This window comes from Manis pentadactyla, chromosome X (assembly GCF_030020395.1).
Source record: "Manis pentadactyla isolate mManPen7 chromosome X, mManPen7.hap1, whole genome shotgun sequence".
Taxonomy (NCBI): domain Eukaryota; kingdom Metazoa; phylum Chordata; class Mammalia; order Pholidota; family Manidae; genus Manis; species Manis pentadactyla.
Genome location: NC_080038.1, coordinates 316,409 through 387,840, shown reverse-complemented (window position 1 = coordinate 387,840; position 71,432 = coordinate 316,409). Strand labels below are relative to the sequence as shown.

General features: G+C 53.0%; 1 protein-coding gene across 1 annotated transcript; it reads right to left on the bottom strand.

Moving 5' to 3' along the window:
- Window positions 1-42,191: 42,191 nt before the first annotated feature.
- On the bottom strand, window positions 42,192-51,571 carry LOC130678814 (short stature homeobox protein). The gene is made up of 5 exons (XM_057495530.1): window positions 51,226-51,571; window positions 47,849-48,057; window positions 44,025-44,082; window positions 43,778-43,866; window positions 42,192-42,437 (listed from the first exon to the last, which is right to left on the bottom strand). The coding sequence occupies exons 1-5, from the start codon at window positions 51,506-51,508 to the stop codon at window positions 42,192-42,194; spliced, it is 885 nt and encodes a 294-aa protein (XP_057351513.1). The 5' UTR covers window positions 51,509-51,571.
- Between the last annotated feature and the right edge of the window lie 19,861 nt (window positions 51,572-71,432).

Below are 71,432 nucleotides of genomic sequence, written 5' to 3'. Positions count from 1 at the left end.
CCCTTTGGTCTAAACTTAGACTTACCACAGACCCCAATACTGCAGAAAACAGCATTTTTTAGTTGAGCATCTTCTTTCTTTCTACACGGACCAGCAACAAGTGAAGCTCCATGGGACCCACCGGTCCCTGCTAGGGACCTGCCTCCCAAAACTGAGAACAGGCGTCTGACAGACAATGGTACACATGTGCTTATAGCAGTACTATTTGCAACAGCCAAAAGGCTGAAACAAGCCGGTGTCTGTAGACAGATGCATGCCTGCAACATGGGCCATGCACACACGGGAATGTCACTGAGCCCAGAAAATGAGGGGAGCTCTGACATGCACATAGCATGGAATGTCCTGAACCCACGGTGCTCAGGGACAGACGCAGACACACAGAGACACACGGGGTGGGATCCGTTCACAGGACACGCCCAGACCAGGCAGATCCACAGACAGAACGTGGATTCGTGGCTGTCAGGGGCTGGGAGGGGTGGGGAGACCTACTCATGGGGAAGGGGCCTCCTTTGGGGGGTGGAATGTTCTGGAACCAGACAGAGGGGGTGACTGTGCAACATTGTGAATTGTTACGCTAAAATGGTGCATGTTCCATTATGTGATTTCCATATCCATTTTTAAAAGGTGGGGAGAAACTATATAAACGCATTTATGTGAGGCAGCCTGCAGTCCATCGAATCCCAGAGCACCCTGAATCAGAAGAGGGTAACATCCCACACCCATATTTATTTGTTTTTCACTGCAAAAGAAACTCTGCCCATCTTTGCTTAAAAATGAGTTGGTCAAAGTTTCAAAAGGAAGAGGAGCACATCAACCACCCAGGATCCCTGTGCACCCCACACAAGTGTGACAGGCTGGGTCCTGCCCCACGTGCGGTGACTGTCACCAACCTGCAGGAAATGACTTACTCCCTCTCCCCCATGCTGGCCCGTTGCCCCCTGCTCCGGTTACAGCAACTCCCAACACAAAAGCCACGTGAGATAATGGAGATACCCCATAAATCACGGAACCCCGACAGGGCCACACCATGTGCATGTCAGCATCCAGGGGCTTCTGACAATTCCACGGGAGCCCGGCTGCTTTTCCCCAAAACCCACCCTTGCTCTAGACAAACACTGATATTGGCCCCAAGTAGGGTGTGTTGGGTACAGAATGGGTCTCACTCTCCATCCAAAAACTATTTTTCTTCAGGATTTATGTCTGCTGAGGTCATCAGCAGGGAAAAAATCAGAGAAAATTGCTGTTTCATTTGTAGACACACCAGCAAGGAAGAGCTCCCCATGCGTCAAGACGGTAATTATGTTGTTTTAAAATACCCCCAGCACGCCAGCCACGTTAGGATAGGAATGCCCTTCCCACCACCGGTAAAGAAAATACTTCTCCACAGAGATGCCAGCAGATGCTGCATTTTCGGCCACCATTTATCATAAGCAGGGTTGTGAAAACGTGTGTCTGGGATTTCACCAGCCAGAGTCACGCGGAACATGCAGAGGAGTAAAAATGCCGGCTGATGGGTGGGGTTTGGCAGAGAAAAAAACTCAACTATTTCTTCACACGTTTTGTTCTTAGCAAAGCCCCTTTTTTCTTCTTAATGTTTTTGTTCATGTGGAAGGAAGCCCATGAGCATTTCGAGGGAAATATCATCCATTTGTCAGAAACGTTTTATTCTACCCGCCCTGAGTGAAGTGGGCGACATGGATCATTCAGACACCAGTGTGAGCTGCTTACATCCAACCGTGTGACCCTGTGGGAAAGTCGGTTGTCCCCCACACTGAAAGATAGAGCAAGATGCAGAACACGGAATAACCCAGTGACTCTCCCAGAAGCAAGGAATTGGGCAAAGGGAAGCAGAATCCAGGCCCGCCAAGCCATAACTGAGTTTGTGCATTTGCGACCATCCTCTCCCTGTAACACCCTGAGCCCAGCAGGGGAAACCATCTCCAATCAAGTCTCCACTGGGGCTTCTGCCCTCCTTGGATATAGGGCAGCTGCACCCCAAGATGGGGTAGCTGAGAATACGCTCTCATCCCCAGGAGGGACAGAGGCCGGGGCGGCAGGTGGAGGCTGTGAGCATCCCGGGAAACGGATACTCCAGGAGCCAGGAAGCACCCCCAGGCATTGAGGTCAAGCCCACGGTGGTAACCAGCCTTACACAGCATTCCCACCAGGAACACCCAGGTCATTGTCTCAGACAATTGTTCCCTTCCTGGAGAAGCTAGAACACAAGCTAACTTATTCCTCTTTAAAACCTTATGCTGACCTTTAGCCTGTCAACCAAGAGAGATTCAATGTTACCGTTTCTGTTGCTGATTATCAAACCCTTGTACACAATGGCTACTTTAGGCCTCTGCTTGGTGGGGCCCCAGGGCCCAGATATGTGCCCAAGCATGACTCGGGGTGTGTCTGTGAGGGAGTTTCAGGGTGAGAGGAGCATGTGAAACAGTGCACGGAGGAAAGCAGATGGGCCTTCCCGAGGTGGGTGGGCCCTGTCTGGTCAGGTGATGGCCCGGCTAGAACACAGACCAGCCTGTTCTGAGGAAGAGGAAATGTGAGTGAAGCCAACCGGCCTGTCGGTTTGAGCTATCACATCGGCTCTTCCCTGGGTCTCCACCTGCTGGTCTTCCCCACAGGGTTTTGCACGTGCTTCTCCATCATTGCAAGAGCCAGTTCCTTAAAGCAAACCTCTCTCTCTTTCTCCTCTTTCACATAGATAGATAGCTGATAGATAATGAATAGATGGAGAGAGAGAGAGATAGCTGATATAGATAGATATATCATGCACATGGATAGATAGGCATGCATAGATGATGAATAGATGCAGAAAGGGATAAATATGGTAACCCCCACCACTGGCTCTGTTTCTCCAGAAAACCCTGATGCCCTTCTCCCCACCCTCTTCTCCTTTGGGGGCATTTCCTGGCAATCTGACAGCTCCCACACTGAGGATTTGCAACAAGCCGACAGCTACCAATGTATAAATAAGTGTTGGGACACAACTGTTATCTCTGTGGGCATTTCCAAGCACACTTTAAATACAAGAACACAAACCACAATGTATAACACGGGCCAGGCCCCAGGGAACCCCTAAGCTGAGGTCCCCATTATAAAAGCAAAGGGTTGAACCAGCTGCGGGGACGGTGTGTTTGAATTTCCTTCTCTGATACAGGCAGGACTGCATCCCAGTGCTCCAGAGGGTGCCCAGCGTGGAGCCTGTGCCTATTCCATTAGAAATCAATTAATCCACGTCTGCTCAGAGACGCTCCAACTGTACGGGTTTATACTCCATGCATGATGCATTTATAACCGCCTATCAGGAGGCCCCTGGGACCCTGTAATGTGTAAACAGCATAAAAAATGATCCTTTATTCCTGCAGGCTTGACTTGCTCCCTTAATTTAATAAACGTGATGGTTACAACAGGGACCTTCTCCCCGCTTCCCACACACACTCATCCACGGTGACGCATTAACAAGGTCCCTACCCACGTTTGCATCTCCGCAGGCCTCACCTGAGAAAGCCCAGGACAATCCCACTTTATTAAATGCACCTTCCCTGCCAAGTACTGGAAACCTCCACATGGTTTCTCCCCCCACCCCAGCCTGCAGAAGGAAAACAGGTTTGTATTTAGGGCACAGTTCCTACGTATTTGACTGTATATAAAGGACACGCCCAATTGTGGGAATGTCTGTACCCCAAATCTCAGTAAGACCCTGCATTCTGATCCTGGAACCCTTCCTGGGGACACACTGCACCAATTCCTCAGCCGTGGCTCAAATTCTTTGCCTGTGGGACAAAGAAAAAGAATGGCAAATTGTACAGAACAACCCCAGAGCGCCACAGTTTAAGACCCACGCGCACCCTGAATCTCCCTCATAGCGGAGTCCAGCTCTCCACCCTGGTCCAGGAGCTCTGCCTGACCAGGACTGCCTGCCCTCTGACCCCACCCACCTCCCCTGTCCCCTTATGCCATGCTGGCCACCCCAGCTCTGTCCTGCCCTGGCCCTTTGCACCTGCTCTTCTCAGGATGCCTTGATCCTGATCTGGCCTCAATTGTCTACTCAGGCTGAACTCAAATGTGCTGCCCTTAGCACACTGATCACACCCCCCGTGTGACACTCTTCACGGCTCGCCTGTGTACAGCTCTGAGCATTGAGCACATGCACATCCCCACCATCATTTCCAGGACTCTCCATCTCCCCAAACTGAAGCCCTGCCCCCAAACAACCTCATTCCCTAGCTCCTCCCCAGCCCCAGCACCCCCCATCCACTGTCTGTTTATGGATGTGGCTACTCAAAGGACCCCCAGGACTGGAACCTCACAGGATCTGTCCTGTGTCTGGCTTATGTCCCTGAGCATCATGTCCTTAAGGTCTATCCATATGTAGCAGGTGTCAGGACATCCCTCTTTTTCAGGGCTGCGTAATATTCCCATGTGTGAATGGAACACATTCTGTTCATCAACCCATGGACACTGAAGCCATCACCTTTAAGCTGTTGTGAATAATGCCCACTGGGACATGGGTGTTGTCCCAGAATGTCTGCTCCGTGAGGCCCTGATCCTCTGACCATGTGCCTGTGGGGTCAAGGGTGCCCCTGTTGACCATGTTTCTAAGCCCTTCCCATTTGTTATATTGGAAACCACACTAACAGCCTACTAGGTCGAATTATTACCTCTCTTTTGTAGATGAGAAACTGAGGTATGGCAAGCTTAAAGTAACATGCCTACACTCGCAGCTGGGGAGCTGGGGTCCACACCGAGAGCTCCAGGAAGCAGTGAAACGGGAAACCTGTAATCGCTGTGAAATGCCAGTCCTCTCTCGGCTGTCATTCAGCTTGGCGATGTTTGGTCACCAAGAGGGAAGCAGATCTCTGCCTAAAACACTTCTCCACGTGTGTGTGAACCGTTCTCCTCCCAAGCTCCTGTGAACCGACCCTGAGGAGCAAAGTGGGTAACAACCCACAGGGACCCAAGAATCAGCGACACACAGCAAGCACGGGTGAGGCAGCCCCGCAAAGTTTAAAGGACGGAGACTCTGTGATGGTGATCAGAGCAGCTGCTGACCTGAGGGCTTGCTAGCTGTTAGGGCGGGAGGGTGGGGTGCCAAGTCTTCCATGAAATTGCAAACGGAAGGAGCCAGGAACCCACTGGGAATCAGGTGGATGGGGCAGGCCAAATAACGGCCCCCAAATGTCCACATGGCATGGCCCTAAACCTAGCGACAGGTGTCCTCATCAGAGGCAGAAGGGGAAAGACACAGACACAGAGGTGAAGACGGAGGCAGACACGGGAGGGACGCAGCCACAAACCCAGGGCTGCTTGGGGCCCCCAGAAGCTGGCAGAGGCAGGAAGGAGCCTCCCCTGGAGCCTGTGGAGGGAGCAGGCCCTGCCCCGCCTGGACCTCAGAGCCCCGCCTGGACCTCAGACATCTGGTCTCCGGAGCTGGAGAGGGTCATTCCTGTGGCTTTAGTCCCCCATGTGGGGTGATTTATCACAGCATAGCTATTTAGGCTGGTGCCTCAACCATCACTCATCATCTGTCCCCAAACATCATGCTGTCGCTGATGAATCTCCGTCTCCCACGAAGGCACCAGAGCGGGCATGGCTGACCTGAATGGCAGGTGCGAGACCCCAGGGAAGGAAGCCCTGTGTGCGGGTCAGCAAACACAGTGCACAGAGCACCCTGCCTGGTCAGGCACCATCAGGACCGCAGCACAAGGCCACCTGCCCCACAGTGACCCTGCGGGCTCACACCACCTCTGAGTAAACAGCACGATCTTCCATTACAATCCACAGACCGGTGGGCACCCTTGGTGCTCAGATGCTGCTGTGATCATCTTAGTATTCCTGAAATCAGCCTGTCTTTTAAAACGTACTGGACGTGTCATACATGCTGGGGGCTTTTTGTAAATAAGTTCTTTTTTTTTCAAGTCACTAACTTACTTTACAGCTAAGCTGTCAATATATTGAGAAAATAGGATGTTTTCTAAGGAATGAAGGTGAATATTTTAAGATATTGTTTAAGGTGTGTATCCGCCAAAGGCATATGTTGAAGCCCTACCACTAAGGGGTGGTATTCAGAGGTGAGGCCCTTGGGAGGGGATGGGGTCATGGGGTACGGCCTCCATGAATGGGATCAGTGCCCCATACAGAGAAAACAGAGAGCTCCCAACCCCCTGCATCCGCATGAGGACATGGAGAGAAGATGCCAGCCATGAAACAGGACAGTGACCTCCCCAGACCCCAAGTCTGCTAGATCCCAAATCTTGACCTCAGACTTCTAGCCCCAGAACCGTGAGACATCCACGTGTGTTGCTCAGCCACCCGGTGTGGTCTTTTAGGTAGAGCAGCCCAAAGTGACTAAGGCATTCCCTGAAACGACTTTCTGCTGAACATTCACCTACCTGGAAAAGAACTCATGTCCACTGAATACCTACAGGCTGAACGTCTGTGCAAAGTACCACTGTAACACCACTTCCTATGTGATTGCTTGTAACTGTAGTGCATAGACATGAAGCCAATCAAAATTAATTTTGTTTCCTAAATTCCCTAGACCTCACAGTTGGAGTTCCTAGGGAGAGCACAGAGGTGAGGTTACAAACTTGGGGCACGTGACAGTTCTCAGGATCACTCGGCCACGGCAGGCCCAAACGTGTCACCCTTTGACCTTTCAATTGCCAAGAAAAACCTGTTTCTACAAAAGGAAAAAGAGATGTTATAAATAACTCTTGCACAGAAATAAATGCATAGCACGAAACACAGCTCACCTATAATTGCAGAAGACAGCTGGGAGACAGACAGACATTCTCAGTAAGGTTATGTGATTTATATAACTGCTTGTTTTAGAAAATGCAGCATCAGAAAGAGTTGGGGAGCATACCAGTGGATTCTCTGTGAGTCTATTTAAAAAAAATACACTCATAAAGTGCCTGTCAGTTGTTTCGGGCTGTGGGAGGTAAACCATTTGTGCAAAGGAAATCTGTGACTCTGCTAGAGGGTTCCAGTTTTGGGGTATCTTACTGAAGCTTCTGTTTGCCAGCTCCTTCCAATCTGTGTGGTTTTTGTCCCCATTTCAAATCTCTCTGTTTCTAATTGCCAGATGCTCTGGGGAGAAATATCACTTCTTCAAGCTGGGCACTGGCCAGTCAACCGTCTCCTTATCAGGCGTGGAAATTACTCTCTGGGTGATTTGTCTTCAAAATACATCACTTTCATTTTCAGCAAGGACAGGACACAGGTTGCATGAAGCCCACAGTTTATGATGTGGTTATAAGTACAGGAGGTGGGTGAACATAAAGCGAGCACGGGAAGGAAAACCTTCCACCCATGTGCATCCACCGCATCATCTCTGCAGCACAATCCTTCCAACCCAGATCCTTGGACAGAAACCTGAGTGAGGCAGTCGTGCATATGTTCCAGGTGATGATGAACACACTAGTGACACGCGAGTGGGTATGAGAGGGGTGCTCAGCCCAGGGGTCAGGAAGGATGACATCCTCAAGATGGGTGCCCCTGGGCTCCCTTCCTGGGAGTCCCTGGTGTTGGGCAGGCCGCCGGAGTCCAGTCCCCATCAGTCACTCCCCGGGGCACCAAGGCACACACCGTCCCACACATCCTCTGCTTCAAGCCCTCCTGCATGCACGTGAGTGCCGGCATCCCCCACTGCAGACGCCGTGACCCAGAGCATGGCAGCCCCCCTCCCACCTGAGTCCTGAGATGCCCAGCAGGTGCCCAGGAAATGCCCACTTGTCACTCTTGGTCCAGCAAACACAGTCCACAGGCGGGCAAGCCATAGGAAGGCTGACCCGGGAATTGGAGACCAGCGGGTTGGCCGGAACTACCTCTCTTCTCAGGATGGTGAAGCCACATGGGGCCTGCCGGCTTCTCCAAGCCTCCTGATTTCCTGGAAATGCACACCAGGACCGTGGACCTGGAGGGAGTGGCTGCCCACGTGGCCAAAGATGGCTGGATGAGTCCCGTGCCCACCTCATGACAGTCCACAATGCCCATGAGCTCCTGCAGTTTCATTCCCAGGAGGGAAGGGTCCGAGGAGGAGGGACACCGTGCAGCGTGGAAAGGGCGCCGGGTCAGGCACTGCGGCTCCACGTCTTTATCACACCCTCTGAGCACAAGATGGATTTTGTAAAAGCCTCATGGAAATTAGTTCTTGGCCCACAAGACATAAATCGTAATATTAAAATGATTTACCCCAGAGCCAGTGTTACGAATGCTCTGTAAATTAGAGCCATAAATGCCATTTGCGCTTGCATTAGCCAGGACAACGGAGAACTCGCACCGCCGTCTGTGTGTGCCACCCATCGTGGATACCCTTCCTCGGGGACCCACAAGGGCACCAGCTTGTGGACCCCCTGACCCGGCATGCGTGCCCGGGCACCGTCTGACTTTGAGTCTCATGCAGATGACCTTTCCTTGCGGTCCAGGAGAAAGAAGAAATTCGTCACGAGTGCCAGAGAACTTTATCATTGTTGTTCAGTTCAAAACACAGTTTCTGAGACTTTCCAGCCATTTGCTGAATATCACTAGTCAAAAGAGGGTGTCCACCGCAGGTGGACACTGGTGCCCAGGTCTCTGATTTGTTTGAGTTTAAATCCTTGGAATGAACTGGATGAATGAGGGATGCAGAGATGGAAGACGAAGCCGTGGTGGAAGATTCTAGAGTTGGGGTGCGTGTGACCATCTTCACCATGTTGCAGACGGGAGACCAGTGTCCCTCCAAATGTCCTGTGTGGGAGCCTACCCCCCCCAGGGGGATGGCACTTAGAGGCAGAGGTGGGGTCACAGGGTGCAGCCCCCACAATGGACCAGCGCCCTTACAGGGAGACCCCACAGGTCCCCCAGCCCCTCGTCCATGTGAGGACACAGTGAAGAGATGCTGCCCCTGAGCAGGAGGCCTCACCAAACACGCACCTGCCAGAGCCTTGACCTGGGCCTCCCAGCCTCCAAAGAGATAAATGTGGGTTGTTCATAAGCCCCCGGCCAAGACACCCTGCCCTCCTTTGGGGGGTCCATGGCACTATCTCACAACTCCGTATCTATTTCTAAGTTCCCCCCATTTCTCCAACCCACCTTGGAGACCATGGGTTCACTCCTGGCCACTTCTCAGCAATTCCTGAGCTGCTAGAAATCCTCTCCCAGCCGTGACTCCAGTAGGCTTCCCTGCGAAAAGTTGCCTGCAAACATGAGGTCTGACCCCGCTTGTCTTGATAACGCAGTCTTTCCTCCAAAGCCCATCCACCCGCTTTCCTCTGTCGGTCCCTCTCTTCTGCCCCGTCCCTGGTATTTCACGCTCAGCCTTCTCCACAGGAAATGCAAGAGCAGGTTCAGTGGAAGAGCTGTTTCTAAGTCCCTGCTGCTGCGGGCTGGCCTGGCCATGTCACCCCCGCCCTAAACCCTGTTATATCTGCGTGGGCATCTCCTCCCTTCGCGTCCCTTTATGTCCACCCCATTCCCAAGGGCACTTGTCCATGCGCACAGTGGAGCTCTCGCCAGCCAGGACTTTTGGACGCCCTTCTGTCTTACTCACTGGCTTCAATCCCCAACCCCAGATTCAGAGTTTCGGGGCTGAGACAGGTCTGGCCTCACACTCTCCTGCTGCCTGCTCTGTGCCCACGCTTCTCACCCTTGAGAACAAAGTATCATTGAATGCCACAAGCCCTGTTGTCCTTCCCAACACTGTTGTGTTTTCAATTTAAGTGTTTTTGAAAGCCCAGGGTAACAGCTAAAAATGTTTCTTCCCATGGATGTGTGTTGAAGACATCCTGAACGTCAAGTGTGATTTTTGCAATCTCCTACTTAAAAGGGGACCCCCTATGTTCCTCATCGTGAGGTGAAAACTGTCTGCTCATTTCTCATAGGCCGTTGGGCAAGCCCTGGATTGATGGGTGATATCCGGCATGTCCAGGGACTCCAGGGGGACATACTGCCTCCACCATGGGCTCACTTCCATGTCTCCAATCTTGTTCTTTACCCTGACTTCCCCATGAGGTCCTCCTCTTTCCCGGCTTCTGTCCCTGTGGTTCCTAGAATGGTCCTTCACCTGCCACCTTCTGCCAGAGCCCTGCAAGTCCAGGGCTTGGCATTGGCTGTGGGAAAAGGACATCAGGAGTGGCCCGTCCCCATAATTTCAGGTTAGAAATGATGCCCCAGGGCTCGGTCCCTCAGTGAGCGTGAGACCAGGTTGCCAATATCTGGCAGTGCTTCTGGTTTCTGAGGGGCCCCGGGGGCACACAGAGTGCCCCCTGAGGGGTTCCCCTGTCCTCATTAGCACCCCGTCCATGAGCAGACTCACCCAACCAAGCTAGTTCCTTGCAGACAAATGGGACGCTGCATTGTACTACCTCAGTGGCAAGCTGTGTTTTATTTTTTAAGAATCACACAAAATAGGAAATAAACTTAGCAATGATTTTCTGATGAAAGGAGCAGATCAAAGGAGATTTGAAAGCGGACTTAGACACCCATCCCTGCCCTTAGACCCACACACGGCTCCGCTGAGATTAGCTCTTGACTCTGAGAGATGCGGGGACAGCTCCCCCCTCTCCTGACTGCAGGGAAGGAGGAAGGTTACTCATTGTCCCGCGAGTCTGAGCTCCACGGTGCCTCTGAGCATCTTGGCTGACTCAGGGCTGATGGCTCCCCAGTAACAGGGAGGCCACCCTTTGAGAACGATGGTTTAAGGAGCAACTGCTCTTTTTTTTCAATTGACATGAAATGCACATCCCATAAAATGAATCATTCACCACTTAAAAGTGTAGGATTTGGGGCCATTTAAGCCATTCACCATTCTATGCAACCACTGCCCTTATGGAGTTCCAAGACCTTTCCATTCACCTCAAAAGGGCACCCCATACTCACTAGCAGTCACATCCTATTCCACTCCTGGGTGCATACATACCCCAGAGAATCTAATGGGTGTTCAAACACATGTTTGTAGACACACATGTATGGCAGCACTATTCACAAAGGCCAAAATGTAGACACAACCACAGTGTCCATCAATGGGTGATGAGTACATCAAATGTGGTCCAGCCACGCTGTGGAATATTACTCAGCCATGAAAAGGAGTGAGGCTCCAATGCCCACCACCATGTGGACCAATGTAGAAAAGCTTTTCTTTAAAGGCTTCCTTTGCCCGTGGGTCTCAATAACGTGCAAGGTGTAGTCTTCCCTGCTTTCCATCCTGGGTGACCCCACCCATATGTACTCCATGTCTGGGGAAGAACTAACGGCTCCTTGGCTGGGGGTGTGCAGAAGCACGAAGATGGAAGAGCACACACACACACACACACACACACACACAGCACATGTGGAACCACATCAAGTCAGAAAGGCAATGCCTTACCCCGAAAGAGCCCCCAGTGTGCACAGACAGGGAGCCTGCCAAGTAGACCAAGGATGATGGTGCCATTTATGTCAAGAGGGGAAGGCACTCCACACCTTCTTTCCTGAAACGCGGTCTAAACACACCGTGAAAACCAATCTGTGTGTGAAAATAGCCGACAGATACGGACATTAGCTTCAGCTCATTGGCTTTCATGAACAAGGTCATCCTACGTCCTCTTAGGCTCCCGGCGAGAAGTCAAAAGGGTTTTGACAGCAAAAAGGCAGGAGAGGAATTAGCCACCCCATCCTCTCCTCCATCTGTGGCTTCACTTCCCAGCCGAGCGCACCCATAATGACCAGCGGCAGGATCCTCTGGCTTGGTTAATAACCTACAAAGCAGCATGAGGCCCTGAAGTTTGGAGAACTAAAGCAACCTTTGGTCAGGTGCCCACACATCATTAAGGACATGACTGTATTTAAGATGCTGTTGAAACAGAAGCATCCAGTGCCCCTCATGATGAAGAAGCTGGCACTCCTCGTGACGCCCTGCACCTCCAGATCAGGCCCTCTGCCCTCCTGATGAGGGCATTTTTTGCCAATACCTCAGTATGGCAGGTCAGAGCTTGGGGGAGTCAAAGACACGTCCTGTGCAATCCCTCCTCTGTGAGAGTGTCTGCTTCCCAGCCCACCTGCAAGGTCCTGGGTGAAAAAGGCCTAGAACTGCATGTGCATCTTCGCTCACAAAAAAAACATCAGGAGCAGGAGACAGCAGGAGAAAGGAGCATGGGCTGAAACCTGAACTCAACCACACCAGCTGTGTGTCTCCACCTGAGACACACAACCTCTCTGAGTGTCCAGGACCTCCTCTCTGAAGTAGGGGTGGTACTGTCTCCCTCAAACCTGTTGTTTCAAAATGATAAGTGGAGCGGCCAACACTCAGGTGTAACCTAGTGTCAGGCCAGGAGCCGGTCTATGGGGTTGACCTGTAGGCACTCATTTAATCTTACAGATGATAGATAGCTGGACAGATAGATGATAGATACAGAAACACAGAAAGAGCCTTATTTTAAGGAACTGGCGTCCACGATGGTGGAGGCTGGCAGTCTCCATTCCACTGCATAGACCCGCAGGCTGAGCCCCATGGATGAGCTGATGCTATAGCTGGAGTCCGAACGCTATCTGGAGGCAGAATCCCTATTCCTGGGGGAGGCCAGCCTGTTTCCTCTAAGGGCCTCCAACTGATCGGACGAGGCCCACCCACACTGTGGAGGGCCCCCTGCTGTACGCCAAGTGCACTATGTAATTCTTAATCCCACCTAAAAAAGACCTTCACAACAACATGTACGCTTGTGTTTGACCACATACCGGGGTCTCATGGCCCAACCGAGTTGGCCCATGAAATTCATCGTCACAGAAGGAAACTCCATCTTGAAGGCTGAGGATCCGAAGATAAATTGCTCAGCTAGAGAAGAGCTTCTGGACAGTTTCTGTCCCAGTATTGGACCCCCACATAGGCAAGGGATGGCCCCTTCTGCTGGCGTTGCACCCTGGGTAGGGGTCTCCGCAACAGCCTCTTCCCAGAGCTCGGTACACTGGACGGAGCTGCACCTCCCCGTGTGCCTTATGGTGGTGCCCCCAAAATTAACCTCTACGTCTAGAGATGTTTGCAAGGGAATCGGGTCTTCTGACCCCTGCTTGTGTGCATTCATAGCTCAAGGGATCACTTCCATCTTCTGCCTTTTTTTCCCCTAAACACCACGGGTCAGAGGGAGTGAAGGATGCTCCATGCAGGCACGGGAGCGTGTGAGAACAATGCTCTGCATAAATCACCCTTTTTCTGCCAGCTTCCACAGTTACGAATGAACATGTCAAACTCTCCTAATCGCTCCGTGTGTATGAGGTGTTTGGTGCTTGGGGGTGATGGGGACGTGGGACGCAGACTGAGTGTTCGCCTGTTACCTCGTGCCCCACACTGCATGTGGGTTCATTCTTGAAGGACCTTGTAAGACACGTTCTGCCTTGTCTCCCAACCCCTGACGTATTCTGATTATGAACCATTTGTGGTTTAACACGATTTATGGTAAATAATAACCCCTCCTATAATATTCACAGCTGAATAATCCACAGCCCCAGGCAAGCGAGCTCCTCGGAAATGACATCATACCACCAAAGATCACGTCCTGGAGTTTACCGTGGGCGCATCATGCTCAGAATGTGTAACACATGTAAAGAGGTCCCAGTGCCATTTGTCAACCCCTGTTGTTTTTTTTTAAGGCTTTTCCTTCCTCTTGCTTTGTTGGTTTGGAATCAGGTCATGGGTCAGTGGCTGGTCTGGCATCTTGACAAGAGAACAGAGCACAGAGATGCCACAAGAAGTCAGCAGGGACACGGGGATCGCTGGGATGGTGGGCATGGAAAACACCCTCAGTTCCAGGGGCCCTGGGATGAACACAGACTGCGTCCGTCTGCATTTGGGGCGGTGGTGGAAGGTCGGGCAGGGGGCTTCCAGCAGGCGGGCCTGGGACCTCCCCAGAGGGGTCTGTGTGGCTGGGACACATGCTCCTCCCTTCCCGCCGCGAGGGCCTGAGAATCCTCCACCCCAGCGGCCCTCCCAGCATCCATGACACCCACATAGCCTCTCGACTGTGCTTGGGCACAGTCACAGGTGTCTCTGTATCCACGTTCCCCTTCTGTTTGGTCACTTCACCAAGAAATCACCCAAATTCCTCCCCACATCACCTTCCCCAGCAAACGGGCCACGGAGCCATGCAGTGGGCATCTTCCTCCCACACTCACCAAATTGCATCATCCCCAGGAAAAGGTGTATTCAAGCCCCAAAAACCCTAATTCGTGAGAAAACGAGCAGGTGTGGGAATGGGGCACAGGAATCACGCCTTTATGTTTTCTATACAAGGAGCCACTGGCACCCACATCACCCTTCATGCCAGGAACTCAGCCACGTGACCACACCCAGCCCAGCGGGGCTGCAAATCCCAGGCTCGTCCCCGGACCAGGGAAAAGGACAGGGTGCCTTTTGGTGGATTAGGTCTACAGCAGGGCTGAATCACCTAATCGACTGAATCAAACACCCTTCTTCACCCCCCAAAAGAGGATTTGGTTTCCACTGAGCTGATTCTGGTCCCAAAGGCGCAGTAAATGCTAAATTCCGTTTTGTCCCCAGGGGACGCTGCAGGGGACCACCTCCCAGTCCCAGGTCTCTGGGAGAGAGCGGCCACCCTACAGCGGAGGGAATGTTCCTCAGCCGTCGTCAAACTTGTCCTTTTAAAGGTAAACCGGCACCAAGCTGTAAGTACACGGAAACATTAATGAGATCCTGACCCTCTGGAATCAGGGACTCGCGGTCCAGGGCCGAAAGCCTTGGCTCGCCATTATTAGCAGTCCCTTCTAATTAGTGAGACCCTCCACGCTCTTATTTACCTGGGACCTGCCAAGTACTGAGGCCAAGGCAGCTGCTCAGAACATGTGTCAGGTCACCACCGGGGCACCTTCCATCCACACTCACATTGGGGAGCACTGGAGCCCCTTCGTGTGAAGACAGCAGAAGCTCAGAGAGTGCGCCACTGAAAACACAGCGGGCAAACGACTTGGGGAGAAAGTGGCCCAGAAGTGCAGGGAATGTGACAGTCGGAAAAATACATCTTACCTTGCGTCTCAAAGGAACGCTGTGCATAATCTGACAGACATGGCGGGTCAGGAGAGAGGCAATGCTCGATGTGTTGCTCGTAGCAGCAAAATTCGGGGTGCGGAGAGCTCATTGGGAAACATGCCCTGCCCTGCTCTGTGTCGGGAGGCCAGGACCCCGCTGGCCAAGCCCACACTGGGAGCAGAGCTCCGTCTACCCCTGCTTGTCCCCGTAAGCAACAGGGGGCAGCATAAGACCTCAGGGTCCCTTTGCCACTTGCCCAGCTCACCCGAATCATGGGCAGAGTCCTGCCTGCATGGCATGGTGTTTAGGACTTTTAGGACTGTCTGGGCTCTGCTTGCCGGCAAAGTCCCCATGCAAGGTGGCGGCCAGCATGATTCCACTGCTCATGTTCAGTGTCGACGCCTCCCTGGCATAGGCGCCCTCCCTCATGTGTCCCTTAATTTCTAAGGAGGATGCTGTGGAGGACAGCTGTGGGGTACCAGTTCCTGCATGTTCTTAAAAGGCCCCAGGAGGCCCAGTTTCCTCTGGGGCAGGTTCCAGACGCGTGGCTGGTTGGGGTCTGAAGTCGCAGAGAGAAGTTGCCCCTGAGTCCCATGGAGGCAGCCCCATCCACCCACCCCAGCCCTTCTCTGCACAAGCTCCTGCTCACCTCACCTCCCCGTGGAAACACCAAGGGGACAAGGGTGGCCATGCAGGGGACCCCGTGAGCCCCTCCCAATGAGCCAGTCCCAGGGCAGAAGCAGGACGCCTGCTCAGTGGTGCTAAGGAACCTGCCCTGGGGCCTTCCCCACGTGTTCCTTGTGCTCCCCAAAGCCAGGGAATAGCAACCCGATCATATCCCGCCTGAAATTGGGGCTTGTCAGAACTTAGCCTCAAATGCTACCAGTGTTCATGGCTCTGAGTGACAGAAATAAGCGGAAAGAGCAAACACTTCAGAATAATATCAGAAATAAGCGGGGGGCTGGCTGCGCTCCCTTGCAGCACTTTGGTGAGGATACATTAACTTGTGTGCACAGAGTGTAACCAGCAGGGCCGCTGGCCACCAGCTCTCAGTGACCACGATCTGGGTGCTCAGGACCAGGTCTGCACTGAAGGTCCGGAGAACACAGGTTAAACTGAGGCCAGGTGTCATGCGCACCCTCAGGGTGGCTGGGTCCCCGTGCAGCAGGCCAGAGGGGAGCTGATGGGGCCCTTGGCGCTATACAAACCCGTATCGCTCTGTGACCCCAACAAACCCACAGGCATCTCTTTCTAAAGTGATTTAGTTTGCTGATTGCCAACGCCTCATGCATACCCTGTACCAAAAAAAATACATAGAAACCTCAGAATAACCAAGAACATCCACACACCTCTGCTTCACTGTCTCCAGAGCCACCACCTTCATAGCTGTCATCAGTGCTGCATGTTACGATGTTCCCTCTGCTTCTCCCACGGGGAGTCCACCCTGCGATCTTTAAGCAACAATTTAAACCTGTAACAATAAAGAGAAGCAACATTCAAACACCCTTTGTTTCCTGTTCCTCCCACAAGTTCATATACATGTTGCAATTTGATAACAGGAGCATAAACACGGGCTCCTTCTGAAGGAGCCCCTCCCTGTGGGGGGGATCCATTTTCTGGCAACTGTCCGTGTCCTCCTAGGAAAGCAAAGTTCCCACTTTGCAGTTTAATGGTATTTCCATGTTGGGGGGAAAAAGGGATAAACGTGTCAAAGCACTTCATTAGCTGCAGTTGGCCACACTGCTGAATGCCGCGTCCCCCAAAATCTACGGAGTCGTTCCCGCAATACCGACACCGCATCCTACTGAACCAAATGCCGATGAAACAGAAGCATGTTGCCGCAAGTCCTCACCGTCTACGGCAAACACGATTTTTATAAAAGTCAAAAGGGAGCTTGTCGTGTTCCACAGACAAATTCAGCATGCAGGTTTCATTAGCTCCCAACTCCAATTTAACAGGTAAAAGCAATATCAGGGGTCCCCGTTCCATCTTGTTCCGCAGCTGAACATCCATCCCCCGAAACGGTGGCAGGTATATTCCACCTCATGAACCATTAGGAAATTAAACTTCATAAGCAATACGCTGCTGCCTTGTGCAAGGCATTGGCTAAAAGAATGCTTCCATTTATCTCATTTTCCTGAAGCATTACGAGGCTGAGTCTTTGAATAAAACTCATTTCATTAGGGCAGCTTGTTATGCGGGAGACAAGACCCATTTCTGACTAAACACCTCACTCGCTCGAAGCCTTAACAACCTCATCTGGGGACAGGATCGTCCAGGGGCCCGGGGAGCTGGCCGGCAAAATTTCCTGTCCCCTTCATCCAGGAATCCATTGGCAAAGGCCCCAAGGTACAGAGATGACGCCGGCTACTGGCACGTGTCTCCACACCCCTGCCCAGAGCGAAGTGCGAGGGATTTTAATCTGACACGAACCCACGTTATCACCGACCTTCCAAAACACCACTGGTTCCCACCACCACCCCCAACCCAAACCTGCAATGTCCAAATAAACCAGAAGTGACGCATGTGGAAACTAGGGGCCAGACTGAACCATGCCATCAGAGACGTCCAGCCTGACCCCCTCTGCGTGAAGAAACTCCCCCCAGGCCCCAAACGTGAGCACCTTTGCTAAAACCCTTGTTAAGGCCGGAGGGCCCAGGGCTCTTGTTCCAATACCTCCCTTTGGTGTGCATTTACAATTTTCGAAGGAAATAATGTGTATGCACTTTGTAAATCAATTGCCTGCTGTCCACGGCACAGCCGTTTCCCAAACACCTTGGTAATTAATCAAATCCAGAGTTGAACAGAACCGGAGTAAGAAAAAATTTACAACCTATGTCCAAAAAAAAAAAAACCTCCTGAGGGGGGTCTTAGCCAGGAAGGCCTGGGGGCAGCTGAGAGGGTCTCCTTTTTGACAGTAAGGTGAAGGGTGGCTCAGGGGGTGGCAAGAGAAAATTAAGATGGAGGGTGTTTTCCCCCAGTTCAAACACCCCTTTCTTGGGCTTGTCAGGGTGCAGACACCACGCAGACCCTTGGAGCGGGTGTGGGTTTTGCAAAGGATGGCATGATGCCCTCAGCCTCCTCCCTTCTAGGCACCGTGGACCACGCTCACTCTGAGCAAAGTCCAGGGCTCTGAATTCCATGGGGAGCTTGTCCTAATAGCTCCCACCATGAGCCCACCATTGCCAGCTCACCCATCCACCAGCGGAGGTCAGACCTGCCCCTCCCCTGCATGCCACAATAGCCCCATTCCAGCTGCACCATCTCCTGCGTGGACGCGTGCCTCCTGTCTCCAGGGGGATGCATCTCGCTCACCGTGGCCCCCTCCACCCAGTCTCCCAGCTGCTTCCTGGGCCATGTCTCACAGCAGAAATCTGCTGTCACCCCTCCCTACTGAAAGACCTGCCATGCCTCCGTACCTCTCCCCTCCCCACTCCTCTGCCTCCAGGACAAAGTCCCCCTCTGTGGCCGGGCTCAGTAGCCGGTGTCCGGCGTGGCCACTGCCCTCACAGGCTGCCCTGCTGCCCTCAGGGTCCCCACACCAGAACGCCATGAGGTGCCTGTCCATACGTCCTTGGGGAGCTCTCTCTGATTGCTGGGATTATTTGTGCTCAGCATGTCCTCCTCTGATCTGGATGTGCCACGCAGCCCGTATGCCTCCTGACCTCAGCCCCGTGGACCTTAAGTTCCCCAGGAGAGTCCCAACTGCGTCCTCTCTGTGCCGTGGTTTCCTTCTCTGGATGCCCCTTACCCGGCACAGCACTGCAGGTACGGACTGTTCTCAATCCCCTTCCTCCCTCGGTGACGCACAGGCTTCTTGGCTCCTGTGCTGTGTCTCTCAGTCGCTCCCTCTGTCTGAATCCCCATCTCTCTGTCTGTGGCTGGGCTCTCCACACCCTCCCTGCCCTGAAGCTGTCTGAGGTTTAAGCACAAACATGAAGTGGAAACCTGGCACCGAGAACACGAGGTCAGCCCTGCAGGGCGAGGCCAAGGGGATGTGGGCCGTGCAGCCTTCCCGGACACACATTGAGGACCCCACACGTGGCCTGATGCTCTGCAGTCCTGTCTCCATGGGACTTTGTAGCTCTGGAGCAGGGGGTCCTGCTCTCTGTTTTGCACCAAACCCTGCAAATCATGTCACCAACCTTGCCACCTGCAGACATGCTAAGAAACAAAGTTGCCCACTATGGACTCTTTGTTTCCCCAAAACCCGTATGTGGAACCCTGACCCCAGTGGGGTAGTGACAGGAGGTGGTGACCTTGGGAGGGGTTGAGGTCATGGGGTGCAGCCCCCATGGTAGATTACGGTCCTAATAAGGAGACACCACAGAGCCCCAGCCCCTCGTCCATGAGAGGACACAGTGAGGAGACACCATCTCTGAGCAGGAGGCCCCACCAGACACCCACCTGCTGGCGCCTTGACCTGGGCCTTCCTGCCCCAGTGCTGTTGAGACCGATATGTGTTACATGTCTGTGGTGTTCATTACAATAGCCCACGCACATGGAGACAGGCCTGTTTCCACCAGAGGAAGACACGCATGAGTCCCTCTCCTTGTGCCCTTTTCCCTGGACAGTCCTGACCTGCTGCTGTGCCCCAGACAGACCCACAAGCCTGGTCCACATGTCAGTCTGGGCCTGCACACTTGGCTCACACCCACATGTAGAGACTGACCGCTCATGAACAATTGCTTGCCAACAGATGCATCCCATGTCGGACTTCTTTGCAAGCACCTTGCATCCCCGAAAAGTGTGTCCGGGTGTTGTTTCCCAAGCCACCCTGAACAAATGCACAGCGTGAACTTGAGGGCCTCAGAGCCCAGGGGCCTGGACACACACATGCACGCGCACACACGCACACTTTAAAAGGAAGCAGGAAATATTAGCTGGAAACAATGACATGCCTGTTAAGTGGTAATTGGCAGGCTACAAATGTGTGCTAGAGACCCTGCCCCTAAAGCAGACTGACAGCTGTGTATATTTCCCCTTCGTCGTCTGCCCCCCATTCAGTGAAGCAAAGGGAAACGGTGTTTAAAAAGGAGGAACAGTGTGTTTATCATTCTGACGGCCGGTCCTGCAGCCAGACGCTTGGTTTATGGCTCCACCACACTCCGCTCTGGCTAATGCACTGGCCTTTCACCTTTGGAAATGTGAGTTTGCGTTCCGCCTCACTTTCGGCTGGCCCCCTGACAGCAAGCGTGAATCTGATAGTCTCTGAGTGTCCCCCTTATGAATAAGGGCACACGTAGCCAAATCTCACACCAGGACGGTCCCGGAAACAGCACAAAGGAAAGGCGTGGGGCTCAGGAAAGGAAGATGGGAGTGTCGGGACACCCTGCATGTGGTCACCCAGCTCCCCAGGTCTGCCCCTGTCCACTTGCTTTGCCCTGCCTAGGCCTGGCCCTGAGCTGCCCTCACACCCACTTCTCAGAGCCCTTCAGTCTGTCCACCTGGGTCCCTGGCACCTCAGCTGGCGTGGGCTCCCCCCTTTCCCACCCTGGAGCACCCCCGAAATCCAGCCGTGCCCCTGGGAAGCCGTGCGCTGCCTCCAGCTTCAATCTGCCACAGTCTGAAAAGGTGGTGCATTAACACTTCCCAGATATGGTTAGGGCCAGCTCCAAGGTGTTCCCCCAGCTCTGTGTGGTGCAACCCCCACATCCAGGGAACAACACCCTCTGGGAGATGCTCACCTTCCCCATTTTCCTTTTAAGGTTTCAGCTGACGTGTTTCAGCCACTGACCAGAAAAGCAGCTCCTCATCGCTCGATAGGAGCAGAGGCCAAGGGCGAGGTCCATATGTCCACAAACACAGTCTTGGCCTCTTGGGTTCCCGGCAGCCACAGTAAAAAGGGAAAGACATCCCTCCCGCTAGCAGACGGAGGCCATGGATCTCTCTCCAAACACACTTCCTCCTGCAGCTCCATCCTGAGGGCTTGTAACCTGCTGCGTCACATCCCCACAAAAGTGTATATGGAAATCCTGTGCCACCGTAGCTGTGAACGTGACCTACCTTGGAAATATATGTCTACAGAGCGATTAGCTCAGGTGGCATCGTAGGGGACAAGGGTGGGTCTGAGTGCAGTGACAGGTGTCCTCTTAAGAGGGATGCTGGGACCCAGAGGCACCCAGCAAGGATGAAAGAGCTGGGGAATGCATTACAAGCCGAGGGACACAGGGATCCACCCCAGGGCCAGGCAGGGATCCTATTTTAATGCACTTGGGGCTGACCCGAAACCTAATGCTAGCCCCACCCTATGACCTCATTTCACAATCCTTTAAAGTTCTGGCCTCTGAACCATCCCATCTGGGGTCAGGGCTTCCCCACATTCATCTGGGGGGGACACACACATTCAAAGCACTGCACTGACTCCCCACAATTGGCCGACCCTCCCCTTGGGGTCCCATGAGAAGGAAAAGCAGGGGGGCTGATTTCCACCATTCTGGACACACAATTCCTCCCTGCGGATGAAACAAAAGCCCGTGTCCAGGATATGGGACTCATGTGCGGTCTAAACAAAGTCAGCTCTTGGTCACCGGTGCCTCCAACCTGCCCATCCGGGTGGACTCTGATCCGAGTGGCCCTCCCCAAGGTGGGTGGGCCTCATCGAATCTATAGAGGAAGAAGGAAGTCACCCCTTTTCACCTGCCTGCTTGCTTGGCGGGAACATCACATCTTCTCCCGGCCTTGGACTGGGATTCACGCCATCGGCTCCCCTGGTTCTCCGGCCTTCGGACTCGCCCTGAATCACACCACCGGCCTGCCTGGGTCTCCAGCCTGCAGATGGCAAATGGACGGACTTCTCAGCCTCTAATGGCATGCGACTTCCCCCTAATAAATGCCCTGTGATCTCTCTGCTGGTTCTTTTCCTCTGGAGTCCCCTGAGTAAGGCAGCCCCTGCCCTGCTCTGTACTCCTCGCAATCACACAACCATCCTTTCAATCGTTTCCCTCTGGCCCCCTACGGTGCTCCTTCTGACGCTAAACAAATGACCCACCCAGCCTTCGCACTGATCCCTGTCACCTCAACCTCTGCCCACAACTGCTGGGGGACCTGCAGGTGATGGAGCTGGAGGGACGAGATGTGGTCCAGGAGCAGTGCGCTGAGGGCCTGTTGGAATGCCCCTCCCGGCTCCGCCCCTGCGGCCCTGGGCAAGTGGCTCTCCCTCCCCTGGCCTCAGCTGGGCCAGGGAATGAGGGAAAACACCCATTAGGGGGTCATAAGCATAAAATGTACGTGTTTGTCTAAAGCAAGTGACGTATGTGAAGTGTTTGATGAAATGTGAGCCCTGCTCATGTGACTTCTTCATTTTCCCTGCTGTGATTCTCCATCCAGATTCTTCCCTTTCGTGAGCAGGCACTCCAAAACGGTCCACCTCCGGTGCTCCACATCCTCGCCTGCTGATCACCATCTACCGTGATCCAATGTCCATCCTCAGCAATGGCAGAACCTCCCGAGCCGGGTCGCGTCTCTCTCCATGCCTGCTTGAGGCCGGCGTGAGGCTCTAGGGAGAGTTGACCCTCTGCTCAGTTGTCGGTGCCTTCCCAGACTCTCAGGACCTTTGCTCCTTCCCCTGTGATCCTCATGTGGCTCTCTCTTCCTTCCCAACGTGCCCACTGTCCAGGCAAAGGCCCAGCGGCCAGGTCCTGTGCAGCAAAATGGAACAATAACACTGAGCTGCAAGCTGAAGGCAGCAGCCGGGGGAGTCACCCCCTGGAAGTGCAGGGCATGTACAGATGTCTTCATACATGCAGGGCATGTTCACACATGTGCACACATGCAGGGATGTACAGATGTCTGTACACATGCAGGGCATGTACAGACAACTACACACTGCAGGGCACGTACAGATGTCTTCATACATGCAGGGCATGTTCACACATGTGCACACATACAGGGATGTACAGATGTCTGTACACATGCAGGGCATGTACAGATGTATTCATACATGCAGGGCGTGTTCACACATGTAAGGATGTACAGATGTCTGTACACATGCAGGGCATGTACAGACATCTACACACTGCAGGGCACATACACACATATGCACATGTGCATGACATGTACAGGTGTCTGCACACGTGCAGGGCATATGCACACATGTGCACACATTCAGGGCATGTACAGACATCTGCACACATGCAGGGCATGTGCAGACATCTACACATGTGTGGGGCATGTACACACATGTGCACACGCGCATGGCATGTACAGACATCTGTATAATTGCAGAGCACCTACAGATAACTACAGATGTGTAAAGCATCTTAGGGAGAGGACAAAGCAAATGGCCAGTGGTGCCAGCATCCCTCCCAAAGGTGTCTGCACACAGCACATGCTCCTTGGAAGGCTGGCTCTGGGAGGTCCAGGGCCAGGTGTCTTGTGAGAGAGCTCCTTCACCTCCCTGGGAGGCTGTGCAAACCTGCCTGGTGATAACCCCAATATTCCGGCTGTCCCTGAATGAGTGACGGTCCCATTAGGCACCTTGAACTCAGACCTCTGCTCCGAGGAAGACCCCACAAGACAGATGGGCCCTCGCACAGCCAACACTATTAACACGATTCATTTTGCCACGAGTTGTCAACTTTCGTAAATTGTTCATAATTGGCTATCAAGGGAAGAAGAAAGAGAAGGCAGAGGCTTGCCCTGTTATTAAGATATTGATTTTCAATGATCCCCGCTCCTCGTGCAGATGCTGTGCATCGCAGGCGGGAGCAGAAGAGCAGACATAACCCAGCACACGCGCCGTGCCACTAGAGCATGAGACAGGAGGCTCATACATGGGGTGACCGGTACCTGGCCATCACACCGAGTCAGAGAAGAGAGTGGCTGTGTTGTTGAGAACCATGGAGGTTTATTTATATGATCGCAGATGTCATAATCCCCTGACTATGAGCCCAGACTGCAGAGAAACTAACAGGACCCTCCTTCCCCCAACCTGTATTTGGGCCACAGCCCCAGTGTGCCTCTTACACAGGCATAAGGCAAGGTCTTCGGGGAGAGAGAGTGGAACCAGGTGGGGTTCCTGCAGTCAGGCAGACCGCCGCCCATGCTACTCACAACCCCCTTGTGAATATCCACACGGCCCCCATCCCTTCGCTTCTGGGACCTCCACAGAGCCCTGCATCCCTGACCCAAAGGAAACTGGCTATCTTGGAGGAAGACCCCTCCTCGTAGGACCATGTTGTTCTCTGTCTCCCTGTCTGTCTGAAAGCTGCCCCAGGCCCGGGTCTGAAGCAACAGCCCCTTCTCTACACACAGAACTACTGGGCTTCGGTCCTCATCACTTCTCACTCAGGTGTCAGGGAAGCCAGAGAAAGGGGTGCCCTGCAGATCGCCCCGTCCCCAGAGGGGTGCACGGCTCTGCTGTAACACCCCAGAGGTCTCTGATCTTCCATAACAGGGATGTCCTATTCCTCGAACCTCAGCGTCATTACGGAGCTTACAGAGGCAGCATCAGCCCTTCAGCGTGGACCCCCGTCCTCTCTGCGGGATGGCGCGCAAGGTGAGGAAGGGGCTGCATTTGTTTGCACCTCCCACGGACTGATGGAGCTTCTTCCACACCAGGAACCGGGTTTAGCAAAACTGGGACTTGGTTCCTGTGCCCTGCTGGGTTCTACCCTGCAGGTGTCAAGCGAGGAGAATGAGACCAAAGCACTCTGGGGACAGCCCGCAGGCAGGCCTCGCGCCGGATTCCCTGCTCACAGGACCTTCTCGTGGCGGTGGGGGGCCGCTCATGCGTGCTTTGTGCTTGGAGCGGAAAGTTCAAAGAAACTCCCTTGATTGCATGTTTTTGTTTCCTACCATGCTTCATCCCTTATAGCCATTATTTAATGAATTTTTATTGGAAAAGCATGGCTATGCTTATGACTTTTTTTTTTCCTCTGCAACAAGGAATGGCATGTGTTTTCCCTGGCATTAGCCTCCTTTTTTTTAATATCGGATTTGCGCTGAGGTTCATTCCCAGTTCCCTCTGGAATGAAAAGGCAACAAAGACATGTGAACAGGAAAGGAAATCACAGACATCATGCCAGGGAAGGATCCCCCTTTGAAGTGAGGGCGGGAAATCGGGGTGCACCCCCCACCTCCCTGTGTCGCTTGCCGTCCACCCGTCTGTCCTCTGCTACATCAGGACGTGTGCCCTCTGGGGTGGGGAAGCTGAGGTGCACCAAAGCATCGTTCCTTCTTCCAAAATGAAAGCACTTCTTGAGATCTGGTCTTTCTTTCCCTTTCAGGGGAGGTCAAAAGACAAAGAGCAAAGGTTAATCTCAGGCTGTCAAGCCCCCAAGAGAGGGGAAGCCACTCCGACCAAAGGGCAGACCAGGAGCAAACTACTGGGGACCTCCCAGGCAGGCACACATGCTGTGGTGAGAGGGGTTCCCCATTCCCAGCTGCAATATAAGCCAACCTCTGGGCTTTGCCTATGGTTTGCACATGCGGGAGGACCCCAGATGAGGCTTTGATTCCCAGATCCCAAGAAGGTCCCTTAGCTGTGTGCAACTTTGCCCTTTTTGAGTACAGCTCTTTCTTTGGGAAAGACCCACTTTCACCCCTTCTCAGCACAGGCCAATTCCCACATGCCTCGTCCGCATTAGAACATGGACCATGCCCAGCTCCAGGCATGGCCCCATCCCCTCTGGCTGTGTCTGACCTCTGAGCTGCCCCGCCAGTGCCCACACTTGCCCACCTGGAACAGCAGGTGTTTGCCAAGCTTTCTCAGAGTTCATCTTCCCAGATGGCCTGTGCACACCCAGAGGGCAGGTGCTAGACCTGGGTCAGTGCTTGGAATGGAGCAGTCACTGCACTAACGCCTTATGAAGGGATGAGTATAGGGATGCTGGAATTCTAATGTTCCGAGAGTCCAGACACAATTTCACCACATCCTCCTTAGAGAGATGAAGATGTAATGTGAACCTCATGGTTGGAACGCAAACTCAGAACTCCTGGTGGGTCTTATATACCATGGCATCCATCCCTCGGTGGCACCAGGTGGTGTAGAAGTGGGAGGACTATCTCACACCTGTTCATTTGGAAGCAGAATCCCTGGGGTAAGTGTGCCCGGCTGCAAATCAAACACCCTATCACAGAATGCAGATATCCGTGCAGTCGCCTTCAGGGTTCTGATCCATTTGCACCAGGCCACCCATCTCCCTGAAGGGCTCAATGTGAGTTTACATACATGAAAGTCAGAGGGAAATCGGATGTTAGCTGTGTTTGTGACAAATAGAAATAACACAGAGCATTTTGTCATTTGAGAATTTGGTAGTAATCATGAAACAAATACTAAAGTGGAGAAATAAGGACTTTTACTTCTGCATACATGGAAATGGAAATAGTAAATTAAGGTCATTATTACCAGTCCTACAGTGACTTCCCCTACTACAGGCAAGTATGAAACATGGAGTCCTCGAAACCTGAAAATGGTCTGTATATGGTGAAAAGTTGAATGAATTTGAATCAGTAACAATTTCTTCATTAACCTAGAAACATAGAGTAACAGATAAATCTGCAAAATTGCATATACCAGATGTCATGGTGGCCCCCACAGACAGACCCTCTGTATGATTTTTCACAGCAGAGCCTCGCTTATCCTACACACATTTTTGTTTTATTCTACAACATACTACATTTTCAGATGCAGTGGAAATCCCCATAGGGCCACCCACACTCCCATTTGCCAGGAGGGACTTTCTGTGTTAAAATCAAGAAAATCCCAGGCAGACTGGGCTGCCACGAAGGGACCCCAGCAAACTGGGGCAATCTTGCCACCATCTGGATGAGTATCCCCCCCTGCGACACGGCCAATACTTACTCAGTCACGATTTATATTATCATTACATGTATAACATGGATCCTGTGCTCATTATGTACACAGACTAGTTTCCTGGGGCTGCCGTAGAGAAGCACCCCAAACAGTCCTGGGGTGACAGCTTCCGCATGTGAATCTGGGGGGACACGATTGGCCCATGACACAGTATGTCTGCGTTTGAATTCTTACTGTGCTTGGACAGCACATGTTATCTGTGACACACCTCCGTTGCCCAAATAAAACAGTTGGCACCATGGATACTCACTCTACCATAAAATGTACCAAAACGTGCTGCCCGTAAGCATCATGCAGGACAGGAGGTGAGTGGACCGTGAGATCCTGGGGTTTCCTGATTGACTCCCATGATCTGGGGCCCCGGCAGGGTCACAGCCTCACAGCCGCTTGCCATCTTTTGTAACCTACACGGCACTCTGAGCAGAGGATGACATGCACACGGACCCACACGGTGACAAGCCGCACCCTGGGACACGGCCCAGATTCAGGCAGAGGGTGTCAACCCTCAGCGAGAAGGAATGTGGAATGAGAAACAGTTACCACCTGCAATGCTCGTGCACAAGACACAGGAACAGGGGCCCCCAAAGTTTTGTTGCACTTACGTTTGGTGAGAGCAAGCGTGCTGCCCACCTTCCTTTGCCAAGAGCCCAGCAGAGCCACACAAGGGGTGAGATGGCTCTCAGGGGGCATGAGCTACAAAGCCTGAGGGTAGAGGGAAGGTTCTGCCTCATGCGGACTCTGGCTCCTTTGGGGGTGGGACGCTCTAGACCTACGTGGGGGTATGTTTGCACAGCACGGGATGTCCTAAGTGCCCTTGAATTGTTCTCCTTAAAATGAGTGGTGCGTTTTATGTGATGAGAATTTCACTCAGTTGGAAATCAAAGTCTTTAAGGCTGTGCAGCCTGCAACGCCCCATGAACAGAGCGGAAAGCCCGACTGTCGGCCCCACGGCGACTGCACAGCACCTGCAGGGGGCTCTGCATGAGGGGCCCTGAAAGGAGCACGCCCACCTTGTGGCCCCACGGAGCCGTGCAGAGGCGCCTGGCAGGGAAGAAGGCTGGGGAGTGGGCCTGCAGCCTTCTCTACGCCACAGTCTCTAAAAGGAGCCAAATGTGCTCAGGGAGCAGGGTCAGGGACTCTCCCAGCCATTGCACCCAAATTGCAGTTTGGGAAGAAGGAAGGCCCTCAGAAGCCTGTGGTCCTGGGGGTCCTCTGGATGTCCAGCTGTCCTCCTCATTTGGGGTCTCCTTCCTCACCTGGCATCTGAGATCAGCTCCATGAACTTTGGGATTGTGGTGACGCCTTGGCTGGGGTGACCTTTCGGAAACTGAAGGTGACCCTGTTGCTGTAGTGGGGCATTTATTACAATAGATCCTGCAATAAAGGGTAAACGTTGCCTAAGAGAAGGTTACCTCTCAGCCCTCAGGACGTCCTTCCTGGTAAGAGTGTCTCAGATTCCCTGGGGCCACACAAGAGCGCCTGTGCTCGTAGTGTGATTTATGGTGGAGGACATGAACCACAAGGACACCAGCCATGTGGACACCAGCCACATCTGTGTGACCCAGACAAATGCAACAACAACAAAAATGCTTGCAGAAGCCCTCTGAGGATATTGCATGAACAGGTGGGAGAGAAAAACCGGGCAGAAAGAGGCCCTGGCGATCTCGTGGCAGACCTGCAGGATCCTACGCACCTTCTGCCTGCATCTTGACCAATGGGCCCGCTTGCTGACCAACGTGGTCCTTTAGCCAGCAGGGAGGCCAGAGCAGCCCCCAGCCTGCCAACTCCTCTCCCCGCCCCAGATCACCCAACCCCACATGACACCACAGCCGCCCCAACATTTTCCCCTAAGCATGCAACACGTCCACGGAATGTGGAACAGAGCTGTATGTGGCCGTGATAATGCTCCGCACGCCCTTTGATCTGCAGCAGAGCCAGCAGCCGTTGCAGAGAGGATGGTAGATGGGAGGCCGAGGCTGGCTGCATATCAGGTGGCATGGCAGTAATTCCTTGTGTACCACAGGAGGACGCTTCATTTGTGTTAGTAATTACATGTTATTGTATTAGTGCTCTGTGCTGAGGATAGAGCAGTCCACCTTGTTAACGTCCCACCAAACACTGAAGCCGTGGCCGTGTGTATTCATCTCAGACCTAATATGAATAAATGAATACAAATACCCGGGAAAGATTTATTAGTGAAATGCCTTTGCATCTTGCAGGGCATTGTGTCACGGTGAAATCCACCTCAGATTCGGCATTCTAACCACGTGCCGTCTCTTCTTGGATATGTAGACATCATCCTGGAAGATAGAAACTCGAAGCAGTGACCAGCGTTTGCTTATGTATTACTCTCCAGCCTTTGGGGAAAAAGCACCATAATAATCGTCATGTAAAGGAGGCCGTACACTCTGGCCACCCCTGCACTGTGTCAGAGGGCTCTGGTGTCTCCCTGTTCCTATAAGGACAATAAATGCAGCACAGGGGACCCAACCTCACCCCAAAGGCTCTGCCTCCTGATGCCAAACCCTGGGGGTCAGGTCCTCCACATATGGATTTGAGGGGACACCTCCAAGCACTAACAAAAGCATTTACCAGAACCCTAGGCTGGCAGCTGGGATTCCCCAGTCCTGCCCCCGATGCCCAGCCATCTCGAGCTCTGCAGAGCCCACCCACCCAGCTTCAGATTCTTGTTCTGCCAGTTGCCCATCCTGAAGATCATGCACATCAATCTCACTGCAGGGCTCACTAAACATGGCTTTTGTAGTTGAATTGCTTTGCAATTTTACCAAAAAAGACACCATGGGAATGACCATTTCAAAATGTGGCCCTTGGACTGGAAAGACAGCAATCATGGGGTGTAAAACCTATTCTACAGGATCCAAGTGGCCCCACACAGGGCTGAGATCACATTTCGCCAGGGTGAAAATCCCACTGAGAAATGCCGCCATCAACTTCACACCTGCAGGGCACGTGGGGTTCACGCTCGGCTGGCTGCTTCTGGCCGAGAGCCACCTTCCAGGGTGCCCACAATTTCTGGACCATCGGACATCTCTTTCCGGCCTTGTCTGGATAGCAGCATTATCAACCCTAGGATGGTTCCATTTCCACCTTAAATCCTTGTAAGTTCAACAATCAAGGAGAAGTACCTTAGGGGGAGAAAGAGCATTGGAACATGGTAAGAGGCCAGAGACAGACCCAGAACACAGCCATGCCCTCAGTCTGTCTGCTGCATGAACACAGACTTTTCAACTGTCCTGCCCTCACCGGCTATCCTCTTTGGGGATGAAAATGCATTAACAGTGGGCCTATTACTGAGAAAGAGCCCCAGTGTAAATATTTTCCTTGGTCCTTCTAGATGCAGTGATGCAAGACCTCAGGCAAGTTCTGCATCGTTTCCTCCCCAGACTGTCGGCCACAGAGAAGACCAGACAGCGACAGAATCTGAGCGGGAAAAGCCTCCCATCTCAAGCCAAATCCTGGAGGTCAGTGTCAGAGTGTCCTAGGTTGGCTGTAAGAAACTAGAGTTGGATGGCTTCAAACAATAGAAATTTATCCTGGCTCTGGAGACCGGATGGCTGAGGTCCAGGCGGGGTTCTGAGGTCCAGGCAGGGCAGGGCCACACTCCCTCCTAGACTCCAGGGGAGGCTCCTTCCTGCCTCTTCCAGCATTTGGGGGCTGCAGGCGGCCCTGGGCATGTGGCCACATCCCTCCCATCTCTGCCTCTGCCTCCACAGGCTTCTCCTTTGTGCCTGTGTCTCTCCTCTTCTGTCTCTTAAGAGGACACCTGTCACTGGGTTTAGGGCCACCCTTATTCCAGAGGACCTCATCTCTGATCCTGCGCTTAATCCCATCTGCAAAGACCTTGTTTCCAAATCAGGATAAATTCTGCTCTCTGCAGACCACATGGGCCAAGACCATTTCAACTGGTTGCAACTACTTCTGTGCCATCATATTGCAAATTTCCAGTTATCCAGAAAATGGTAGTCACTTGGGAGAAATAATAAATCTCTCCCATGGCATGTCCAGGGTCCACACCTTAGATCTCTGTCACCTTGCACAGCCTCAGCCTGGGTGGGAACACCCACTCCACTCCATTTTCCATTCACATTAAGCCATCTTTGGAAATTGATTTTTTCTTGCCCGGTAGACATTCCTTGTTAAAGTGATGTTTATATTGGCCAGCGCACAGTGGTGTCAATTTGGCAGCTCTGTTTCTTAATATAAATTAACATGCCCTACCTCCTGTGAATACGCTGTGTGGGAAAAGTGCAGAATTGCATAAAGTGTTATTATAACTATGTAAAAATTATGTTCAAAGCCTAGCCTGGAAAAAAACTGTAGAAATATTGAAACAGATGGTTCACTAGACGGGTATCATTCAGGGCGATTATTTTTCCATTATTGTTATTATTGATTCTCTCTTCACTTCCTCCTTATCTGTCTCTCTCCCTGTTTCTGTCTCTGTCTTATCTCTGTGTCTCTGCCTCCATCTCTCCTTCTGTCTCTGTCTCTCTCCCCTTCTCTGTACCTTTGGCCACACTTCCCTATCCTCATGGCAGCACCCAACATCCATTCGGGGGCTATGGTGAAACATGCATTGTATCCAGATGGCCAATCTTTCCAAACACGTGACTCACATAGGCAACCTGCAGAGCCAGCACATGTGTACGGAGTCAGCAAACATGTCCCCTTCAAATTCAGTCTAAGATGCTCACGTGCCCACCGTGGCCTGTCCACTGGCTTCATTTCAGCTTTAATCCACTCGTCACTTGCCTGTAAATCCCCTACGGCTCCATCTGACCTCCCTCCCTTTCGATTTACTTCCTTTAATATTTAAATCCTATGAGATCTGTGCTGGCATGTGTGCGATTTAAGCACCGATTGAGCAAATACAGGTGAAGGGTCTGAGGTAGTTCTGCCGACACCACCCCTAACCCCAGCAGCAGCAAGGGCCCAGGTTGCCATATTAAAAGCATTAAAAGTAAGATGCTTTTACAAGCATTTGTGTCTTTGAGGGAAAGAGCAGAAGTAAAGGAGGCCGAAGGCCTCTAATCTGTGTCTTTGCTGGAAATCAGCTGGGCCATCTGAGGAAGGCCCCCAGTATTCAAGGGGAATGAGACTGAGGGAGCCGAGAACCCATCCCAGACTCTTGTGAGCTCAGGCACACACTGAACAAAACAAGTGCAAGATGCAAACACCAAAAACTACACAACATTGCTGAAAGAAATTCAGGAAGAATCAGTATCATTGAACATTCACCCCACAGTCATGCGTTGGAAGACAATATGGTGAAGATGGTGATATTGCCAAGACGGATCTGCAGGTTCAATTCAATCACTATTCAGTGTTTTTTCTTGTAGAAATGATTAGCTGACTCTAAAATGCATATTGGAATTAAGGACCTAGAATAGCCAAAATGATCGAAAAAGAAGAACACTGTTGGAGGGACGCACTTTCCTGATTTCAGAATGTAATACAAAGCTATATTGTAATCAAGGCTGTGTGGTATTGGCCCAGAATATACAGACCAGAGGAACAGAATTGACGGTCCCAAACCGAGTCATAGTCTGCTGATCTTTGGCAAAGGCATCAAGACAAGTCAGTGGTGCTGGGAAAAACATCTATCCTCACGGAAAGGACTAAGATGGACCCCTGCCTCACAAGACATACAAAAATCATCTCAAAATGGATCAAAGGCCAAAACATAAGAGCAAAAACCATACCACTCTTAGAAGAAAACATAGATGTACATCTGTAGGGTCAGAGGTAGCTCTGCCAACCCCCACCCCCACAATAATTTACGATTATGCAACGGTTTCTTAGCTATGACACAGAATGCTCAACCAATCAAAGAAAAAAATAGATCCATTTGGATCTCAACCAAACCAGAAACCTTGGTGCTTGAAAGGACAGTATCAAGAAGGTGAAAAGAATGGGAAATGATATCCGCATGTCATGTATGTGATACGGATCTTGTGTCCAGAATATGTAAAGAACAATAACAAGTCAACAGTAAAAAGGCAATGACCCAGTAAAAAAAATGGGGGAAAGGATTTGGACACACATTTCTCCAAAGATGACACAAAAACTGCCAATAAGCATATGAAAACATGCTCAACCTTTCAATTCCATGGAGAAATGCTAATCCAAACCCAAATGAGATACCACTTCACACTACTAAGGAAGACAAGCAGAAAAGGAACAATTTTGTTAAGAATGTAGAGAAATCGGGAGTCCCATACATTACATGTGGGAGTATAAAATGGTGCAGTCACTTTGGAAAAATTAAAACAGTCCGGTAGCTCCTAAAACAATTCAAGAGACCATTAATGCACAAGCCAGGAATCCCATTCCTACTCATATAACTCAGACAATGGATATCTCATGTCCACACAAGAACTTGCACAAAAAAGCATTATTCATAATAGCCCCAAAACTGAAAACAATCCAAATGTCCACGAGCTGATAAATGTTGTTCATGCGCAGAATGGAATATTACTCAGCCATAAAAAAGGAGGGAAGCCCCAATACAATACAAAGCTTAAAAACATGATGCTCAGTGAATGAAGCCACACACAAAAGACCTCATTATGTACAATCCCATTTATATCACACATCCAGAGGAGGGGAATCTCTAGAGATAGAAAATAGGTCAGTGGCTAACTAGCCCCAAAGGGGATGGGTGGATTTAGGAGTGACTGTTCAATAGGTAGAGTTTTTCTTTTGGGGATGAGGAAAATGTTCTGGAATTAGATAGAGGTGACAGATACACTGCTTTGTGATAGACTAAACTCCACTGCCTTTATAGGTGAAAAGGGTGAATTTTAGGGTATATAAATTATTCGGCAATAAGGAAATAAAAAATGAATGTTAGGAAAAGTTTTAAAAGATGATGCAGGCTTTTCTGTCCAAGAGTATAATTTATTAGGTCATTAGCACACATTAGAGCCAAGTTCTCCGAAACGACTCAAATAACCCAGAAAACACCTCTCATGTTTCTCCACCCATAGCCAGAAACAGGATACCCCACAAAACCATGTGGTGACGTTGGAGGACAGATGTTGTTGAAATGCCCACCCAGACAGCCCCTGTGTCAGCACCAAGTATCAGGATGATTTTAAAACAAGGGTCCTGATGTCACAGGATCAGCCCCAGGCTGGCAGCAGCCGTGTGTCCCTCTCAGCATCTGACTGCCTGGATGTTGAAAATAAATACCCAATATGTGCCATATCCCTCTGCAGGCATGCATTTGGAAAATCTGTATTTAGGAGCCCAGATGCAAAAGGTACCATGGCCTCTGGGACAATTTAAACTTTGATTTTTGAAAATTGTCTCTACCTCATCCCCCATGTTCTTAGATCAGGGAGAAAGAATATCAGAGACGGTGTGATCTGTCATCCCTCCACCCCCGCCACTGAACCCCCCTGATGCTCAGCCCAACTCAGAATGAAAAGGCCCAGGGGACAGTCCCTAGAAAGGAGCTAGTCATACAAGCCAGGATAACAAGCCTCAAAGATACCGGTCTCTAAACCCTGGAGCCTGTGGACAGGACCTTGTTAGGAAACAGGGCCTTTGCATATGGGACTAAGTGCAGGATCTGAAGTGAGGTCCTCCTGTATGCGGATGGCTGTAAATCCAACGACAGATGTCGTTATAAGAGACAGAAGAGAGATACAGACCCAGAGGAGAAGCCACGTGGAGATGGAGGCAGAGACGGGAGGGTCGTGGCCACATGCCCGGGGCTGCCTGGAGCCCCCAGAAGCTGGAAGAGGCAGGAGAAAGCCTCCCCTGGGGCCTGTGGAGGGATCGAGGCCCTGCCCGCCTGGACCTCAGACGTCTGGTTTCCAGAGCTGGAGAGCATGATTCCTGCAGGGTTAAATCCCCAGAGCCTTGGGTTAGTTGTGGCAGCCCCCCTGGAAACCCTTCCAGGGTCCCAAAGGAAAGCAGGCCTGGTTCGGCTGCAAGTCGGCTGCAGCCCACACCCTCCACTTCATTTCACATGCGTCTCACTGGTGTCTGTGCTGGAAGAGAGGAAGGACTCGGAGAGTAATTGCTGGACATAAACACAGAAATTGGCATTTGTACAGGGCTTGGTCACTATCATGTCTCATCTTAGGGTAAAAACGTCTTGTTCCTAGTGGCTTTATCAGAGGTCGGCAATAAATATCTTTGTCATTGCTTTTCTCACATTTAGTATCGCATGATACTTGTCAAGAGCATGGAAAAGCCTGGAGATCACCATTCAGTGGACAAATGCACTCCAGATTTATGGGTAATACCTAGTCTCCCTGCCAGTCGGGAGCAGCAGGTACAAGTTCCTTACCCACGTTAACGGGTGTGTTCAGAGCAGACCACTGGTGTGCCCTCTATCGAATTGCTTTCTGATGGCTGGAGCACAGAACCCAGCCCCCAATCCCCACACATCTCCTTGTGGGGCATTTTTATGAAATATTGTGCCACACATCATGGCAATTAAAATAGCAACAGATTAAACCACTGCCCTGTTCATTTTCGTGGGAGAACACAGGTGGATTGCACCCCCCCTCCCTGTCGACTTCTGCACGTAGACAGAGCTCAAAGGAGAGACTGCAAAAGATGAACCGGCCCAGGGAACTTTACAACATGTGGTCAGGGTGTCCGGTTTCACCACGTTGAGTCTCTGTCAAAAGAACCACAGATTTAATTCCAAAACACTAATGGAAGTTGGTGGACTTAGAAGGTTTTTGAATTTCAGGCTGATTGTCCGAGATTTTAGGTAAATGACATCCACCACGAATGGGACATGGAATGCCTCCCAACTTCAACAGAAAGCAAAACAAAACATTCCTGCATGTTTGTGTGCAAACTAGGACAATTTGGCAAATGCACTCCTTGCGTGTCTGTATTCTCAGCATCTAAACATATAAACAAAAGAAATCGAGTCATTTTTTTTAACACTGCAGATTTGGAAACAGCCAGCACGCCGTAGCTGTGGACACACAACACGACTTCCCTTGGCCCTGTGTCATCCTGGGTACAGATTCGCACAAGAAATTTAAAACAACTTTCCTCCCTCACAATTGCCCTGTGAGCAGTTTGGAGAGCTCACCTCTGCGTGTGCGGAATGTACGCACCGGCTGGTTCATAGTTTTGCCTTTTCTGCCTTTTTCCTGCAGTCCCCCAACTGGCTGTTACGAAATATGAAACTCAGGCAGCCTGGCAAAGGCTTCAGGAACCCGGGACCATGAAACACGTCTGCAGTAGGCCAAGTAAATGTCCTCTCGTGTTCGCTGAAGGAATCTGAGACCCCGGTCGTGAGAGGCTGTCATGTGAAAACGCCCAGCCCTGCTCTTCCTGAAGGTGTGTCTGTGGCTGCAGGTTACAATAACTAAAGGAAACACCACCGACCGTGGGTGTTCTGGTGCACGGAAAGCCTGCTGCACAACCCAGGGAAACATCGGAAGGAAATTCAGGGCTGCGAGACTTACATTTGAGGTTCAAGGATGCCAAGAATGTCTGACAGAGTCCACCAAACCTGCTCTCTTGAAAAGATCCGAGAGAATTAGCAACATGGTCAGCGACTGTTTCAAAGGGAAAGCCTTTCTTACATGACATTAAACACTGAGAACTGAGCAAAGCTGGACGTGCATGTTTAACCATGAAATTACTGCACAGATTTCATTTCTGTGGAGGCGACACACACCAAAGCTTGCTGCATTTGCCCCAAAAGGGCAGAGCTTTCTGGAGGCCAGACACTGAGATGCCAGAGGTAACTCAGGTATGTGGGACGTGTAGGGGACACACATTATCCGGTGGCCCTGGTCCCTTATCCCACGCCTGGCAAATGCCACTTTCTTCTATCCTGGGCATGGGAGCATTACATATGAACCAGTTTTGTCACATGCGGGTCAAAAAGCAAAACAAATCTCGAGTTGGACCCTCCGCAGTGAAGAGGAATGTCCTCAAAATTCTTTTCCAGGCTGACAAGGTTTCAAGGACTAAGAAACTGGCAAGAGACACAGACGCCCCCCTCCCAGCAGAGCATCAGCGGGGATTCAGCTTGCCAATGTGGAGCTGGGAATGCCCACCTGTCATGGGCTCAGCCCCACAACTGAGGAGGCCCCCGGCCCTGCCAAGGCTGGGCCAGTATCCCTCGGGTGGCTCCATCCATCCCTCATCCCCACCACCCCACCGTGCCTTCCCCACATGTGGTTTTCATCGAAGCCGGGAAGCTGTCAGAGCAGCTAAATCGGGTCCTTAACTTGCCTTTACATAAGGAGATAAAAAGCAGATGCCAGAAAAACGTTCTCATTTTTAAAAGTTGACTTTTTTTTTCCCATTTATTCTATTTTGTTCTTTCCAAAATGACTCAATCATCATTTTAGTGCTGTTGTGGAGAATCCATACACAGTCCAAAAAAAAGAAAAGAAAGAAAAGAAAAATGTAAAACTCGAAACCAAACCGCCTGGGCTTCTCACAGATGCCCACAGTGCTCTCCCAAAACTCGACTTTGCTCGAAATAGGGATTTTTCTCTTGATTTCCCCACCTCTGGGAGAACGTGGACTGAGACGGACAAGAAGCTGGAGGTTCACTTCCGTACGCGGACGGTTGTGGGATCTGCAGTCAGAGGGCCCTGCATACTCACGAAGCGGGTGCCAGACGCCCAGTGGAAATGCACACACCTGCTTTGGTGTCCGCACAAAAACAACACTCTATTTTTCAGCCACAGTGGACTCAATGCTTTTTCCAATCAGCCTCCTCGGGGGAGAGGGCAGAGTTTTTTTTAACACTTGAATACAAATATTTATAAGTTTATTTATATCTCCGTTTTACAAGATGTACATTCATACTATATGCTTTGACAAAATACACTTTGCAACTAAGAACGAAAACACAGGGGCATTTTGAGTTGGGGACCTGTGAGCACGGCCTTTGAACGTGTGTATCTCCACAATAGCAGAGGGAGATGGATTTTTAAGACCGTTGGTTTGGGAAAGGGTGTGTTGTTTCTTTTCGTTTGAGCGATCCCTGAAAAAGGTCTGTAGATCCAGACACACCTTGTATGCATAACCCAAACAGAGTCTCTGCGTCGTAAATCATCCTGGCTGCTCATAAATCCGGAAGGGAAGGGGAGGGGAAAAAAAGCAACAGGCTTAAAAAATATAAAAATAAATGGAAGGCAATGTCAAATTTACACTCAACATAATTAAAATAGCACACATTTATGAACGTTCAACCAAAAAGAAGAAATAAATAACATCCATATACATCCAGTACCAAGAAGCAGAGAACCGTGCCTCTCTCTCGGATGGGACCTCTGCATACAAACAGGGCCGGGTTCACGAAACCATCACCTTTTCAATAAATAGCACGTTTCATAGCTTTGAAACTCGGTATTTTCTACATTCCTCCACTGATTTCTCGTTAAATATCAAATTTCAATAAAACATTTATAAATTGCATCAAGTTTTCACGTGTCTTGAAAAATCAGCATATTCCTAAGCTAACTTTTTAATAAATTAGGCACCAGTTTTTAAAATGTCTGTCTCGTCAACTGAAAAGCCCTCCCACCCCCACCCCCACCCCCACCACACTTGGATAAAAGAGCAAAGTGCCTCAAATATTTTCGCTGTTGTAGCCGGCCCATGGCCTCCCCTGTGCCCCAGTGAAAACTCTGAGTGCAAGGGGTGGGGGGCTCCCTTTGCACCCTGGCAAGTACCAAAAGTTTAAGAGGAAAGCCAAGTGTAAGAGCAGAGAAAGGTCCGTCATAACTGGAGGGGCCATGAGCTCAGACACCCTCGAGGGAGCAGCACGTACTAGATCCGTTTAAATGTCCAGATGTCCTCACACTGCCCAGGCCACAGATGCCCATGGCTGGAACTCAGGATTACAAGGACAGGGGCTACCTGGGTGCCCAGCTCAGAGTGGAGTGATGTGAGGAGGTCGTGCTGCACCAGGAGGCACGCGAGTCTAGGGGGACTGGTCCCATATTGGGGGACGCCAACCTTTGCAACTTGGAGCACCCTTTTCATACGGGAACCACATCTGGCCTGGCCCTTAGCTCTGTCCCAGTAAAGAAGCCACAGTGCTGAGGCCCTACCAAGACCACCTACATGAGGACAGCCCCGTTCCCTCAGGAAAAGGTGTTCAAAGCAAGCAATTCTGAGCCACAGAGCTTCTAAAATGCGCGAGTCAGACACTTAACCCAGGAACGTATGTGCAATGTAAGATCCAGGAAATGCGATGCCTTTCCAGGGCAACTGCGGCCACACGACAGGAGGAACAAACAGTGACTTAAGAAGATTGAAGGGGAACAGCATAACTGCAAGAACATAGCTGGGCCGACCAGGGCGATTCCCACCCTAAAAACACTCTTTGGCCAAGGTTTCAGGAAAAACGAAAGCACTATAAGGCTCACACCATCTCAGCAAACAGAGTCCCCCCTGCTTCGTGGACAGAAGACGACGTTTGCACACACACATGCCGAGGCTCACAGAGAACGGGAGACCCCTGTGCCCCATCCAGTGGCGTGAAAACAGAATCCTTTCCGATGCGCTTCCTAGGCAACATATCTTTAGGCCAGCACACTCGACCTCCGTCCCCAATGGTATTTGCAAGTAACATGATTGACTTTGAAAGGGATCTTGTCTGAGTAACAAGCACCCAACTGCCAAATTATGTCTGCCTCCCATATTTAATTCTTACGACCTGTGGAAAAATGTGCCACTCCCACCCCATGTGTGCATGCAAAGGTGGGTGTGATGTCCTGGGTCTTGGTTGCTCTGGAAAACCAAGAGACACACATGCCACTCCCAGCATCCTTTGCCTACAACACCCTCCCCTCCTGACAGCCTCCCAGAAAGGAGGGGACCGGTTATAGACCACACTGAAATACCCATTCACATGCACCCAGAATTTCTGGAGGAAGAGGCAGCTGGGCGATGTGCCCTCCATGCCATGCCCACCCACTCACCCTGCAGAGGGGCACCCTGACTTCACTCCAGGGAGAGACGCAAACCCAGCCAGTGTTCACAGCCAATACCACCCGCACAGTTCTCTGCCCTGCTTCTGTTTCGGAGGGTCCCAAAGGCGACGGTTACACCTGGCTCACTTTCCATGCTAAATAAAGCAAACCGAAAATGTAAAAAGGGTTAGGTGACCCCATCGGGCAGGTCTTAGGCCACCAGCCTCCCAGCACAACAGACGGCCTGCAGCTTTACTTTAAAACTTCAGGTTCTGCCAGTATCCGACCTCATATCTTTTTGCTTGTGTGGAGTGCTTTTCTGCCAGGAAAGGCGTGGTTTCGGACAATGATGTTTAGATTAACTAAATTATTACACACATTTTGGAAAAAAATAGGGATGTACACATGTTACCTGCAACTTTGGCCAAGTGTTAAATTTGAGGATGAATGGAGTTCTGAAGGAGGTGAAATGCATGGTTTTGCATGTAAAGCAAAGTAAGCCTATATATAGGACCTCTTATTATTATTGTTGTTGTTGTTATTATTATTCACAGCTGTTTGAAAGCAAAACTGATCATTTGAGGCCAACTCTATCATGCCATTAGTGTCTGAAAAAACAAGTTTCAGGTGACTTAAAAATACTGATCTTGCCTTGTTCACCTGTCTCTGACATTTTAGAGCTGTACAGAAATTGCAAAATAAATAGTCGAAGGGGCCTTTTGATTTGTACAGTTGCAGAGTATACAGAACCTGACAGGCAGCTACATTTCAGCTCAAGCGCTCCTTTCCATGAAAGGAAAACTGTCTTTTCTTGGGGAAAGGTACCAAAATCAGGGATAAGGGAAGAAATTGCTAATGCCAAATCTGGAAAGACCAAAACCACTTTTAGAAACAGAGTGAGTGAATGAAGTTGGGTAAATGCCTGCTGAATGGCCATTTAGGGTGTAATAGACAGCTTCCCTCTGGGCAGGCCTCAGTGACTAAAGCAAAAACACAGGTGTCTATCTTCGAGGTAGAAGCCCAGCTTCACCCCACACCGCTCACCCCAAATGCAAACAGCGCACCCAAAGCACGTCTCCCCGAAATTCAGGTGCTTTGTTTGGGAACCAAAGTTCACTTTGGTTACTTCCCATCAATCGACTTTCCCATGCCTTGCCACCTGCTAAGATAAGTTGCTGCTTGGTGTTTACCCAATTTGGAAGAAACAAAGGAGAATGAGTGATTCAGATGCAACGTGGGACTGCCCACCACTTGCAAACATTCGCTTCAATCTCTCTGCCTGGACGACCTCACTCTTCCCCATTCCCAGACACAGCTCGGCCACCGACCTCCCAGGCCTGCTCTACCACATCCCACACGCCTGACCCCCACCATAACCCCAAACACTCTCCAGTCCCCGTCGTTTTGCCAATGGGCCCCCGGCAGCCAGGCCCGCAGCATACAGGAGGAGGTAATGCCTTTAAGCCGTCCAAAGCTGGTGGGTCAAAGAGTGCAGGACTAATTTCTTTAAAATCTATCATATTTACAGTATTGCACTTGACTGCAGTGAATTGCATTTCACTAAAATTAATGGTGCATCAGTATTACGCCTCAAACACCCCCCCGCGCCCCTGTGTGTCGATGCAAGTCCTTCGCATCGGAATTCTGTAAAACAGCAAAAAAAAAATGTCAACTCGGGAATCAGATACTGCAAAAGTTATAGTCATCTGTTCTATGGCACAAGGAATCCTCAACTCTGTGCTTTGGGGCCGTATATGTGCATGAAGACCGTGCTTATAAGGAGTTCCAGGATGTTGACGACGTGAGGGATCTGCGTCGCCTGTGGGCCCTGCTTAGGCCAGGGCGTCAGATGCATTTCGTTATTGCTGCCTTTTGGGACAGGGGGTTGGGGGGGCGGGCGAGCCCAGCGCGGCCCCTGCCATGGATGAGATGCAAAAGTCCACGTTGAAATCCATACACGTCCTGCAGGTCCTTGGGTGAATAAAATTGTTGGCCACCAAGAACTGGCATCTTCGGCAGAGACCAGCATCTTCTGTTTCACAGACTCTGGGATCTTCGGAAGGTGTGTAGGAGGCCGCATGCACAGGGTAGGAACGCAGACTGCAGACGAGGGCGCAGAGCCGCGGGGCTCCACCGGGCTCGGGGTCCCAGGACGCCCCGACAGCGCGGTCCGGGGCTGGGGGGGGGGTGCCTGACCGTCACCCGCTCTCTCCCGCAGTCTCTACGACCGTCTGGGGAGTCGTGACATTCCGGAGGCGCCCTTCCTGGGCCTGCCGTGAGGGCCCCGGTCACGGGGCGGGAGGCGGATGCGCCTGGGCCCGCGCCCTGGCTCCGGGGGCGTCCGTGCGGCCGGCGGGGACGCGGAGGGGGGCGGGCGGGGAGGCGGGCAGGCGGGGCCGGAGCCGTGCGCGGGCCGCGCGGCTGGTCAGAGCCCCAGGGCCTCGGCGTGCTTGCGCGCCTTCAGCCGTAGGTCGGCGATGCTGGAGTTCTTGCTGTTGCTCTTGGCGGCGGCGGCCACGACGGCGGCGGCCGAGGCGGACTCTGCCAGCGACGCGATGGGCAGCCCGAAGGGCGGCGGCGGGAACATCAGGTAAGGCGCGTGCGCCGCCAGGTGCGGGTGCAGGTGCGGGTGCGCGTGCGCCACGCCTTCCAGCTGCAGCTGGGCCTGGACCTGGGGGAGCAGACGCGCAGCGTGAGCCCGCGCCGAGGGGTCCCCTCGGAGACTCCACGCTCATCACCCAGGGGACCGCCACCCGCCCTCCTCCCCACCGCCGGGGGCTGCTTCGGGACACGGCTGGGAAATGCCAACAGATCCCGGAGCGCATCCCACACCCCGCACTGTGCATCCTCTCGAGGTGGTGTCGACAGCTGGCACCGTTTCCCCACGAGATCCCAGAGTCTCTGTTTGACCTCTGACGTACGTCCTGGATCCAGGGATCTGATAGGGGCTCCCCCTCACCGACCCCCTCCCCACATTGTTGAACCTGCAAAGAGCCCCCACCAAATTTGGAGGCGCCCATTGCCTAATCTCTGCAGGACCTAGTGGCTGACCCCACATTGGCATGTGATGCAGGGAGCCGCCCTACCCTGGGGACCCGGCACTGCAGGGGCAGAAGATGGGTCCGGAGCAGGGGTGGGGAGAGAGGCAAGATGAGAGGACGCCCTGCCCTCCTTGGGCACCGAGAGTCTGAGAACACGAGGCTCTTATCCCGGTCAGTCTCGCAGGTGTCTGTTTATACCACCTCCCCAGGCCCTCGCTGACCCGACGAGACCTGGGCCTGAACCACCGGACCTCCCGCCCTTCAGCAAACATCGGTCCAAATATAAACCCAGGCCTACCGCTTGCAGCAAAGCAAAGCGCCCTGCCCAGACCGCCGCCGCTTGCCACGGGGCAGTCACAACACCCTCCCCCCGTAGGGATCTCCACTGCCTCTAGGCAGGGCCCATGTGGGCTTTGGGCTCTCACTCTGGGGACCTGGATCTGCCCCCAGGCAGCTGGCACCATCCATCCTACTGCTGGTCCCCCAGCAGGGCACTGTCCTTGGGGCGCTTGGTCCACGCAGGGCACCCCATGGTACGCCACGCAGGGCATGTACTGGGCCCTATGTCCCCAGCTACGAGGTGCAGGGTGACGCTGAAGGCCAGGAGGGGCACAGACACTGCCAGTCGAGGCTGTCAGGCAGGCAAGGGAGACCGGGATGGGAACGCCGGCCCTCACACCCTAGTGTGGGCATTCCTGTCTCACCCCCACTCCCAACCAGGCAACCTGTGTGGGTGGCATTTTTTTTCCTTCTGAATTTTCTAAACTCGTGTTTGACTTTATGTCCGGGCACTCCCAAAGGTGAGTCTTGGAGTTTTACAGCGTGATTTTAATACGTGCCAACGGATCTATAAATGCCCCTTGTAAAAGCGGCAGCTTTTCTTGCGCGGGGCGGGAGGAGCGGGGGAGGGGGGAGCAGGACGCCGGGGAGGCGGGGCCCGCGTGGCTCAGAAGGAAGAGAAACGAGCTACCTGTTGGAAAGGCATCCGCAGGGCGCCCATGTTCACGTAGGGCGCCACCCTGCAGGCGTCCAGGTGGCTGGCGGTGCCCAAGATAACGCCTGCAGGGGAAGACAGGAGGCGTGATGCACCCGGGTCCTCTGCGCACGGTGGGGGCACCGCTGCCCGCCACGCCCCGCTGCACACCCACCTTTGTGTCTTTGGTTCTGGGGACTTCTACGCCCCCCCACATGCCCCACCACGCCCGCTGCGCCCTCACCTTTATGCATCTGGTTCTCTTGCTTCCGGCACTTCGCCCTCCGGTTCTGGAACCAGACCTGGGAATGGCGAAGACACACACACACACACACACACACACACACACACACACACACAGCCCAGTGAGCCGGGCCTGGTACGAAGGCTTCTTTCCCAAGACGCTCAATGGCACCTTCGCGCCCTGCCCGACAGAGTTCCCTCCCGCCCCCCACCCACCCACTTTCACGCACCCCCACTCCTTGACTGGTTACCTAGATGTGGGAATTTTCAAACTCACTTCTGGGCCCTGCCTGGTCCCTTAGGTGAACCTGAGCGTCACATCCATATATCTAACGTGAACACGTGGCTGCCGGTACTGCGGGGGGGGGGGGTGGACTCGAGAACTTTCCACCGTTTTGTGCAGGCGGTCCCCCCTCCGATCCGCCACAGCCCCTGAAAGAACCTGACCTTCCACCTCTGAACCTTAGCGGCCAAGGAACAGGGGTGCACAGATGGATACGTGGGTCTGAATCCGGCCCCCTCCCCAATTTCAGGACACCCTGAGTCCAGAAACTTCCATGTCTTCCCTGCGTTCCCTGGAATCCTGGGGGTGGGGGGTCTCCCAGATAACTTTATGTAGTTGTGAATGTCCTCGAACCATAAAGACCCAGCGTGCCCCGATAATGCAGCCTTTGCACAGTGGGCACGGGGCTTCTCCAAGGACATCTAGTTCTTGGGGGACTGGGCGACAAAGGGCGGTGGGACCCTCGCCCAGCCCAGAGAGATGCACAGGCCTGACACGTCAAGATTTGGGTGCAAAGGGCTCTCCCCAAAAGACCCCTCCAGTTCTGCACACTCACACCAACCCCTCTCCCACACAGCCCGGGTCCTTGACCACCACCGTGGCCCTCAGGCTGTCGCTGACGAAATCTGGAGGCCCCACTTCGTCCTGATCTTAGTCTCTTAATTTTCCCTGTTTTTCTCCGGCAGCGCCCCTTACACACTTCCTCGCCCAATTGCTGCGATGGCGGCCACTCACCACGCCCCGTAACCAGCAGAAAGAAAGCCTTCTGGGGGCTACTCAGCCGGGGGTAGCTCGGCACAGCGGGCTCGCAGTGCCTGGGGCTGCCAGGACCCCCACCCCGCGTGGGGACACTTCAGCACACCCAGGGGCTGGACGCACCCGGGAGTCTAAGAAACAGGAACTGTTCCGACCCAGGTGCTTAAGAGGCAGATCTCCAGCCCAGCGGCCTGTCGGAAATGGCTTTCAAGAACGATCGAAAGCTCAACGCCCCCCCCCAGGCTGCAGACAGCCTGGAGAAGTTTTGTCGCGTTGCGCTGAAAACTAGTCCCCACAACTTCCCCCGCCCGCTCTGGCTTACATTCACTCTTCTTCCCTGGGTCTGCAAAGCGTGAGGCACATCCCTCTGACCCCACATCCTGCGCCCCCTCCCGTAGGACTCCCCCCACCCCGGATAGGACTGGACCCTTTGGACCCATCCTAGGCGCCTGCTCCCTGTCAGACCCAGAGCCCAGTCTTTGGGGGGGACCAAAGCCAGCGTCGGGACAGCACATTCTGCACCCCCGCTACCCCCACCCCAGAAAGGTATTTTTCAAAAACAGAAAGCCACAGCTCACTTTTCCTTCAGCGGGGGCAAAATAAATAAATAAATAATAAGATTATGAAAAATAAAAGTGATGAATTAGCCCGTGCGTTAAGCGATAATAAATCAGTCTTGGGGTGATTCACGATCAATTCCAATTAGCCCTGAATATGCTAAGTAAAGTGCAGTACAGTGGTTCAGACAGTCATTTCTTCATTAAGGACCAGTCGCTGATTTCTTTCACAAATGCCCTAATCTGATTTCCTTTTGATGTCCATTACAGACAGTGAATAATGACATTTAATTTAGCTCTGCGCCATAAACCCAAAGATATTTGTTGTAATTAAATTACCGCCTGCTCCTCACCGTGGTCTCATAACTTTCGATTAGAACCCTGACAGCTGGGTGATGTGAGCTTCCAGTACAACACTAAAAATAAAAGGTTAATAAGGACCAGCTTCCATAGGATCTTCAATTTATTTACAGCAAATTTCCACACTAAATTGAAACTCTATCCTTTAACAACAGGGCACAGGCTGTACCGACAAGGATTAACCAAACTGTTCAGAGCCAGGATGAAAATGCAGCCCATTCCTGGCCCCTTGTCCCTCACTGCCCAGGACTCTGACCCCGCCACCTCCGTGTTTTCACTAATTGATTTTTATGAGCACTTCTCTGGCTTTTCTTTCTTGCCACGGGATTCTTTTCCCTGTGGCCAACAGAAAATTATTTCTTTTTTATTCTATTCCCATGTTTATTTTTATTATTATTTGCAGGCGTTAAATTTTAATTCGCCCCTAGATGGATAGCCACTCACTCACGTGCCCCCCTTTATTCTAGGACATTCTTGAGATCTACAGGCACCCAAGAACCAATTTTCTACCGCTCGGTCTCTCCTGCTAAGGTGCTACTCAGTAATAGACTACAAAATGAAAGAAATAGTGTGGAATTAAATTACAAGTAATTTATTTTTATAGAAACAGTACATCAAGGCCTGGGAGATATTACAGATCCCAGGGATAAAGACAGTGGGAGATGACATAAAAGTTGATATCCCCTTCAGCAAAAGTTTAATCTTTTCATTAATTTATATGGTGCAGCCCAATCCATCTTCTGAGAGAAAGGTGTCCAGTGGGAAAGCCACCCTCGGCCGGCCGCCTCCCCTCGCTGCGGCCACAGATGCCGCTTGGGGAGAGGGTCCTCGGACCCTGCCTGTGGGTCCCACCTCTGCTGGACGGTTCTAGAAACAGCTGCCACTGTGAAGAAGAGCTGAAAATGCCTGGGGAGTGTTGCATCTCATTTTAAGGAGGTTTTTTTTATTGCAGCAAGCAACACGGGAAAAATGGAAGGGTATTGAGAGCAAAAAAAAAAAAATCTCTTTTCAAATTAAAGATTTTGCACAACATTATTAGGCATGTTTGCATTTTCGTTTTGTAAAATACGAAATCTGGGGGGAAATTGTATTTGAAATGAGAGGACCTTATAATCAGTAAGAAACCCACCCTCCCGAGGTCCTGTGCTTTGCACGGCCCCCTTCCCGGCTGGAAACATTAATTCCATTGATTTAAAGCCAGTCCCCAGAGCCCGGGGATCCTGACCCTTTTTCTGTGCTACTCAGACCCGTGAGAAAGGCCAGAAAGGCCCAGCTTGCAGGCCCGACCTCCCAGGCGGGGGCTGCCGTACCTGAGGACGCAAACCTTCGCGGTTCTGCCCCCCATAAATAAATTAATTTAACGTAACGTTTACAACGCTCCAGAAAGGCTTCCCTTAGCGTCCCCTCTGCGCACGTGCGCTGCACGCCGAGGGCCCCGCAAGCAGTGGCGCGCCAGATGGGGCTTCCTGAACTCATGCGCCCTCGCCCCCGCCCCCGCCCCCGCGCCTTAGCTAATCCGGCCCCGCGTGGGCTCGAGCCACAGTCCCCTAGCTCGTTCCTCCCCTCCCGTAGGCTGTCTGGGCTCCCAGGCGTGGGAGGGAGGGGGCAAAGGGCTGCGGAGCGGTGGGTAAGGGAGCAGCGGAGAGGCAGATCCAAATTCCCACCCCCTCGAGGTGCAGGGAGACCTGGACGCGCGGGGCACGAGAGCTTCACACGAACCGTTCGTGCGAACCTTGCGGCCCGCCCCGCAAGGCCCCCCGGCGGCGTCTGGGGGAGGCCCGGGTGCAGCCCGCCCCGCGTCGGGTGCCCCGCGCTCCTGGCCACCCGAGGGGGCGCCCGGGGGCAGGGGGGCGGGCGGCGCGCTCCTACCTGCACGCGCGCCTCGGAGAGCCCCAGGCGCTGGCTGAGCTCCTCGCGCATGAAGGCGTCGGGGTAGTGCGTCTCGTCGAACAGCCGCTCCAGCTCGTTCAGCTGCTCCAGCGTGAAGTTGGTGCGGCTGCGCCGCTGCTTCAGCTTGGTCTGTCCATCCTCGTCCTCGGACTTGACGTCCTCGCGCTTCTCTTTACACTCGTACAGACCTGCGGGGCGGGCCCACGGCACAGGCTGAGGCTCCCCGAGTCCCTGCGCCCGCCTCCGCCGGCCCGGGGGTCCTGCGCTCCCGACGGGCAGCCCTCCGGGCGCGCTTTTGCACCACGCGGTGAAACCCCGAGCGCGTGCCGGCCGTGGGAAGGGGCCCCCCGGCTGCGCCAAGTCCGTAAAGCAAACTCCGGCGGAAGACACGCTCTTGGGGAGCGACTCGGGCCCTGGCGGCTTAGGTGTTTCCTGGCCTAATCTCTGAATGCTTCCCTCAATTTTCCACTCCGTGCCTGTGGGCATACTGGCATAGTCTAACTCCGTCTCGTTCTCTCTTTCCAAGGGGACGGAGGTGTTAAATACTGCTTTTAACTCAAGCCTAAGCAGAATTCCCCAAGTGTGGGTCCCCGGCAGGGCAGCCAGGAAATGTGCCGGGTATGCCCAGGCCAGGCTGGGGGTCCAGGCCCCGGGAGAGCCGCTGACCCGGCTGCAGTGCAGCAGGACAGGGCCCACCCCCCAAGCCCGGTCAGAACCTCCCTGCCCATGCCGTGGAGCTGGGTGTGCGGCCCCTACCCTGGTCTCCTCCAGACCACAGAGCAAAGGCATATCATAGTGGGGGCACGGCTGGGTGCGCAGCGGCCTGGGGCTTCCTGGATGCTTCTCTTCCCACATATTCACCCTGTGGCCCCTGCACACACCCCACCAGGGCGCCAAGAGGGGCACTTTCTAAAGTCCGAATATTATGACGGCATCAGTATTTGCTAGGTGAGGTGGGGGGGCTGAACATCAAGCAGTAAGGTCAGAGTTTAGGATAAATACCCCCCAAACCCTCTCTTCCCACCTCCAGAAAATGCAGCCCCTCTCCCAAGCTCACGGATTTTAAATAAGTAGGTCCCAGCCTGAGGATGGTGGGAGCTGTACCTCCGAAGCCGGGTTCCCTCCCGTCCTCTTCTCCTGTGCCTGGGGCCTGCTGGGTGCAGGCAAAGAGCACCTTTGTACCCTAATTAGAAGTCCCCTCAGTGTCAAGGAGAAGAGCTGGCCTTCAGGGGAGCCAAACGGTCTGGAAGTAAGGCAAAAAGCCCCTTTCCTGGCCCAGCCCAAAAACTCGCAAAGGGAAAAGACGCCAAATATCTGCGGGAAAAGGGGTAAATCCTGGCATCCTGCCTCCCCTCACAGGGTCCCCAAACTGGACCCCAGACTCTGCCTGAAAGTGTCCCCTCAAGGCTCCTGTAGTGCTGGGTACTAAACCCCAACCGAATGCATTTCCAGGAACACCTATTTCTTCCCCAAACTAAATCCCATCCAGGGCGGCCCACAGTCCCCTCCTGTCTTGAGACTGAACCCCAGGGATTGACCCCAGCTGAGAAGCTGGCCTTCCAAGCACTTAAGAACCGAAGGCAAGCTTTGCAAAATCCACAGACTCCCACGCATGGCTCAGTGGGGCACTGCTCCAGCACCCAGACCTCCGGGTTTCTCCGGAACCCAAGAGTCTCTGCACCTCTGTTTTTTGCTCCTATCCTGGGTCTGGACCATCCCAGGGGTCTGCATATCCAGAAAGGGGGAAGGTGGGGCTGGTGATGTCCTTATTTCCTCTGACTTTAAAAAGGCCTCGATCAGGCTTTGCTTTCTTCGTATTATTGCAGTTGTATGGCAGGATTCCACAGGGTGAAAGGGGGCAGGAGGCTCGGCCTCTACAAAGGACTTGGGTAACTGGTCAGGAGCGGCGGAGATCAGCCATCAGGCACTGCAAACCTCTGAAATTAAAGGTGGGCCCCAAGTAACACCTCGCCGACAGCAGTGTCTCCATGAAGGTAAACTCTGTGTATGAATTATAGTGCCAGGTGGCCGTGCCAAGGGGTGAACCCCAAGATAAGACTGGCTGGGTCCAAGCTGCCCGGGCTGCCAGTGGTCAAGGGCTTGTTTCTACATCTCTGCCAGCTTTTCTCTTCTGCAAGGTCAAGGCCTTAGAATTTAGCTCCAAGGCCATGACACCACCCCAGACCCAAAGTGCAGGGTCCAGAAGGCGCTGAGGCAAGGGGTTCTGGAGGAGAAGCACCTCTGGGGGAGACAGATGGCCCCTACCTCTCTCGACACCCTGGGGAGTAAAACAAGACTGTGGAGTGACAGGCAAGCCTCTGTATCTCCTCTCTTTGTATTGAAAACTGGACACAGAGCGATGCCCCATGAGAAATCCGGCTGATTTTATTCCTCTGATTTATCGCTGCCAGTTGCCCTGTTGGTACAGAGATATCTCAGCTGGGACGACAGTGCCCAGGTGGGAGAGCCCTCCTAAACCCGCCTTTTCCCCCGATTCAACAACACGGCCAGCGGTGAGCCGGTGGCCGAAGGAAAGAGGCCCTGGACACAATGTGTCCACAGCAGGGCCCGCTGCGTCCTGCCAAACTGTGGGCCAGCACTCCCTGCGCCCAGCCACGACCTTCCTGGCCCTTCACGCCCCATCCAGACCCTGACCACCGGCGGGCATGAAGTTTAACTCAGTTTAATTCACAGACCCGCGTCAGCCAAGATCAATGGTCAGGGTTCAAGGGGAAAGTTTTGCCTAAGGGGAAATAGTGTGGAGAGGTTCCGAGGGCAGAGGCGACTCCCCGACCAGCAGCCAGCGCGTCCTCCACGCTCGCTGCCCATTCCCAGCTGGGGAAACCGGCAGGCGGTGGGCGCTGGAGAGATGTATGCGGATCGCTCCTCCAGGCGCGTGGGTGTAAATACGAGCACAGACACCCAGACGCGCACCCGGCAGCCTTACAGCCGACCTCGCGTTTAAGGCACAAGCACGAGAATCCACCCCAGGCCGGGGAAGTTCCCTCCGCGGCGCCTAGTGACCACGCCCGGGGAAGCCAGTGCGCCGGCAGCGCGCGGCCCCAGCCCCTGCCTATCCTCCGCTCCCTGCCTCCTGCCGCCCGCCGAGTGTCCGCACTTGTCGCGCCCACTTCCCCAGGTTTCCTTCCTTTCTTAACGAAAAGACCGGCGAGAGGCGGCGGGGGCATTTCCGTGCGAGCCGCGGCTGTAAATTCAAGAGTTTTGGGGTCGAACTGAGAGCGAGCCTGGGCGCCGGGGCCTCCCCGTGCGCAGCGCGAGGGGCAGGCGGGCTGGCTCGGCGGCGAGGAGACAACGACCCGAGCGCGGCCCGGAGCGGCGGCGCCCGGCCAGCTTACCTTCCGCGGCCCTCCCCGTGCCGAAATCTTTCAGTTTCTCCTTGTCGTTGTCCACGTGGTCCTTAAACAAATGCACGGGACAGTGGCCGCCGGCCTCCGTAATGTCCTGGAGGTTGGAGTCCGAGCTCCCCAGCTCCCGCGAGCGCGCCAGTCCGCTCTCCAAAACTTCCCGGTACGTGATCGAATCCTTCTTGCAGCCGCCGCCGCCGCCGCCGCCGCCGCCACTACCCTCCTTGCTTTTCTGGTCAAAAGATTTGGATACAAAAGCCGTGAGCTCCTCCATGGCTTCCCTGGGGTGGGGGGGGTGTTGCGGGGTCCGTCCGCGCGGGGCTCGGCGGGGCTGCCTGGGAGCCGGGCTGTGGTCCGCACGCGTCCGCGCGCCGGGGCGAGGGTGGATGCCTCGTGCAGCTAGTTATTTATGCCTTTCCATTTGAGGTCTCACTATTTATACGCGGCCACCTCCGCCCAACCCCCCGCGCGGCCTGTCTGCAGCAATTATGGCTCCAGGCTCGGCGGCGGGCGCACGCGGGGATGCTGTCGCTCCCCCACCTCCAGGCCGGCAATTGGCTTCCCTTCCATTTCATCACTGTTTGGCGTCGGTGCACCTTGGTGTGGAGACGTAAAGATCACATTTTCGGAAGCAGAGGGAGAGGGTGCGCGCGCGCGAGCGGGCGCAAGAGCCAGCAGCGCCCCCAAACAGGTCCCCGCATTTTCTCAATGGCTGGCGGACACGAAACTCGAGGACTTCCCTGAGGGTGACGAGGTTCCTGCCGCGCGCGCAGAGCGGGTCTTGGCAGGATGTGTCCGCGCGTGGCGGTGCCGAGAGGCCCGGGGGCCCCCGCCGCCGCAGACGAGAATGGACTCCCAAGTTGGAGACGCGGTTGGGCCGCCGGATGAACCCGCCTGCGTGGCCCGCGGAGCCGGCTCGTGCGCGCGGCTTGGTTGGGGAGCAGCTCGAGCGCCCCGAAAGGAAGGAGGCCAGGGGTCCCCGAACGTGGACCCTGGAGCCTCAGCGGCCCTGGAAAGCGGCTCGCAGACCTTGCAGGGGCGGACGCCGCCACGCGCATCCGGAGCGCGGCGGTGGAGACGCGGAGAGACCGGCGGGTCTCCGGGAGAACCGGTTTGTAAGCGGCGGTCCTGCGGACTCGCGGCAGGGCCCGCTCAGCCTTCTTTACAGCCGTGCTGACAGCCTGGTGTCTGGGATCTTTATTGGGGGGGGGGGAGTATATATTTTTGGTGGTGCCACGGCTTTCCTGACTACCCCCTCCCCACTCTGCCGTCCCGGCGTGCTTAGGAGCGGCCACTTTGTCAATGGCAACACGGAATTCGAGTCACGACCCGGAAGCCAAGCCTGTCATCCTGTCTGCAATATGCCCTCTACGAATAAAGTTGACTTTTCTGCTGCCCCCTCCTTCTCTAACACCCCCGCCCCCCGCCTCCCCCTGACCCCTGGCTTTGGGACAAGCCTTTTGGCGGCGGGGCGGGGGTGGGGGCTGTCGCGGTTTCTGGAGGAGCTCGGTTGGCTTTTTCTGAAGGCCGTTCCTCCTTCGAAGCGTCGGCTCCCCAGACCCCAGGATGGGGGGCTTCGCTCAGCGGTACCCAGCGTCCTGTCCAGCGCGCGCCGCCGCAGCCCGAGCCGTTTCTCCGGGATCCGCGGGGCCCTGGGGGGGGGGCACGGGTAGCATACCCCAGGGGCAGCTGCCCGAGTTGGAGAAACAGACCTGCCCTTCCCCTCCCTGTCCCCACCCTCCAAGTCAGCCCCCGGGTTTGCCCTCCGCGCTCTGCCCTCCATACTCCCTCCGAGAGCTCTGCGGCGGCACTTCTCAGCCCCGACCCTGCGCTGCTCTGCCCCGCGTGCGGCTGGCGGAGCTGGGGGATTTGCGGGACGCTGCCTCGCCCCCCACCCCCCATTCCCGACTTCAAAAGCCAAAGGCGAAGAAGGCTTTGCAACTTAACAAACAGGTCTTTGTCACCGCGGCCTTCTAATCAAAGCGGAGGCGCGTGGATATCACACGGAATTACAAATAGCTCCTCATGCATTATGCATGCAGCCGCCTTGCGGGTCGGCAGGGGGAACGCTGAGGGCCGCGCTGGAGCGGCGGTGCGCGGGGTGCGGGCGCCGGGCGGCCCCGGAGTTGACAGTCCTGGCTGGGGACGAGCCTCTGCATGCGCCCCGGGATCCCAAGGGCTCAACGTCTGCCCGGGCGGGTCTGGGGACCCCAGACGGCAACTGAACTCTTTTACTGCAGAGACAGCAGAGCGAGGGGCGGAGAGGAGAGAGAGAATGCAAAGGAGCTGGTCTGGGGGAGGGGGCTCTGGGCCAGAGCAACTTTCTAGGCTCCTCAGAGTCAGGGTGACATGCCCTCCCCAGTTTGTGTCCCACCTCAACAGTCCCCCAGTCTCGGGAGGGGAGGTCAGGTGCCCAGGGACCTGATGGAGAACCCCGGAGCTGCAGCCTGCTCACCCAAACCAGAACCCTAAGCCAGGCGCTCCCCTAGGGCCCCAGGGACCACGCATTCTCCTGGGGTCCCATAGGGCCTGGCCTTTCAAGGCCCGGGGTTCCTTCACAAAACCAAATGGGAGTCCCCAGGCTTCCAGTCCAGACCCCAATGCAGCGCTGCCCCCCAACATTAGACCTCAGATCACACTCTGCCCAAGACCGAACACTCCCCCCAACCAGGGCTGGCAGCCTCCAGGAATCTCTCCAACGTTCACCAGACGGGGACTCTGCATGTTCAAGATCTTTAAGCCAGAGAGAGAATCCAACACCCCACTGAGGCCTATAACTTTGGTTTCCAGAGTAGGTGGACTGGTTTCCCAAGAGTCTGTCCTGAAAGAAATGTGCTAACCCACCCACACGCACTCCCTGAATCTCCAAGGCCTGGCTTTTTTAAAGCGTTTTTTAAACGCTTTAAAATTTTAAAGCGAATTACCTGGGGAAGTAATTCGCCGCTTTACCCAAACGTTCTCTTGTTGGGGAGCAAAGTGGTGGCCTCACTCTTTAACTTTTGGTGACTGTGGAGGCTGAGGTCCCCTGTACCCTCTCCTCTCCCCGGCCAGGAGTGCAGAAGGCTCCTTAACTTACTGTCCTACAAAGATCAGAGACACCGACGCCCAGCGTTCCTGTTATGTATGTTGTGGTAGCCAAGGACCTTTCCTACTAGGTATTTTCTGCTAATTCGAGCCCTTGCCTGAGGCCTCGGGGTGTATACACTTTACAAACCGTTACATTTCCTCCCGGGACTGCAGACAGGAGGGGAGTATACAGAGCCTGCCAGGCTGGCAGGGCGCTGCGTAAGGGGCGCTTGTCTGGGCTTGGAGAGCAGCTTCCTCCGCCACCCCCCCACCAAGGAAGACCCAGACCCGGGGAGCGGGGGGACAGAATTTAAAATCTCAGCAAGCTTGTGCGAATAGGGACGCTTTCTGTCTTCCACGAGTCCTGCCAACTCTTCAAGAGAAACGGGTTTCACAAAAAGTTTGTGCATAGAAAGGAAGGCACGTTGGCTTCCTCTCTAAACAACACCAACAAAAAAGAAACGTCCCGGGTGTGGGAGAGCAAAAGAGGGCATCAGGTTTCTGGAAGAAAGGGGCAGTTGCAAAGTTGATTTCCGCAGCCCTCCGCAGGCTCACACCCTGCCGCTAGCGCGGGTCGCTGCTCGGCGCGCGGACGACACTGCGCGCCCGCCTCCCGCGCGCGCCGCTGCCGGAAAACCCAGGCACCTAACCGGCTCGGACCCGCGAGGTCCCGAAGGTGTTACAGACAGGAAGAGACGCGGAGGCAAAATGCAATCAGACGGAATAAAAATACAAGGACACCTTGTACAAGGGACCAAGAGAGGGAGGGTGGTGGAGAGCCATTTGTACACAAATGCTGGTCCCAGGAGTTTGGAGGCACCGTGCTGTGTTGTCTGCAGCGCTCTAAGCGCTGGTCCTGTGCTCACCAGCCCCCCAGATCACCCCCACCTGGGAGACTGATTCCGCAGCCCACCCAGCAGCCAAGGGCCCACCCCGGGAGGCCAGCGTCGTCTGGGGTAGGGTGCTGCCCTCGCCCCGCACGCTGCCCACAGGAACCTGGGTCCTCTCGTTCCGGATCGGGCTTCCCAATTCCGCGGACGGTCATCCTGGCGAGGCCGCGGAGAGCGCGAGCCCAGGCCGGCAGTGTCGGGAGCTGGAGGCCCTGCGCGCCCACCCCGACTTTGCCCCAGCTGGAGCCCCGCGGGCCTCCCCAGCCCCAGGTCAGACCTGAAAACTGGGCCACGCCGGTCCTGAGAGGCAGGGAACCGGCGGGTGGGTCTCCCCGCGGCGACCTGCTGGCGGGAGGGGTCAGCGCTGGCAGGTCGCGCACCCGCTGCGGTGGTGATGGGATCTCTCCTCGTCCTTGGCCTTCCCCCGACTGCAGAAAACAAATAGGCCAGAAGACTTCTTAGCTACTGTATCCGCGGGGGACGCGGACCGGAAGGTACTCAGGTTAAACTTGGATGTCCAGGGGGCTCCAGCCTAGCCTGGACTCCCCAGGAGACCTGGGCAGAGAGCCTGCGGACTGGACAGGCTGACCAGGGCACCCACCGCCCTCCTGGGGCAAGCCCAGGGCACGCAGACTCCAGAAGCGGGGAAAGGGTGGCATAAGGAAATGCACGAGGCATTTTTCGATCTTGTAAAACGACGTTCTGTGTGAAAAATAGGTAAATTGTAACGAAGGAGCACTGTATTTCTTCTGCCTGTCCCCCTCTTTTTCGTATTTACAATGCTGAGGGAAGGAGGTCATGAATATTCAAATATTTAACATTCTGTAATTCGTAAAAGGTACCGCTCACTCAGATCTGGCAAACGGACCCTCTCCTCATCTGAATGTATTTACTTTAAATCAGATTTCATGCTCTGAGTTCTTAATGGCAGGGGTCTGGGTCCTCCACCCCTCCAGGCGGTGAGAGTCACCCATCCAGTCCCTGTTTCCCCCACAAAGCTGTCAACTCAGGACCCAGGAGGGTCACCTTCGGTTCCCATGAAACGCAGGAGGCATATTCAAGGAATTTCGCCCCTCAGGTGTGGCCCACTTTCCGAGCACGTAATTGGAAAGACAATTTCTATTAATGCTAAGAACAGAGGGGGTGTTAATGCTTTTCACAGAAGAGCCAGCCTTTTTAACAACAATCAATCCTCCCCGCACATTAAATATTTATGAGTATTGATCAGAGGTGCGGAATTTTACAGACGTCTTAACACATTGCATAGAGGCGCTCCCTTCCACCCCCACCCCGCTTTTAAATTTAGAAACCGGCATTTGTATTCCCTCCTATGTTGTTTATTGATTTACCCAAACATCCGCGTCTCAAATGAGAGGCTAATAGATTTTCATTACTGTGGGCTCTGTTAATCCAGCCTGTGAATGGATAACATTGATCCTCTGGACAAATTCGACATCTATCATATTAATAAAGGGCTTGATGGGGCAGGATTTGCTCCAGAGGGTGGCCTGCATCTGCGCTTCCAGGGCCCACCCAGAACACGGAGGGTTTCTTTATTACTTATGCTACAAATCACAGGATTTATGAGTGGGGGCGGGGAGCTGGACGGTTCTAAAATAGCCCTCAATACAGAAATGCATTTGTAAAGATACATATCCTAGGAGGGAATACTTGTTTCCTGTGGAATTTTCTCCCCCACCCCTCAGCATGTACTTCGCAACATATGGTGGACATTAAAACTCTTTCCTTTCAGATGTAATCACAGGACTCTTGCTTTATGTATTATTTAAGAAAAACATTATTTTTTCAGGGAGCGAAGCAGTTTACCACGAAGGACATCTAAAGAGGGCCGTTTTCCGGAGACCACCGCTAAACAAACAATGGAACAGCTCTCCTTCGCTACGAATACATTAAGCGCTCGCAGGAAGCCGTTTCTGTCGTAATTAATGTTCCAGGAATAAAGCTGAGGAGTACATTTTGATTTTATTTTCATTCCTGGAGCAGGGCCTACGCGAGAGGACACGGCGAAAGTGAATCCTGTCTTCCTGTCGCAACCAACCGCCCCCCCGACGCCCACCTTAGCCTTCCCTTTACGCACAGGTCCCCGAGGGGTTTGGAAACAGTTCGAAAACAAAACAGGCTCAAAATAAGTTGCCTTTTCTCTCCAATTTCAAAATGCAGACGAAAGGAACGAATACATCTCATGCCACAAGCAGCGAGCGGCACTTTTCTTCCCAAGACAGCGGCCCCTGGGCCGAAAGAAGCTTCTGCAGAAACCGGCTGGCACGCGCGTGGCGTCCCGCGAACAGTTGTCCGCAGGCCTCCCCGGGCGCAAGGGGCGCGCACAGGGCGCTGTCCCCCCTGGCTGTGCTGGACCGGTGCCCGCGCGCTGCCCTTCTTCACGGATCAGGCTCTGCCAATGTCCCTGCGCGCCTGGGGACATGGCGCATCCCTCCAGCGCAGTGAAGGCCACGGTCAGATCGGCTTCCGGACCGCGCCCACCTGGCCAGAGTTTGCAGGGGCTTCATGAAACCGCGATTGTCCCCCACTGCAAGGAAGCCTGACTGTTATGCTCAGAACTGGGAGACGCAACAGTCTGTGCGCTCAGGGAGATGTACCCCATTCGCCAACCACTTTCAGATGCTTTGGCTTTAGAAAAATATCCCAGGAAGGGAACGTCCACTTTCTAGGACGCGGGCGCCAATTTGTGCAGAAGAAATGGCCACCTCTTTCCCCTACTCCACCGTCAGAGGCTGTCCTGGAACCGAACATCTCGAGAAGCAGGTCCAAGTGGATGTCCTGACCGCACATTCTGCAGAGACAGCTCATGGGGGGCGCGTGAGGTCGGGGCGCTGGGGACCCCCAGGGACGGCTTGGGACCCAACATACCTAGCGCGGCTGAAGCCCCCCGGCCTGGGGTCTGTGAGCAGCCTCCCTTAGCAGGGCCAAGACTAGAGCAGAAGGGGTCACCCAACTTGCTTTCCCCACACACTCTGGCGCTCCAGCGCCCCAGTCCTCTGACACCCGCCCCTGCGCCACCACTTCACGGTCGCCCACCCGCTCTCTGGTGAGCTTCACCCTCCTCAGGGCCTCGGTGGGGAGGAGGCTTGTCCCGCCTTTCTCCAGGGCCTATTCACCCCACCCCACTACTGAGACGTGGTCGCTGACCTCCCAGGACGGCCTGTGGGAGGCCAGCGGTGTGCCCCCTGCCCTGCGGGGACGGAGAGCTCCCGGCCTGCGCTGGGAAGCCGGCGGGGAACCGAGGACCGGGCGTCTTGCGGCCATAGGGGGCGGAGCAGAGGCGGGTGAGGCAGAGATTTGGGGGCGCGGGGGTCCTCGCGCGGCTCTGCTAATTGGGGAGCAAGCAGTCTGGGTGGGGAGAGGGGGAGGGGGCCCGGGGCGACGGGGAGGATGCGGCCTTTCCACCCGCGGCTCAGCCTCCTGGCCTGAGGCGAAGCTTGGGGCTGGACCTTGCTGGACACCCGCCAGGAGCCCACCCCTGCGCCGGCTCTCGCCGCTGCGCCCTCCCCTCCGCTCCCCTTCCCTCCCCTCTGGCGCGGACGGCAGGGGGAGGGGCGCCGGGGCCAGGGGAGGCGAGGGACACAGAGGAGGGGCCCCCTCCTGACCCGCACTCGCAGACAAGGATTTAGCCTCTTGGGCAGAGCCGCCCCCCCCCCCCGGGCCCTGTCCGCACGTGAAGGCCTGGGCAGGCGTCCTGCTGCGTCCCGGGCTAGGGGCCTGGGGTTCCGGGGGCCTGGGTGAAGGGCAGCTGCAGGCACGCCCGCCCGGCCCTTCCAGTCAGGAGCGCGGGGAGTGTGAGGGGGACCTGGGCCTTCCCTCTGCCGCTGGAGGCAGGGCCCTGCCCTGGACTCCCCTCCTTCCCTCCCCCACCTCCGAGCCGGGTCCTCGGCCCCCCAAGGGGAACCCCTGACCACAAAGGCGCCGCCTTCACAGCTGACAGTCGCCAGCTCTCGGGAGGTGTCTCGTGCCCACCCCGACCTGTTCTGCACTGACCTGGGAGGGAGATTTCACGTGAGGCAGAGGTTCAGAGGAGGAACCTGGGCAGGGAGAAGCCTCCCCACCCGCCACATTCAGAGATGCCAGCGTTCTGCCCAGGAAGCTGGGGGTGGCGGAGAACTAGAAGGGCAGCTTTGGGGAAGTGATGGAGGGACACTTCGGGCATGTGTTTAGACACCTCCCCCCTTCCTCTTCTCCCCTCCCGCCACCCCCACCCCCACCCCCACCTCAGTGGCTTCACAGCACAGCCAGGCTGGGTCGGGTCACCCGAGGTCCCTGCCATGGGCAGGGTTCTGGACTTTACCTGGCATTGGTGAGGTTGTTCTGTACAGGTCAGGGGAGGAGGGTGAGGTGGGGTTCAGAACCCCCAAGACCACAAGAACTGCTGATGAAATACAGGCAGGCTCAGAGGCCAGGTCTGACCCTCAGCTCTCTGCAGCAGGCATGGGGCAGGGGGCTGCAGGGAGAGTCAGCTGCTGTGCCAATCCTGCCCCCTTCATTCTGCAGATTCAGCTGTGCTCAGGTGGTACCCATAACACCTTCCTCTCCACCTGGGCTTCTGGGCATTAGATAATCAGCTCTCCCGGAGGGGCAGAGGTGAGGCATCCATCTGGATTGGGGAGAAGATGGCTTCCAGCTGACCAGTCCCCCCAGGTTGGCTTCAGGGCCACACACTGCACCAAACCTTCAGGAAAAAGATGCTCTTTACGGATTCTTTGAGTTGTCACTGAGTACCTATTGAGCACTGAGGTAGTCAGAGCTGTGGGCTCCCAAAGACACTCACACCCTCATCTCTGGCCCTGTCACAACGTGACTTGATATGGCAAAAGGGACTTTGCAGGTGAGAGACCTTAAGACGGGAGAGGATCCTCGATGATTGGAGTGGGTGCATTCGAATCACATGAGCCTTTCAAAAGCAGCAGACTTTGGCTTTGGCTGCAGTCAGAGATGAAGCAGAGGATAGGTGGGGAGAGCCCAAGTATGGGAGGAATTTGACCCATCATTGCTGATGGGCACCTCCCAGAAAGCATGATAAGGAATGTGGGTGGACCCTGAGCACAAAGACCAGCCTTGGCCCACAACCAGCAAGAAAAAGACCTCAGTCCTACAGTCCCCACAGAACTCGATCTGGCCAGCAACCTGAATGATCTCTGAAGCAAATCATCTCTCAGAGCTACTGATAAGAATCCACCCAGCCCACTCTCAATTTTGGACTTGGGAAGCCCTGAGCTGAGGACACAGCTGGACCACCTCTTTGTTCCCAGACTTCTGACCCAAGACAACTGTGAAATGACAAATGGGAGCTGTGTGAAGCCAGCACATTTGTGACCATTTGTCACAGCAGCCATTGGAAACATACGCCAGGTGCTGGGGACACAGAGGTGATGCATGTGCAGTGCCTATTCTCATGCAGTTTACTGGGGAACACAGACAATGAACAGACTGATGAATTAAAAAAATCTCAGGTGTCATCTCATGTGGAGGGAAGTACACGGAAAGTTTGGAATCAGAGAGTGGCTGAGGTGGGGAGCTCTCTAGAAAGAGGGTCAGGGAACTTGACAACTTGAAGAGAAATGTGCAGATGTGAGGGGACCAGGTGGTGGGACCATGACATTCCAGGCAGATCAAACAAAGATAGGAGGCTGATGTTACTCTGTCACATTGCAAAACAACAGGAAGGCCGACAAGAATGGACGAGGCAGAGAGTGCCAAGCTGCCACGGGGCTAATCAGGCAAGGGCTTTGGGCTTGACTGAGCATGAGAGGAAGGCATGGAGGACTTGGGGTTGGAGGCCTGGCCCCTCTGGCTGCTGTGTGGAGAGAAAAGGGTTCAGGGGGAGGCGTGGAGACCGCCAGCCAAGAAGCGACTGTCAACATCCAGGCAAGAGATGATGGTGGTGCAGAGACGTCAGGAGCAGAGGAGGGCTAGAGTTCCTCAGGCTTGGGATGAGCTTTGCACCTGGACTGGCTTATGCACTGAAAGGGAGGCAGGAAAGAAATTGGCATTTCTCCACCTCCACACACAGAGGGTGAATGCACAGTGTGGCACTCATCAGAATGGCAGAGAACGGTGGTGGAAAGTTTTGGGGGTCAGTGGTGGCCTGTTTGGGGTTTGTCTAGTTTGTGATGCCCAGCAGACCTCTGAGATGTTGAGTAGGCTGTTGGCTTGGTGTATCTGGACTCAGGCAGGGAGCACGGCTAGAAATATTCCCTTCATCTGGGAATTACCAGGAGGAAGCCACAGGCCTAGGTGACAGGTCACCCAAGGTGTAGACGTACATAGAGAAGAGTCAGTCTGCAATGGAGACACCATGGCCATAGTGGTGGGGGTTGAGGGGGCAGGGTCAGGATAATACCCAAAACAAAAGGAACCTAGAGAGAATGGTCTGTGAGGTAGAGTAGAAACCAGACAGGAAGGTTCTGGAACAAAGTGCTTTAGGAAGGAGGAAATGTTCTGGATAAACTAAGTAACAAGGGAATATTTTCAACATCTTTATGCTCATGAATTCAACTAAGATGAAACAGAAAAATGCCTTGAAAGACATAAAGTAGCAAAGCTCACCCAAGAAAAAATAGAAAACAGCAATAGTCCTATACATGGAAGATAGACATTGGGATTGTCACCAATATGTGAGCACCAGGGAATTTCCAGGCTCTGAATGCCTAGTGCATTCCACCTCACCTCCAAGGAAATGTGACCAATTCTTCACAAACTTTTTCAGCGATAAAGGAGGTAGGACTCATTTTTAAGCGATAAATGAGGCTTGCGTTGCTCTGATACCATAACCAGACAAAGGTATTAGAAGGAAATCACAGATCTAGTCTGCCATGAGCACAGATAAAGAAACCCTTTACAAAATACTATCAAATTGAATCCAACAGTATATATATTAAAAAGACCACACACCCTGGCCAGACTTTATCCCAGAAACATAAGGTTGAAGGCACATTTGAACGTCCGTGGATGCAATCCACATGCTATCTGTCTCCCAACTGCAATCGTTCTAATACACCCAGGAATCCTTCCATGAGCTCTAGAAATGTGTGCCAGAGAATGGTGCAAATGGGTCTTGGTTGCACATTTTCCAAATCTCTTTCTCCTCCCATATCCAGCATTCAAAGACCTTTTGCCAGTCCCCCATGATCTGTACCAAACCCAGCAGAGCATTGTCCAGGCCCTCTTCTCACAACTGCGGCAAACTCATCCAACTCGGAGGCATGTGGACACTGTTGCCTCAAAACCAGCCTCAGTCATGCAGATTGGACAGCATGCACCGCAAAAGGAAGGAACTGGGTGCTGACTGTATACATTTTAGACCCAAGAGGCATGAATGATATTTTTTACTCTCACTTGGGGAAGGGGAGATTGGCTCTGAAGCCAAACATGGCCTTGGAAGGTCCGTGTCTTGGGGGAAGGTGGAGGTGAAGACTGGGAGGTGGGTGAGGGTGACTGTGGGGGGCTGCATGACTCAACTGGCATTTCAGGTCATCCTATGTGGAAACTGGGGTGCAGGATTGGAGGTCTGAATAAGAAAAGAAGAGGCAGGAAGCAGGAACCAATATCTTATTGAGAAAGTCCTTTGTGATTCAAATATACACTTTGAGAAGCAAAACAGTTGATGGCAAAGGAAACCTTTCTGTTGCTTTTCTCTATTCAGTCTGTGTCCCTGAGCCAGAACTGGCTCACACCATGAGCAACAGGTGTTCTGGAGGCCCGGCATTGGCCCTGGGACTTTTCCTATTTTTAAACCCACCAGAAAGTCACTGGGAAGGTTGTGGCCTGTGGTCAGCAGAATGGCTGGGGCAGGGATGATAGGGAATCATTCCAGGCTGTCTGCTGCGCCCGGAGCCCTTGAGAACACGTGAGTTTTGAGGACCTCTTTCGATCTGTTGTGTCAACCTAACCGTCCCCTGACATTAAATCTCACTGCTTGCTGGAAGGAAGAGCCTTGTGTGTTTGTCCATAAGTTCCCTGATTCCTTTCTGTTGCTTATGTTTCCAGCTGAGCTGAAAAAGTCCAGGATCTTTGGGATGCCCTGTCACAGGACCAGACGCCCCCACAACTGCCTTTTATTTACTGAGAGAAATTCCACCTGGAGTATTTTCTTCCACACCAGCAGTTAACCCTACTCGCCTTCTGTCTAGACATGCCTTCCTGACAGGGAGCAAAGACCTGTAACGTGTGAGCAGGTCTACACAAGCTCTCATGTGTTTCTGCAGTCCTCACAGGCTAATTGGCATTTCTCCACCTCTGTGCTATTGACGTCAAGGCCACATCATCCTGGGTGGGTGTACTGTGCATCCTGGGTGCCTGGAGCACCCATTCCCTCTCCTCTGAGTGCAACACCCAGAAATGCACCCAGACACGGCTGTCTGTCCCCTGGGAAGGGCAAAATTGTCCTGGTGTGAAGCACTTCCCGAAAGAGAGGTAGAAAGGAGAGAGACGGGCTGACTGATAGATGGATGGACAGGTGGACAGATCAGTGGAGATGGACAGCTACATGATGGGTAGGGTAGGTAAAGAGAGATGATAGATACAGATTTAGATAGATGATAGGGATGATACATACATATATAAATAGATGATACATGATAGGTAGATATATAGACAGAGATGACATGGTAAGAAATAGATAATGGATAGATAGATAGATAGATAGATAGATAGATAGATAGATAGATAGATAGATAGATAGAGATAGGTAGATGATAGGTGGATAAATTGATAGAGAAAGAGATGATAGAGTCTCCAATGCAAAGGCATTATTACTTGGAGAATGACAACACGAGAGATGCTTTTCTCTACTCAGTCTGTGCCCCTGAGCCAGAACTGGCTCACACCACAAGCAACAGGTGTTGCCCAGATGCCGGGACTGCCTGGCCCCAAAGGTGACCACAGACATGGCCTCTGCAGGCTACCACGTGTTCCCTGAGGAGACCCAGTCTCCTACATGGAAAATCTTTCCTGCCTGGCCTCTAGTCACAGTGCAAGCTTGTTATGAACAGTAGCCACCCTTTTTTGAGCACCTCTGCATAGGCACATTCCTCTGAGCTTTACCCACATTACCTCTGTTCCTCAGAACAACCCTAAAGGGTTTTCCAGACACCCTCTGAGCCCCAGAATATCCAGGCTTGATGCAGAGACATGAGGCCAAGACCATGCAGGGGGGTCCCCACCCAGCCGTCTGCAGGAGGCATGGCTTTCCCTCCATACGCTGCACCCGAGCTCGCGAGTGACGGTAACTTAGACACTGAAGCACCGAGAAGTCGAAACCCGGCCGTCTCCCTGCTAGCCCCATTTGCAAACCTGCTTTCTCCTGCCTCCCACCCTGAACACTTCCACAACAATCATTTCAAAAGAGATCTATTTTTGTTTGCATATGAAATCCTGTTTAAAAAATGCCACAGGCAGAAAAGTCAGGCTGCGCGTTATGTACTTGGAGAATGACAACACGAGAGATGCGGTCTCGTTAAGGTGGTAATTGCTCTTTGGCAGACGTTCTGTAGCTCCGATGTGCGTCCCAGGTGCCTTGGTGACATAGCACTGACAGTTTTGGGTAAAGGAACCAGTGGCCTCGGTGGTGTCAGCTGCCCTGGACAACCATCATACTTGCTCAGATCACCATCAATTTTTGCTTTTCTGAAGCCTGGAAAAAGGGACAGCCAGGGAGAAAAATTCTCCAGAAATAAAGAAACTTCCCCAAAAGCCACTTTTGCCAGTCTTTCTCCCACAGAGGCTCAGCAAGGGGAGATGCACGCGGCTTTTGGCTTCTGACAGTGGCCTCCCTGGAACCCACACAGAACGGCCCCAGAGCTGACAATATGTTTCAGCCCAGAGGATGACTATATTAGGGCACCTCCCTCTGGAGGAATCTCTGCTTCACATGGGCATTATAGGGGCATCCCCAGCCCCTGAACTATTCCCATCAGCCTTTTACAGAAGCCAAATCTGAAGGGATATCTTACAGCCTTTTCAAACCTAACCCTCACCTACGACATACGGATGTGATATTGGTGCCTGTGTGTCCACGAAGATGCGCATAGTTTATCGTTCACCCGCCCTTCACAGCACACACCTCCGTAGGCACACGGGAAGCATTTATACTTTCCCTTTAAGAAAAAATACTAAAACTCATCATCAGGCAAATGGAAAAGGGTTGTGGCACTTTGCATATTTGAAAATCCTTTGGAAAGGGACACAAATGCTTGCGCACCTGGGAAGGGGGGCACTACCCCAGATTTATAAACACCAAGGGCTTTCTATGTCATACAGCTACACCCATGTGGCTGTGGCCTCCCAGTAAAATTGGCCATCAAAAAAAAACAAAGAACAAAAATTCCAATTTGCAACCCTTATTGAGGGCTCTTCAAGGGAGATGAAATAGATTTCCATCCACCTCAGGTGTGTGATGGTGAATTATCTTCACTGGGCACATTTTAAAAAATGTTTACACATCTGATTTTTATTTGTAGATAGAAATGCATGTGGCTATGTAGGGAACTGGCCTCCTTTACAGACTTGGGTGTCTGCCCACAATTTATCATGCACACTCGTGACTCCAGGGAGCATGGTTTTGTGTAAATGCAGGTTTGGGGCCTCTCCAGGTGCAGGTGGTTGGGATGCCTCCCCAATATCATATCATCTCTTGGAGGAGTCAGGAACCCTGGGTTCCATGTGCCCACTGACCTGGCAAGCGGGAGATGCTCCCCGAACACCATGCTGTTAGTTTGGGGATTATCAGCTCCTGGGGTTTGCATGTGGAGGAAACTTGTAGGTCCTGGATTTGGAGTGGGGGGTATCTGGGGGCCAGGATGTTTTACCTATGAAGGGGGCTTGGCTCTTGGGACCCCAGGCCTGAGTCCAGGCCGGCCTAACCAGGATGCAGCTGCCTTGCTGGGTGGGTCCAGCAGTTTGCCCAGAACACCCCAGCGTGGAAGGCATAGGTTCCCCAAAACGTGCAGAGAATAGGCATCAGGTTCCAGCAGGAGAAACTGCACGGGCCCCATTGGCAGCTGCAGAAGGACCCAGAACCGGGTGCTGGCAAAGGTGAGTAGTGAGGCTCGAGGCCTGTAGACATAGTTTCTTCCCAGCAGCCCACAAGCTCATGGGGAAAATATTTTAAATGAGACAAAAATAGAGTGATCCTCATTTTGTCTTTTCTCCTTTTTTTCTTGGTTCCATGTCCTGGCTCCTTTCAGAGCCAGAAACACCTGTCATATTTAAAATCCACTTGTGTGAAGCCGAGTTCACAGGCGCCCTGGAGTAGCACCCCAAACCTTTCAGGGTGGAGGGAGGGAAGCACAGAGACCCGGCATCGAGTGGGACGCCTGCTTCCGTTGTCTTGGACTTTTTGAAGCATTGCCCCTGATAGCTGAGGAGTTTAACTGATGATCTCCAGGAAATAATGTGAAATGTTATTTAAATAACTGGAAAATCTGTGCTGACCCTCAGCCAATACCCATTTACCCAAATTAAAGGAAATAAAAAAATCAGAGGCTGCCTGATGACAGAAGGGGCTGAGATGCTGGAAAGTCACCTGTCATCTCCCCTGGGTCATGGGGACAGTGGAGAGATGTCCGCACAGCAGGCCCCACATGGGCTCCATGGGGCAGGCTGCTGGGCCGAGCCTCCCTCCTTGTCTCCTCCTTGGGATTTCTTTGGAGTTCTCATTAGGACCCGGGAGGCTGTTTGTCAGCTAGTCAGAGGGGTGGGCTTCCCCTGCAAGCAGTCCGTCTCTCCAACACATTCTTCACTGCTTCACTGTGAGAAACCAGATGCTACCAGGCCAGGCACCATCCTGAGGGCTATGCAGACCCTCTTGGTCCATGTGGCTGCAGGGAAGCCTTAGAAAAGGACAGGGGACCCATTCCAGCTATGGGCAGCTTGCTGCCCTGCAGGACAGAGGTTGGGCTTGCAGGAACAGTTTGTGAGAAAGCATAGGACAGCGGTTTTCAAGAAAGACATTGTCTCTGTTTCTAAGGATGGGCACACAGGGAGCGGGCCTCACAATCATGAAGGTATGGTCAGGGTGCAGCCGCTGCCACTGAGGACAGCGAGGATTGCCAGGGAACTCCAGCAGCAAAGGGGACTGGCCGGGAGCACGTTCTCCTGCAGGAAGCAGCCCCGCCCACACCCTGATCTCAGACTTCTGGTCTCCAGACCTGGGGGACAGTAAATGTCTGCTGTTCTGAGTTCCCCCAGTAGGTGCTCACCCGAGAAAACAGAGTTTGGAGGGTGTTCGCCCAACCTGAGCTCTTGTCTCAGTCAGCTTGGGCTGTGTAACAAATCCCACAGACGGTTGGTGATGGGAGCTCACTCACACTTAAGTTGCACGATTGGAGGCTGGAAGTCCGAGATCTAGGTGCTGGCACTGGCAGACATGGTGGCTGGTGAGGCGTCTCTGTGCTGTGTCCTCACGTGATGTGGGGACACCATGAGTCAGGCAGTCATAGGTAATTCCAGCATCATTGGGCACGCTCACCTTTGTGCACAAGCCCCGGAATATGTGCAGATACCAACGGGCAGACGCAGTCAGATCAGGAGAGCATCTCCTTGCTTCCGCTCCATCTGAAGTCCCACTTCCTTCATCTCATCTCAGCCACAGCATTTTTATTTTTAAGGTGGGACTTGGGAAACTCCTGAGGGCGATGGCAGTTGTGCGATTCAGGCCTCCGAGGTTCCGGACCTGCTCACCCACCGTGGGTGCGTCTCTGAGCCCGTGAACGTGGCACTTGGTTCCATACCCCTGAAAGTGTTAGCACTTTATTCTAGGACATAGTTGGACTCTTCCAGCAACACCCTGTAGGCAGGACAGGTTTGCTCTCTATTCTACATCCCTCACTTTCAAAGGCAAACGGTGCTTCCTATGGGTTTCCACAAAAGAGGAAAAGGAGGAATTTCTGTTTTCCTTAATTCCTGGCTTTGAGTCCGGGGTGGGGGGCAGTAGAGGCTGATCAGCAGAATTTTAGAAAACCGCCACCACCCAAATCTGGGTGCAATCTCCATCCGTGAATTATTCTGACAGCAGGTAGCATTTCACCCCATGTTCATGAAAGAATGAGAATGAGAGCAGCATGTTTGGGGAAAGTTAAAAATCGGGGGTACCCTCTTCTAAGCAATGTCAATGAACTCTGAGACCCATTGGGGCCCTCAGAAGCTCACCATTGCCCACACTCAGCCTCACACCACACAGGGTGTGTTGGGGAACCAACCTTAAAAATGGTGGTGGGAGGAGACTTCCGGCTTATTCCTTCACATATTTGTCCTTATAGTTTTACCCCCATCTGTAAATTGCTTAGATTCGTTATTGGTAGGTCATGGTCTCTTTATGAAAACAGTCTAACTGGGGCTTCATTCACATACATACCGTTTGCCCGCGTAAGGGGTGCAAGCCCGTGGGTTTCAGTGCATTGCCGAGTCATGCACACATCACTGTCAACTCTGGGGCAGTTTCATCACCCCACCAAGGATCCTGGCGCCCTCATCAGCTGCCCTCCTGCCCCCATTCCTACCCACGCTGCCCCAGGCCTAATCAATCACTAGTCCACTTCCTGTCTCTGCAGATCTGCCAGTTCTGGACGTTTCATGCAAAGGAAATCATATACTATGTGGCCTTACTCTCCCCCTTTTAATTTAGGAGAACACACAGGAATCCCCGGCATTGAGCAGAGCACCACATTAAATAAAATTTGGCCTTATTCTATCATATCCAACAAAGGTCTACCTATCAATTAAAAAGCTAGAATTGCAGAAATATGGCTCACCCTCTGCCCTGGAGGTAATTGAACTCGGTCTCTGTCAGATCCAGAGAAGATTTCCAAAGCCCAAGACCAGGGCACCCACTGCCTCCAGCATTTCGATTTTTAATGGCCCTCTCTGTGTGCTTGTCTCTTTCTTATTTCATTATTTAACTCTTTCTGAGTATTTTCTACAGCACACTTTACAGAATAATATACCCTCCACCCTCAAAAAGGCTACTTAATGTCGGGGAATCCTCAGGAAACAGTCTCTCTGCGCTTGAACAGAGAAGTGACAACAGAGTTTTTCTGTGATTCGTGTATTTTTCTTGACCTGCGCTCTCCTGGGAGTTGAGGATTCAGCTCACCAAATGAGTTTGCAATTCCGATGAAATCTCCATGAGCCCTAATTCCCAGGGAATCTCGAGTCCACTGATTAACTGAGTTTTACTCTGGCATGTGGGTCACCAGGCAAACTTACAATGGGGTTCAAGGGTGGAGACACAGACATGTTCCACTGAGAGCCATCGTCCCCCCAGTTTGTACTTTCCTGTAGTTTTCTTAGGAGACAATGAAGCAACTTAATCTTTGCTCTGAGAGGGGACGAAAGAGCAATTGCATGTCAGGAAAATCGTCCGTGTTTCTCTGCCCACCAGAAATACATCTTTGAAACTCCAACACTGTGCCGCCCTGTCCACCTGCACAAAACAGCTTTTCTGGGAAAGAGAGTAGAAGGATTCTGCCTATGTCACAGTATATCAGCCCTGGGAGCTGGGAAGACTCCAGATACAAAAAGAATTCAGGGAAGGAAAGAAGGAATCAAAATCTTAGTATAAAAGAGCAAAATCTTACAATAAGGGCCAGCCTCCTGCAGCGGGGAACATGAATGCAGAAATCCACTCCAAGAATTAGTTCCCATTCCAAGAACTCACATTTTTCTCACACCTGCCTCTTTGTACATTTTTAAATACCTTTTTCCGTTTGGGAGACAGAATGGCTTTGTACTGAGTTTCAGCCACTAACATTGTCTCCACCTAAAATGTCCATCTTTGGGACCCACGCCTGACTCCTTCATGAACTGGCAAACAATATAGGAGCTTCCATTTTGTAATTTTGTTTCACCGTATTCCACGTTTGCTAATTTGGTAAAGACAGCTTTAAACTATGAGCCACCAGAGCAATTTGAGAACTCGATGGGATTATAGAGAAATACAGGCCTGTGTACCTTGCTCAGGCAAGCGAGTCCCAGACATTTCTGAGGTTCTGAACCAAGTTTAAAATGCACAATCAGATGTGCAATGGATGCGTCATTGCATTTATCCATGTACACATTCTCCTAGGGATTAGGGCAGTGTCAGTGTTGGGGAGACATTACCGAACAGACTTGTCCTCGATCTATGACCAAGACCACCCTGATTGGGGCCTGACGGGCAGCATCACACACATGACATGTATGTAATCATGCTGCCCAGGAAGTAGCACAACTTCTCGATCAGAAGGGTCTCTGCTAAAAAACAAAAAGTATGCAAAATATATTTTATCTTCAGAGCCGAGACTTTAGCACCTACCTCTGATGACACAGATACGACAGTAGCTGCATTATTTTTTGCTGAAGAGCAGATATAAAAAGAAGAGAAGCAAAAAATCAATTTGATACAGGTAAACCTCATGCAGGTGAGCTGGACATCTAGGCAATGTCTTAACAGACTTCTGGTCTCTTCGATTTCTTAGTTCTGGGCTTACTCAGGTTGGCTGTTTGGCAGAGTAGATGCTCAAAACTTATTTGTGATGTAAATGAATTCTATCCTTTGCCCACTTCTCCACTGAGTTGTTTGGCTTTTCCTATTGCTTTGTGGAAACTCTTTGTATATTATGGCTTCTCAGCCATTCTCTTTTAAGTAATGCTGATGTTTGCTGTCTGCATGTTGCTGACCTTTTAATTTTGTTTATGCTGTGGTTTGTCATGATATCTTTAACCAATTAATGGAGCAAAATCTGTCCTTGTGCCTAAGGAAGGTTTTTCCACACTGAAATTGTGAAGATGTAATCCAGCATGTGTTCTATTTGGAATTTTTGTGCATAATCTGTCTTAATTGAATTCCACCACTCCAATTAATTGGTAACCAAGCCAGCACCATTTATGGAGTCTATACTTCCCCCAGCCAGTCACCAATGCTATGCTCACCTGACAGATGCCCACTTTCCAAGTGGGTCTTTTTCCCAATTCTGTGTTCTGTGCTTTAGATTTTTCTTCTGGACAGAGTCATGGAGATGAAATTACTGTATCAGATCTACAACTTTTTAAGACTGTTGATTGATTCTTCCCCCAAATCCATGCAAATTCAGTTTCTCATCTATGCTGGCTCAGCCTGCATCTCTATATCCCTTACCAGCATTGAGGAGACCTATTTAAATCATATTCAAACAGCAGGTGTTCTCTAGAGAAGCCATGGGGATGGGCAGGGGTGGGGGCACATCATCCCTTCTG

What these genes read in the sequence shown, in the direction of transcription:
- LOC130678814 (XM_057495530.1), bottom strand. Translation starts at nt 51,508, where the DNA reads ATGGAGGAGCTCACGGCTTTTGTATCCAAATCTTTTGACCAGAAAAGC. An exon ending in TCTCCGAGGCGCGCGTGCAG is followed by an intron (nt 44,083 to 47,848) that starts GTAGGAGCGCGC and finishes CGCCATTCCCAG; the next exon opens with GTCTGGTTCCAGAACCGGAG. An exon ending in TGCGGATGCCTTTCCAACAG is followed by an intron (nt 42,438 to 43,777) that starts GTAGCTCGTTTC and finishes CTGCTCCCCCAG; the next exon opens with GTCCAGGCCCAGCTGCAGCT.